The 72,089-nt window shown below is 39.6% G+C and overlaps 1 protein-coding gene across 1 annotated transcript; it reads right to left on the reverse strand.

The window, feature by feature from the left end:
• Positions 1 to 22,123: 22,123 nt before the first annotated feature.
• LOC119503923 (chitin synthase chs-2-like) lies at positions 22,124 to 31,790 on the reverse strand. Its single transcript, XM_037795960.1, has 21 exons — positions 31,732 to 31,790; positions 30,470 to 30,605; positions 30,069 to 30,257; positions 29,075 to 29,960; positions 28,654 to 28,837; positions 28,395 to 28,490; positions 28,032 to 28,193; positions 27,745 to 27,919; positions 27,537 to 27,638; positions 26,821 to 27,163; positions 26,628 to 26,743; positions 26,297 to 26,465; positions 25,986 to 26,165; positions 25,595 to 25,873; positions 25,332 to 25,509; positions 25,204 to 25,238; positions 25,026 to 25,090; positions 24,382 to 24,492; positions 24,079 to 24,293; positions 23,882 to 23,978; positions 22,124 to 23,317 (listed from the first exon to the last, which is right to left on the reverse strand). Exons 1-21 carry the CDS (start codon positions 31,755 to 31,757, stop codon positions 23,192 to 23,194), a joined length of 3,870 nt encoding a protein of 1,289 aa, XP_037651888.1. The 5' UTR covers positions 31,758 to 31,790; the 3' UTR covers positions 22,124 to 23,191.
• Between the last annotated feature and the right edge of the window lie 40,299 nt (positions 31,791 to 72,089).

A 72,089-nucleotide genomic window follows, 5' to 3' on the forward strand; every position in this document is an offset into this window, starting at 1 on the left:
AATATTTGTTGCACACATGGACACAAAGTGACTTCCAGGCGTGCATGAGTTTAAAATAAATCTTTACTTCTTCTCTGGAAACACAGAAACACAGCACATTAGCATTGCGCGGCTACATTCTGCCGATACGTCTGCTGAATGACGCATACCATAAACATTCACATTAGCTATGAACACACAATAAACATAACATGTCTGCTTCCTGTATAATCTTCAAAACACATTCACACTGACCATGTTCTGTACACTCACAACCCATATCCTAGCAGGCCCCTGTTGGTTACACTATAAATGTCCTCATTAGCAAACGGCTAACACTATTACACACAACATACTTCTCACAGCTTGCAACACTCCGTTATAAACCTCATGTTTGCATTACCGCTGGTCCCTTATTCATACACATTCTTTATACATCTGTGTCACTACTTTTATACATCTTTTAACTACTTAAGCTCACCTGGAAACACAGAAACACAGCACATTAGCATTGCGCGGCTACATTCTGCCGATACGTCTGCTGAATGACGCTTTCGCGCTCCTGCATCTCACCCAAGGACCCCTTAGCTGCCTGAAGTGCCTGTATGACTTTTACTCTTTATAACCACAGATAATCCTACCAGAATATTAGTTGCTAGTGCACATACACATATCAGATTACAAATAAAACAATACATAACATATTCATGAGAATGAGAATAAAACAATACATAATATATACATGAGAATGAGAATGGGGGGTGTCCAGTGTCCATCACTATGTCTAACATTACTGTGGGTCCCACACTCACATATACTGAACATTCCTAGGTCATGGAAAAAACATGATGGAATTCTTAATTTATTTGGTGTTCCCATTTAAGGAGGAAATATTTCATACTTTTCTTAAAGGGGACATATCATGTTCATTTTCAGGTTCATACTTGTATTTTCTGTTTCTACTAGAACGTGTTTACATGCTGTAATGTTCAAAAAACACATTATTCTTCTCATACTGTCTGTCTGAATATACCTGTATTCACGCTCTGTCTGAAACGCTCCGTTTTAGCGCATTTCAACGGAATGGCAACGGAATTGCGTTGCTAGGAAACAGCTTGGGTCCATGTTTACATCCTGTCAGTTGGTGTCATTCACATACACTGCAACAGGAAATAAACTGGGACACATTTAGAATGTTTACGTTTAAAACCGTGTAAATATTGTACATTTGTGACATCACAAATGGACAGAAATCCTGACGGCTTGTTTCAAACGCACATTTTCTGAATACGGGCTGTGTGTATTTCTCCATGGATTGAGTGTTTTGATACTTTCACAGTATTTATATAGAACTTAAACCTGCTTTATAATCTAAAAGACATGAAAATCTCACTTTTTACAATATGGGACCTTTAAGAAAGTCTGTAGCGATTACTAAGTAAGCTCTTTACTGTGACTCGTTCCAAGAGATCCATAAGTCCAGATGCGTTCATGTTGTTTATTTCAATGAAAAGAATGACAAGCAATAACTTAGGCTAACTGGAATAACTAAAGTAAGATGATATGACGTGATGTGACCAAGCGTAAAGGTATGTAAAGTGAAAACCACAACCCAGTGCCAATAACAAACAATACAGGCTAAATGCACATTTTGGCTCCTACAAAGTCCGTCTTGGATCCTTCGAACACATGCATGGCACACATAGTGCCACAGGAATAAGTCCTAAAACCTGGAAACTCGTGAATTTTGAAGCCTTTATGTGTCTTTAAAAGGCGGTTGCTAACAAGTGGCTAAATGAGACTACTAAATGTCATCACGCCGACTCGTCCGCCTTCACAGCCTCGTTGTGTATACTCGCACTCATGCGACCATGGTGTAGTTCGTTTATAGCCTCACGTTAGCTTTTACTTCTTGCGATTGCATTCGTGAAGATTATCTTGCTGAACAAAACGTAAAGTATCATAAACGTTTGTTTGCTACAGAGCTTATTTTCTGCAATAATCCAAAACCCAATAAAAAATCCCATTATCTTTTTAATGAGGGGGAATCAGGGCGATGCTAACTTCCTGGTTCCCTGGAGCACTCTATAAAGGTGTGGCTTTTTCGGCTCAACGAGCGAGTGAAGAGAGGGAGCAGCGTTAGTGAGAACAAAGCCGTAAATCTTAAAAAATAAAACGTTATTTTCTGAATGTTTCACAGCGGTTACGTTCTAAAGCATAACACAAACACACAGCTAACTCTGCACAACCCTGCGGGAAGGTGCCATGTTGATGGACAGGCTTCATCTTGTTCTCTCTGCTTGGTGTGTGTGTGCTCCGGTCAAATTGACATTATTCATATGCCAGATTTAATTTAAGCAATTGCAGCTATCTCGCAAAGCAACCATGTTTCCTAGAGATTTCTGTTCATATGTTATTAATTTGCAACAGCAAATTTGTTTTGGAGGAAATGTTATACCGCCTGCATTACATTTCTTATTAATATAATGAGGGAACATTCATTAACTTGTGTACAAAATGATAATGTGCTTCATTTGTTTTCCCACTATCTCCGGTCTTGCAATACAATATTCGTTGCTCATAGCAACTAACACATGATTACATTTTGTTATGGTTGTGTTTAGGCACTCTTAAGTTTAGTTAAAGATCACCATCCAACCCGACCACCATGCAAATTGTGTGTGGTATATAAATGCTGGCAGTGAACATAATCCAGGCAGCATATTAGTACTAAATAGTAGGCCTATAAATGTAATTTCTAGGAAAAAGGGTTGTACTTTTGGGATATCTTGCTAATTAATATATACATGCAAATAAATAAATATAGACCAAAACCATGAAAGTCAATGGAATGGATAAATATGATGCAAAACTGATCAGTTAGTGTTGTGTAGAGATTTTATGTTTCCTTGGTTTGACTTAATTTTACATTTCAGTTGGATGTGGGGGAAGGCAACGTGTTCTCATCCAATCTCGTCATATACGTACGCTTTGTCAGACCCCTCAGCGTCATTTTTGGTCGAAGTAAACACGTGCTTAATGTTGTGAAGTAAACAAAAACACTTGCTTAGGTTCAGGCAATAAAACCACTATAGTTAGGTTTAGGAAAAAACATCATGGTTGGACTTAAAATTATTACGTTTGAATAATGAGAATGACACGGAATGTTGTGAACACGGGACACAAATGAACGCAGGGACCACAAACGGCGGTCTCCCGGCTGAAAGCTCTTTGTTTGTTGGGCCCATCCATGGCTGTATAAAGAGAACTGGATACAGCGTTGGTGGCGGGGCTCCCGTTCATTCCTATGAGAGCTGCTGTTAGAATGCCCGAGCGGTCCGAGAGGCAAATGAGGTGAAGTCCACGACAGGATGGCTTTCAGCATGAAAACATTATATTTTTCCTTTCCTTTTCCTCGCTCCAGCCTCGGTCTGGGTCTCATTCACATGAACGGAAGAGGGAAAATAACTCTGGATTCAACCATTAGTGCAATTTAAAAGTTTTAGGACTTAATGAGTTAAATTATGGTTATTTAAGTGTTTGTACTGGGAAGTTGATTCACCTAGAAAAAAAAATGCTGAGTTACAGACGTTTCATTCCCAATGTAAGTCTATGGGGAAAAGTCTTTTTGGGCCCAACAGCATCACGTGACGACATGGAAGTTGTAATTCCATCGTTTGGCCACTATGAAAATTGGCATCAATGACCAGCGCTCTTCCTGGGGGGCTTGGGCTTATCCACGCTTAAGGCACCCTTTAGCGTCGATCTAACGTCGACGGCTGTAACAAAGCGTCGGTACATGACGCCCTGGTAATGAGAACAGGCTGGGAAAGGAGATTTGTTTAGACTTTTTCCTTTTTTTATCCATTTTATGTGTTAAACACACTTATTGTAACCCAAACCAATGACCTTTCCCTCAACCTAACAAAGTAGTTTTGTTTCAAAATACAACGTTAACCACATGTTTAAAACTACGACCGTCGTTGGTATACCCAGCTGTTCTTTTGGGAGTCATTGACAGGTGACCTTTTTCCGTCATTTAAGTATGATGACATGTTCGTGAACTGATTTAACATCTTGTTTTGCAAGCAGAAATGAAACTGAATGTTCTTTATGTTGACTTGTTTATGAGTCACCTCAACATACCTCAGTGTAGTTCAAAATGTCAGATACTAAACCCTCTGACGTGCAGCTGTTGGCGAACGTTCAGAACATTCCATATCATTGTGTTGTATTGTATTGAGCTATCATTAATAACAACATGAATGTTCCCATGGCAAAGACATTTGCGTGATTTGGGGCGTCAAGCGATGGCATCAGTAATCTTGTTGACACAACTAATGGTTAGGAGATTCCTCAACGAAAAGCTATTCAAAATCACAAAGGATTCTAGATACAAGATGTTCTGAAATGAACCGAGTAATCACGCAAAGGAAAAAAGTATTGAATTATTTTTGTCTTGCAAAGTCCTTTTCTTCCAGATCAATGCATGACTTGATGGCTGATGGCTTGATTAAGGTGCGTACATGACATTTAAATGTTAAATTATTTCTATTGTCAGGCTGCTGCCTGCAAGTGAGGCTTCTAGTTTACTAATGCAAAACGACATATTATTACATGATGTCCAAACAGAAAAGGTTTTCACATACAAAGAATTTGCTTTGATGCATTACAAAAAACACGGTACCTTAAAGCTGCAGTGGTTAGAAATGGAGCAAATATGATTAAAAAAAGTTATTTTTATATAAAACGGTCACTATATCCTGAGAGTAGAACATGAGACTGAAAAAAATCCTGTTCCTCTGTGTCCTCCGGTGTCCTCTGATGTTCCTAACAGCATCTGCAAGATTTCTCAGACCGGAGGAAAACAAGCAATCAGAGCTGATCTGGAGTCTGCCGTCTCTGACCAGCTGTCAATCCCAAACTCTGATCAAACGGTCAAATGATCAAATATGAATCAATATTCTGTTACTGTAATGTCTATTTCTCTCCTCAAATGTTTTCAGAAACATCTTGTAGTGCACGGTTTAGCTGTAAAATGAGAGAGTTTGTGACCCGGCAGCCACGTTGAGATCTGTTGAGGAAATACCAAGCACCGCCCATCAGCTGGAGCACAGCCAATAGGAACGCTCTCTCTCTGAAATGACCTGTGATTGGCCAAAGACTCCCGTCACGGGATGGATTTTTTTCTAAAGCCTGAAAACAGAGCCATGAGGAGGTGCAGAAGTCTACTTAAATTACAATATGTTGATAGGTTATTATGGAATTTTTGCCCAATGATGCCAAAAAATGTCTGCCTACTGAAGCTTTAAGAAGAAACATAAATATAGAATAGAAAAAAATTACAATAAAAATACTTAAAAAATGTACAATATATGTTTTCAAATGAAAGAGCTGCTGTACAGTTTTGATGGTAGTTTGGAAAGGGACTGTTGCCTGCCCGCCTTCACTCACACACCGCGCTCGTTCTCGCTCTTTCGCTCCACTCTCACGTGTATGCGCGCACACTACACACTGCAGAAGAGTTAGTTTAGCTCTGAGATAATCTAGTGAATGTACAGTGGACGTTTGCGCGAAAATAACTGCTGCAGCTCCTCCAGACCAACAGAGGTTTCCCGTGTCTTGTGAAGTGACGGGGCTCTGCAGAGAGAAACGTTATCGTCTCCGACCAAAACTCCGATGTCTCCCCTGTTCCCTCCGACCGTGGTCGGGAGGCTGAGGCAGGAAAAGCCAACACTAGGATCAGCATTGATTCATGGAGAGACCTTCGTCTGGTCAGCTAACATTACTGCCAAGCAGCTGAATATAGAGTGATATTGTGCTTTTAGCTGACGTGTGTCGCCTCACTGTGCTAGTTTATGTCTATGTAGAGCGAGCACAAGCGCGAGCAACAGGACGCTGACTTTAGTTGACTTAACGGCCACAGGTGTCGCTGTTAACAAGCAATTTCTGATTCTTACATAGAGTCCCTTTAAGTCCTGCAACATATTCTCATATAACGGTTCGTATGATATCTTACGAAAAGTTTTTCCTCATTTTTCATGCCTACGAATGTCCAGCGTCAATTTGCGCTGCAGTCTTTTCAAAATAAACTTACGTCTTCACAGGAAACAACTTGGTAGGTTTAGGCAGCAAAACCACTTTAGGTAGGGGTTAGGAAAAGATTGTGGTTTGGATTAAAACAACACCAAAAATGGCGTAACATAAGACTCGAAATGAACTGCGCCTCGCCTGGAAAGTAGACGAGATCAGGCAGCAGCAGCAGCAGCAGCAGGAGGCGGTGACAAAAAGCTGCAGTCCAGTCAGACAGTTTCCAGCAGCCTTACAGAATTTATAGGAAGTCACAGATGTCATCCTCTTAGATCTGTAGGTTACTTGTAGTTTTCAGACCACGTTGGGATTTATTTATATTTGTTTGTAAATATATGTGGAAATGTGCGTGTGTCTGGCACTAGATTCTATCCTTTATTCTTTATATATCTGCCTTGAAAAGCACTTTGTATTGAGCACTCGTTTTGATAAGTGCTTATAAATAACCCTCATTGTTATAATAATTATTATCATTATCATAATTATCATAATTAACCACACAAGATGTGTTTGTTAACAGATGAAACCTTCATTGCATAACATGAGACTATAGCCTACAATCTAGTGTTAAATATTACAATTACACAGAAAGAGCCAATCAGCTCTTGATCAGGCGACAACCAGCCATTTCCCATAATCGCTGCTCTTTATACTTCCTTGTTCACAATTATGTGTATTACGTATGAATTGATTTCGTGGGATCTATACGAATTACAGTGCCTTTACTACGAACGGTGTATGAGACCAGCCTGTGGTCATTGTTTTTATGGGGACGGGAATGATAGAGGAGGTTTTGAAGCAGGATGGAAAGGTCAATACTGCGGTATCGATACTTTGATACTCACAAGCTACTCATTCTGTATCGATTCCTTTAAAAAAAAAAAAATATATATATATATATATATATATATATAGATAGCAAAATTATATAAATACAAACATGGGTGGCTGCATCACTTCCAAATGTTTTCCCTACTTTTATATAATGTTTGTGCCAAAACAGCCCTGACATACTAGCGCACAGTCGCACACTTCCACTTCCACTGTGTGAGAGGACGGCAGAAAGGAAACAACGTGATGCGGTGCTACTTTTCACCTGTAGATAGAAATACAGTAAGATGCAGTATTTGTGAAAATAAAGTGTGACAGACAGCAACACAAGCAACCTCTTCAAACATTTAAAAAACAACAAATTTAAGTCACTTGTAAACTGCCTGCATGAAATAAAAATCTGGATGTCATTTAACCTCCTAAAACTCAACAGCAACAAAACAGAGCTCAAGGTTGTGGCTCCCAAGGCCGTGCTCCGGAACGTTGGAGATCTACATCTGGACGTCGACGGCTACTCTTTCTCCCCATCCTCGGAAGTCTGCAACCTCGGTGTCATCCTGGACCCGACTCTCTCATTCCAGTCGCACGTCAAGTTCATCACCAAATCCGCTTTCTTCCACCTAAGAAACATCTCTTGACTCCGGCAATCACTCTCTGACTCCGTGGCAGAAACCCTCATCCATGGCCTCTAGCTACTGTTATGTTCCATTTGTTGTGTCTATTTATGTCTATGTTAAGCATCCTTGGGTTTTTTGAAAGGCGCTATATAAATCCAAGTTATTATTATTTTTATTATTATTATTATAAGGAGCCTTATATTTCTGTTAAAAAATATATATTTTGTACACTTAGTGTAACCAACATTTTTATTAAATTGTATTCATATTTACTTTTGTAATAAATCATTAATGGCCAGTTTATGTCATGTGATTTTTGCTCTTTGGATGTTTTTACATGGAAGCAGATCAGCTTCAAAACTTTGAATCCTTTGAGGTTAATTGCCGTGAACTGGATTTGATTCAGTTGATAGCAGCTAAACCAGCTCTGCAAAGTTGAAACTGATGTCCCAGTGTTTATAATATGGCGCACAGTGTATATAAGACAACATCATTTTTGATCTGTTGTGACAGGGTAAAGTCTGAAACCTCTTTTGGCTTCCACTCACAACCCTTTACTTTGTTTGTATAGATTGTGTGTTGAGCAGAAACGTCTTGTTGTGTGTCAGTCTTGTGCATGTGGCCGTAACAAAAGTGTTTCTGAAAATGTGACACACATCATTTTATCTGATGTGCTGCTGCTCTCTGGTGGCATGCAGACGTGTGAGCTTGTATGCAAACATTTGTCCATATGTGTCTTTGCAAGTTCAATTATTCAACATATCTTCAATATACATACAGCTTAAAGTGTACATGCATTTGTGTGTTTACAGACTTTCACATATATTGTTATATGTACAGTATATTTTATTTCAAAAACCTTTGTTTATATTGTCAAAATGTCTTCCCAGAAGAATAAATGATTTAAAGACATGAATTGAAATTGTCTTTCCTATTTTGTAAACCTGAATAACACTGTGTGTGAAGGATGTTGCTCTTTAAGAGTTTTTGCCAAGAAATCTGCCCAACAGATCCCAGTAGAAAATATAGTCATCAACTGTCATTAAAAATAAAGGTTATCAATTCAATTCAATTCATTTTTATTGACAGACTCGAAGTCCATTAAAAAACATACAACACAAACAACAATACATACATTAAAATAGAAACTGCCACTTTTTATAAAAGACAGTTATACCAATGTTTCCACAGGGATGACTGGTATTGTATAACACTAAAACTAGGATTCGACAGTAGCATGATGATGGCGTTCTGAGAATCATTTAGCCGACATATAAATTTATACATCAGGTTTCTCAACAGAGCCTGGAACGTCTTGACACCTGCATTACAGAACAGCTTGCTTGCACTACGCCACCTGGGTTTCTTAAGTAATATCCGCATGCAGTCATCGTAGGCAACCTGAAGCTGATGCATACTCACTTTTTTAAACTTGGCCCACAGGGGGGCAGTATAGAGGAGAGTGCAATAGGCTCCAAAGAGACCTGTCTTGACATGGTCTGAAAACATGTAGAATTTTCTTGCCAACGTGTTAGCTTGAGCATATAATATACGGCGCTGCCTGTACATGTCGTCATCATCAGACATCTGTAATAAAGTGCCCCAGATATTTTGTTTTATTACAAACACATAGCGGTTGTCCTGATAGATAAAAGGCCGGAAAGTTGAGGTCCCTATCTTCTTTTGTTCTACAGATCACGACAACACTCGTTTTTGCATTGTATTGCACATCATATTTGACCCCATACTCGGAGCATATACTCAGCAGCTGTTGAAACCCAGCACTGCTAGGAGAGAGAGACAATAGCCAGATCGTCAGCATACATAAAATGGTTTACCAGGGTGTTACCAATCATACAGCAGGTTTTACAGCCTCTTAGGTGGTCAGATAAATCATTCATGTACACATTAAAGAGGGCTGGTGAAAGTAACCCCCCTTGTCTAACTCCATTACCAACACCAAAGGGATCGGAGACTCGATTGCCCCATTTGACCTCCATATTCTGGTTGGCATACCAATATGCTTAGATTCTTATGATGCTGTCAGGCACGCCCCTTTGACTCAATTTCAGAAACAACTTTTGGTGATTTACTCGGTCAAAAGCCTTAGATGCATCAAAAAAACGATTACAACAGAGGAGTTTTGCCTTCTATAGCTTTCGGCTACTTCTTTCAAGGCATATATACACAAATCAGTGCCATGCTTAGCCTTGAAGCCAAACTGGTTGTCTGTGGTACCAAGATATTTACATAAACACTCTAATAAAATCCTCTCGAGGACTTCAGATACACCACTGGCTAGAGCAATTGGCCTGTAATTATCCAGGCTCCCAACCTTGCCAGCTTTGTCCTTGATGACAGGCACAAGAGTTATAATCTACAACACTTTTAAACAAAGAATAGCGTGGTTTAAACTGATGGCTATAGGTCTTTGTGCTATTATCAGCACGAGTGGTAATCCTCTGCTTCAAAAAAATCAATTTGTTTGACGTTGCAAACAAAGCCTCCCTGTTTCATTCCTTCAACCACCTTCTTGAAAAGGTCGGCGTTGTGATATTTGCACATCTCCAAAAACCTGTTGATATTCAAGTCTTTCATAATGTTTAAAAGTAGGTGTGTTTTCTTTTTGGGCATCCATCTCTGCAAACTGTCGGCTATAGTTGGTTTGTGTACAACGCACGGAGCTGGCTGTAAACAGGCAAGAGGTTGTGCGTCACAAACTGACGTAAAAACCCCCAATATAGATGTATATTCTGAATGTGCTGTATACATGTCCAAAGAATGCTCCTAAAACCTGAATAGTATCGGCATATCACACGTCTTAAAGGTCCCATATTATAAAAAGTGAGATTTTTATGTCTTTTTTATTATAAAGCAGGTTTAAAGGGACTATTTGTAACTTTCAGAAATGCTTGTTAACAGCGACACCTGTGGCCGTTAAGTCAACGAAAGTCAGCGTCGAGCTCGCGCTTGCTCGCTCTAAATAGACATAGACGAGCATCGCTCAAAACAGTGAGGCGACACACGTCAGCTAAAACCACAATATAACTCTATATTTCAGCTGCTTGGCAGTAATGTTAGCTGACCAGACGAAGGTCTCTCCATGAATCACTGCTGATCCTAGTGTTGGCTTTTCCTGCCTCAGCGCAGGCTCAGGCAGCGGGGCTCCTCAACGAGTTACGTTATCGCTTCCCGACCGCAGCCGGCAGCCGCAGGGAGACAACGGCACCCGGTCGGTAACGAGACGACAACGTAACACGTGGACGAGCCCCGTCACTTCACAAGACACGGGAAACCTCTGTTGGTCTGGAGGAGCTGCAGCATTTATTTCTGCACAAACGTCCCCTGTACATTCACTAGATATTCTCAGAGCTAAACTAACTCTTCTGCAGTGTGGAGTGAGCGCGCGTTCACGTCTAGTAGAGGTGGAGCGAGTACGCGAGAACGCGCGCTCTGTCTGAGTGAAGGTAAGCAGGCAGCGGAGACGAGGCTCCGGCCACACGCGAGCGCGCATATGTGAACGCGCATGTGTGGCGACCCGCTACATTTATACGCTTAAAAAGTTACAAACAGTCCCTTTAAGTGCTTTATAAATACTGTTAAACTATCAAAACACTCAATATACAGAGAAATACACACAGCCCGTATTCAGAAATTTTGCGTTTCAAACAAGCCGTTAGGATTTCTGTCCATTTGTGATGTCACAAATATACAATATATAGACAATTACACGGTTTTAAACCTAAACATTCTAAATGTGTCCCAGTTTATTTCCTGTTGCAGTGTATGTAAATAACATCAGCTGACAGGAAGTAAACATGGACCCAAACTGTTGCCTAGCAACGCAATTCTGTTGCAATGCACTAAAACAGAGCGTTTCAGGCAGAGGGTGAATACAGGTATATTCAGGCAGACAGTACGAGGAAAATAAAGTGTTTGTTGAACATTACAGCATGTAAACATGTTCTAGTAGAAACACAAAATACAAGTATGAACCTGAAAATGAGCACAATATGGGACCTTTAATAGGAAAATGGTCCATTCAGAATAATACAGAATATCTAAACGGAATATGCTGTTTACATAACCCGTATCAAATTCACAATATTGTTGTGCAGGTAAACAAAGTACATTTTTCATCGCCAAACGACAACCTCGTCAAGAGGAACCACAAACTAATTCAAGTTTCAGTGGAGGCAGGCATGGAGAGAGAGGGGAGACCACAGTAACTCCTCCGTTTTTTTTACTTTCTAAAAATATGTGATTGTTATTGTTAGTGTGTATTACTGGTTAGCAATTACATTTAGAATTGAGTTTCAGATTTTATCGATTACATTTCAAGCTTCTTTACTGAGATTTCCACTTTCTATATACAGCAGTGTCACAGTCTGTCTCTCTGTCCCTCCTCCTCTCCAGCCACATTCCTAACTCCCCTTCATTGCCATTTTCCATCCATCCACCAGATGTCCTCCTTCCCCCGTCTCCTGACTGCTGCCCCACCCACCTACACGCCTGCTCTCACTTTCCTCATCAGCCCTGCAGTCACCTGACCTTCCCCCGCCTACCTGCCTGCTCACCTGCACCTCATTCCCTCGTCAGCCTCTCAGTTCATATACCGGCCCAGTTCCGTTCATTCTCTGACAGTTTGTCAAAGTTCGAGCCACTAGAACATAAACCTGATTGCCTATCTGTAAATATATATAGTATATATACCTTCAATTAATCACTAAACTGATCCTGTCTGCCTGTGGTCCAATCCCTGTTCCCTGTATTCACTGCATTGTGACAAGCAGTGCAGTGTCTGGACCAAGGAGTTGGTTCTTTAATGTCTAGACTCAAGAATAGATGTGATTATATGACAGCATGAGTATAAAAACATCAAGCTGTCAGGAGGGAATGTTTCTCTCCCCTCACACACATGCTTTTACACATACATGCATACAACACAACACCTCACATACGCCACACTACAATTTATCTTGCATTTGATGAACTCGATAAACGTGTAGCCCTCCACACTTTTACTTTTGAATGTCATGAACTGTTTTGCTGTTTTGTCTTCATGTCTGTACGGTCTGGCACATCCATCCAGCCTGTTCTCATTCTCAGGGCGTCCAAGGTTGATGCTTTTTCACGACGGTCGGCATTCGATACCGCCGGTGGTATAAGAGCCGCACTGTGTTTTCCATATTAACTACAATGTAAATCCATCCGCGGCAACACTAAACGCTCAGGGAAAGTGCTGTGGTGATGTACTTTAAAGAGTGGAAGACATACACCGGGCGAGCGTGCATGGGTCCAACAAACACAAGGCTTTCATCCAGGAGACCGCTGTTTGTGTCCCGTGTGTTACGTTTTACTTTCACTTTACAATCGGCTGTTCGTTCGTGTCCTGTGTTCACAACGTCAAGTCACATTTGCACTGTAAAAACTAATTTTTAAGCCCAACCATGTTTTTTTTTTTCCTAAACCTAAGTATAGTGGTTTTGTTTTCTAAACCTAAACAAGTGTTTTTGGTTAATTCACAACATTAGGCATGTGTTTACTGCGACGGAAAAAGTGACGCAGAGGGGTCTGACGTATGTGACGAGTTGGGATGAGAACGTGTTGGTCCATTCGTTGTTTAAGTCTATTTTATGTCTTTTGTTTTGTCATATTGCACCAATACACCGAAAGAAAGATGGGAATTCCCTGCAGCCACGCGTGCACTTAAGGTTAATGCTCAAATATAATCATTTTACATTCACTTGCTATAAACTGTCAGATAAGATAACACAGAATCATTTTGGTTTACGTCTTTGCAAACCACAACAAGCTGGCAAACCACATGTAAGTTAAGGACAACCTGAGGACTTTTAATTTATACTTAATTAAAAAAAAGATCTGAAGTCCTTTTATGTGAGCGGCATTCTTATAATGAAATAAACGGCCTATGAACTGGAAGGTGTTGTCGTGTGTACGCCCATGGAGCCTTTCCAAAGAGTAGGCTCAGCAGCTAATCCCTTGATTAAAGGTTTCACTGTCATGTCAGCGTGTGCCTCATCCAGCAGCATCCCACACCCTCAGAAAACAGGTCTCCTGATCTTCTTCTTTACATTCCTACATGTAGAGGGTGCTGTCAGCTAATCTGTTTTTACAGGGTTTTAAATTGCTAACACACTAAAATGACGCATTAAAACACAATTATTGACACTCAGAGAGAGCAAAACCTCAGCTCAAGTCAACACATTTTCTGCTTTGAAACCCAATTTTTAATTTTTTGCAACACATTTCTCGACATAAGACACAGGAATCTGACATAAAATCACTTTGTCATTTCAAAACACTGACATTTAAAAAATGACACACCCATAGACCGATAGGTTAAGACATGTGCCACCTGTCCAAATACGTAATTGCTTGATTGTTGGCTCATCAATCAGGATTTAAGCAAGATTAAAAAGACGACAGGTTATAAATGTTTTTGATCTTCCTTACTTAATGATATACAGTGGGAGAAAGCGTTGGAAATTTGTGATAAATACTGTATCAATAACAAACTTAAGAAAGTGTCTTTCAAGATATTACATAAAACTTGTGTTAGAGAGATTCAATCTGAATATTGATTATAAGTGGGATTTCTGTGGAAGAGAATATTTCCCATCAACTTTTTCACTGTATATACAAGATTATTTATTTACTTTCTACAAAAGAAACTTAAGATAAATGTTGAAATAAATATGTCTGATGTAATGCCATATTGTAGTCAAGATAAGATTGAAAATAACATGCTGTATATCATACAACTATTTATTATTTTTGGAAAAATCCATAATTAATGCCAACTTTCCGGCACTTTATTAATGAATTCAAACAATATAGCACCATCTTACCCAATGTGAAAAACAAAAAGACCTTTAAAGGTCCCATATCGTGCTCATTTTCAGCTTCATGCTTGTATTTTGGGTTTCTCCTAGAACATGTTTACATGCTTTAATGTTCAAAAAACATTAATTTTCTCGTACTGTCTGCCTGAATATACCTGTATTCACCCTCTGTCTGAAACGCTCCGTTTTAGCGCATTTCAACGGAATGGCAACATAATTGCTTTGCTAGGAAACAGCTTGGGTCCATGTTTACATCCTGTCAGTTGTCCTGTCATTCACATACACTGCAATAAGGAAATAAACTGGGACACATTTAGTATGTTTATATTTAAAACTGTGAAATGCTCTAAATATTGTATATTTGTGACATCACAAATGGACAGAAATCCTAACGGTTTGTTTCAAACGCACAGTTTCTGAATATGGGATGCGTGTATTTCTCCATGGATTGAGTGTTTTGATACTTTCACAGTATTTATATAGCACTTTAACCTGCTTTATAATATAAAAGACATGATAATCTCACTTTTTACAATATGGGACCTTTAACTTATTAAATGAATACACTATGGTGCATATAATACAAACCCTGGCAATTATGAAATATATAAGTAATTATTCTTGTTTTGTCTTTTTTTTTCATTTGTCTATGTATCTGTTTGTACCTCTGTAAACGAGCATGTGTTCAGTAAAAAATTTTTTTTTAGAGTCAACTGATTTATAATCTAATTAAATATAATTATAAGCGGCTCAACTTCCCCCAGGCCTGTTGGCTCAACTTCCCCCACCCACGCCATTTTGACAAACTCATATCATCCAGCAGTTTAGAGCTAACATCATGCTGACAAGGAACAAGGACTTCTTATATAATCTTTCAACTGTTACTTGAGTGTCGAATCGGTGACACACCACAAGATGGCGATGATGAACATAAAGGTGTTGCACTCTGCTCTCCACTACCTTCAGAGCGCCCTGGTAGTATGTATACGCCTTTATAGGAGGAACACGTTTGCAATTATTACAGTACGTAATGTAGCCAGGCAATTTGTGATGTGTGTTTGTTTTAGATACACTAATTATCCATTGCTGACGTTCAACTGGACTGAATTATTTAAGTGTCTCTTTATCCGGATGTGCCTCATGTTGTTCTGCCTGTTGACATTCGTACTGTATGTGCCAACTTGCACATCTGGCAGAACATCCCAAAAATTTGGGTATGGCACTCCGAGACTCCTGTGATTTATGTCTTAATTGCAATAATAATATATTAATTATTCAATAAGCTTTTAAAACTAAAGGTTAAGCAAGGTTAGTTCATTTGTAAAGCAGCGTTCAGACACAGATGGTTTAAAAAAAATCTGCTATAACACTGAGAAGTCATGAAAGTGGTTACTACCTAGTCTGCCTTAAATATAAATGACAATTGAGCACTTTAAATTGCTCAATTGCTTGTTTAGTGAGAAAATGCTGATTAAATTGAAGCAGTTTTCTGTTGTTAGAACTACAGGCAGGGCTGCATGGCAAACACCTTTCTTTAGGTTGTAATTCACTTCACATTATGATATGCAAAGCCTCACCTACAGTGCATACTGTATGTCTCACCTGCCCGAACAGAGTGTGCTCATTGTTCATTGTCATTACCTTCATAAACGCTGCTTGTTTCAAACCATGTAATCATTCAGCAATAAACTGTAATTTATTGTCCTTTGGCAATGCAGCAGTAAAAGTCATTCTGGTTGAGCAGCATTGTTGTGGGAATATCAGTAGAGCTCGAGTGCTGCACCGTGATCTACTTTTCAGACTGTAAACCTATAAGCTATAACCTGCCAGATGGTTTGTTTACACAGAACCATCTGGAAGTCGACGTTGAAAACTGTTTGGGAAATATTTGGCAGGTGATTGGATGAACCATCTGTCAATGAAATGCTTGCCAAAGCCTTCAGTAAGAGCCTTCAGTGCCATTCTTTTCAATAAAGAAATACTCTCCAGTTCTGATAAACCGGGGGTCTCCAACCAGTCGCTGCTCGCTCGCGACCCGTTTCTGAGTTACTCACTCAGAGAACGTTTAAACAAACTTGATAAGACAAAGTCACTTGGTAAACCTAAATTTCTATCCAATCCAATTCACAGACATCCCACACCCTTCTGACACAAACTGATTATTTGCCAATCAGCAGTCAACGAAGAGTTAAACGAGTTACGCTGCTGCCAAGTTTGGTTACGTCAGTGACGCCGTAACATTAGGCGATGTTAGCAGGCTAGCAACCACACCCCAGATTTGACAATGACCACGAAAAATAGCCAGGCCAAGAAAAGGCAAAAAACATTTTCATGAGGTATGGGAAACAGAGTTTTTTTTTCACGAATGTGAATGACAAGTGTGCGTGTGACTCATCTGCAGTGTGAGCGTGTCAGTCGGTAGAAGATGTAACGTCAAGCGCCAGTTCACCAAAGTCCAATGTAAAAGAGGTGATGACTGCGGTGGCTGAAACGTTATTCAAGGACCATAAAAGTAAGACAGAAATGATGTCTGCTATCGCCGATGTACAACTTGGTGCTAATACTGTGGCAAGGAGAGTGTCTGTGGATGCTGTGGAGCAGATAAAGAAGATGTTAATTAAGATGTTTTGATAAAAAATGTGAGTGTTGGATATCAACATTTTCTAAATGTTCACACAAAAGAAGCTTATTCAGCTGGTTTTGGTGGAGCTGAGCGATGTGAATAAATGTTAATAATGATATAAAGTATGAGTAGCTCTCGGCCACTTTCATTTTGTCAAAGTAGCTCTCAGAGGAAAAAAGGTTGGAGACCCCTGTGATAAACTGATGCTGTTGCAGCATCAACGCTGCATCAACCTCTTCAGGAGTTGTTCATTGTTGTTCAGAGCACACAGTCCCCTCTCCGTGTCGTCACACACACACCTAGCCACGTAGCTGCCAGTAGCTCCTCACGGGACACCGATTGGTTCTTCCAACCAGAAATTTGAGCTTTTCTTTTGGGGCATGCATCTCTGCAAACTGTTGGCTATAGTTTGTTTGTGTACAACGCACAGAGCTGGACATCAACAGGCAAGAAGCAGTGCGTCACAAATTGCTGCAAAAAACCTCAATTGTGACGTATATTCTGAATGTGCTGTATACATGTCCAAAGAATGCCCCTTAAACCTTAATAATATGAGGCCTAATTCAGAATATCCAAACAGAATATGCTGTTTACATGACCCGCATTGTCATATAGTGTAATATTAGTGTGCATGTAAACGCAGTCACTGTTATTTGAGACATTATTATTAAAAATATTTAAAGTCAAATAATTTGTTCAGCTTGGTGAGTGACTGTAGAATAGGCCTTCCTAATGGTGGACTTGTTGACTTCCATGGCTCTGTTATTGTGCATGCTTAATTAACTGGCACACCTAATTGGGCCATCACCACTTTTATTAATTACTCCACCCTCATGGAGCTCCCATGCTCCACTTTGGTGTGTCTGTGGTATCAGATACAGGATTAACTCTGCTGCCAGCACCATAACTTCCTCTAGTTGGTACTCAGCCCGATCCAATGAATAACTGTTTTTTGTTTACATTTTCATTTTTATTAATTAAATCTCAGATTTCAAGAATAAAGTCATAATATTCCGAGAAAAAAATCGTAGGTTTACGAGAAAAAAAGTTGTAATATTATGAGAATAAAGTAATAATATTCTAAAGTAGTAATGTTACATGTTATTTTCTTTTCTACTCATAAGGTTATGACTTTATTCTCGTAATATTACAACTTTTTTTCTTGTAAAGTTATGACTTTATTCTCGTAATATTACGAATTTGGTCTCATAATATTACGACTTTATTCTGGAAATCTCTGATTTTTTTCCCCTCAATGTATCCCTAATACTCCGTAGTGCATTTGCACTTTGGCCCTCACTGCATTAGACTTATATACTATAAACTTAGACTATAAACTGTGTTACATTCATCACAATGCTCAAATGTTTTGCGGCTCCAGACAGATTTTTTTTTTCTTTTTTGCCTAAAATGCCTCTTTGATAGTGAAGGTTGCCGACCCCTGGGATAGGTGGTTGCAGACCAGCCGCTCAAACACCTTCATGACAATAGAAGTCAGAGCAACCGGCCTGTAATCATTCAAACAGCCAACATTAGACTTCTTGGGGACAGGGATGACCACAGCAGATTTAAAACAGGCAGGGACCTTGCATATACGAATAGACCAGTTCAAAAATATCTGTGAAAACAGAGGCAAGTTGGTGAGCAGAGCTCTTAAGAGTGAAAGCAGACACACAGGTCTGGACCTGCTGCCTTCCTAACATTTTGTTTTGCGCAGCAGACAATGACTGAGAGACAGAGGAGAGGCAGAAGAAGTGAAGATAATGTTGTTTAAACCAGTTACAAACAGGCTAATTAGTGAAAAAGATTAAACTAATTATAGAGTTAGATTCCAGTGGTGGCTGCGTAGGATTGTTTCTGAACTCGTATGTTCCAAACATTTCCAATAACTCCAGAGCGTTAAAATTTAAATATTCAGATTCAATCCGTATTTGTTGGAGTTTAGCATTTCAAAAACAACATTTTCACTGAGGTCCAAAAAACAGTTTGCTCTCCCGCTTGCCTTATAAAAGGAGGCACACACTAATGAGTTATATTCGTTAAAGAAAGTTGATTAAATTAACTCAGACTAACTCCATTATTCTGACTTTATTCAAATTGGGGATTTTGTTTGAGGGGCGTCAACCTCTATAAAACCGTAGTGACCAGGTACAAAAAAATTAAAAAGGTATACAAAGTGCTAAAGACAGCAGAGTGTTGTATAAAGTGCATCAGTGTGTTGTTGCTGCTTTGAAAGAGTAGTTCAAGAGCATGTGTGTATCATTTTGTTGCAAAAATGCCATTTTGAAAAAGGATTGTGAGGTTTTGATTGCAGAGTTTTGACACAATGAGCCAAATTCTGCAACAAGCGTGTAAGCAGTCCCCCCAAAAAACAAAACAGAGGTAAGATGTTTTGATCTCTAGCTTGTTTACTATGACTGTATTCTTGATAAACCTGCTTAGCATGAGCTGAAAGGTTGTAAATCATCACACAAGTGAGGACTTAATGTAAATAGTATGTGAGCAAAGCATGAGGAGTATGTATTGTATGTAAACATTAATTTGCCTTGGCTTGCATCCATGAAATGTCATATTTTGCGTAGTGAGTCTGTAAGACGTCAGCATATACAGCCCGTTCTCATTCCCAGGGCATCAAATACCGAGGCTTCGTCACAGCCGGTCGGCGTGTGATACTGCTGTACAACGCACCCCCTTGGCAGCTTTCCATTAACTCAACATATTCTCAAACGGTTCGTATAATATCTTAATAATAATACGAAAATGTATTCCCCATTTTTCATGTGTTTTCCTGCGTAATGTCCAGAAACACGTGTCGATTTCCACTCATTACATGCATACAGTCTTTTCAAAATAAAATTCCGTCTTCAAAGTAAACAACTTCCTTAGGTTTAGGCAACAAAAGTACTAGTTTGGCTTAAAATAACGAAGTGGCGTTACTTAAAGGGACTGTTTGTAAGAATCGTGAAATTGCTTGTTAACAGCGACACCTGTGGCCGTTAAGTCAACGAAAGTCAGCGTCCTGTTGCGCGTGCTCGCGCTTGTGTTCGCTCTACACGGACATGAACGAGCATCGCTTAGAACAGTGAGGCGACACACGTCAGCTAAAACCACAATATCACTCTATATTTCAGCTGCTTGGCAGTAATGTTAGCTGACCAGACGAAGGTCTCTCCATGAATCAATGCTGATCCTAGTGTTGGCTTTTCCTGCCTCAGCCTCCCGACCGCGGCCGGAGGGAACAGAGGAGACACCGGAGTTTTGGTCGGAGACGATAACGTTTCTCTCTGCAGAGCCCCGTCACTTCACAAGACACGGGAAACCTCTGTTGGTCTGGAGGAGCTGCAGCATTTATTTCTGCACAAACGTCCACTGTACATTCACTAGATATTCACAGAGTTAAACTAACTCGTCTGCAGCGTGTAGTGTGCGCTCATGCTCGTGAGAGTGGAGCGAAAGAGCGAGAACGAGCGCATTGTGTGAGTGAAGGCAGGCAGAGGAGCAGAGTACAGCAGAGACTCCGGTCCTGAAGACCAAAGCTACGGTCTCCCCCGCGTCCTCCGATCGCGGCAAACACTGTTTAACAGACAGGCTTCATTTGAAAGAACTTTGCGGTTTTGGTGCTTAGTTTGTGTTGGAGTCTGAGTCTGAACAGCGTAGCCACACGCGAGCGTGCATGGGACACCGACCCGCAATGATTTCTACGTGTAAGAAGTTACAAACAGTCCCTTTAAGTACGTCAGTTATGTGACAAATAAATCAACGTTGACTTCTGGTTTCACACGGGACACAAACAACGGTCTGCTGGGCGAAAGTCCGGTGTTTTCTGACCCACCCATCAACCCTCACCTCCTCCCTATTTCAGAGAGAGTGTTTCTATCGAGCGTTCCTATTGGCTATGCTCCGGCTGGTGGGCGGTACTTGGTATGCGGAGAGAAATAGTCATTACAGTAACAGAATATCGATTCATATCTGATCAGCGCTGCATACTTTGACCGTTCGATCGGAGTTGGCGAGTGATTGCAGCTGCCCGGAGACGGCAAGGCTCCATCTCGGCTCTGATTGGTTGTTTTCCTCCGCTCTGTGAAATCCTGCAGATGCCGTTTGGAGCACCGGAGGACACAGAGGCACATCATTTTCTTTTACCTGTCTCGACTACTGTCAGGATATAGTGACCGTTTTATAAAAATATCTTTTTTTAATCATATTTGCTCCATTTCTACCCACTGCAGCTTTAATGAAACTATTTCTGAATTCACTTTAGGGCCAAACATGCCGATTCAAGTAAAGATAGATGTGTGTGTGTGAAACAAAACTAAACATATCATACATTTTAATTACATGTGTCGTGTGTTGTATTTCTAGGTGTAGTCATGTACAGTCACGCAGTTCAGGAGCTCCACCTGTACTCACAGGGGTTTGACCTTTTGCCGTTTGTTTTTTTTGTTGAGAATGATTAAAGATAATTTTTACCCTGAGGAGGCTGGACTCGAGGAAGCGGGAAGTCACAGAAGACATTTTTCTATAATCGACCACAATTATTCCAGTCTTACAAGTTAGACAGTCAGATGAATTCACATAATGTTAGAACGAGAGGGTGTCACCTAGAAGATGATGTTATGAAACAAAGCAACGTCTCTGACAGAACCCCTGAGGGCTGAAACTGTACAGGAAATAGACTTATTGAAAACAGTCTTATAGTCTTGGTGGGAAACCACCTAAATGAAGAATTCCAGTGTATTATCTTTTCCGTGGACATCTCTCTCAAAGCCAGAAACCAGATTAAGTCTCCGACTGGTGATAAAGTCTGGAGCTGTTCTATAGACAATGAATGGGAGACTAATTTTGTGGACGCACAGATTGTTTGTTTTCTTTTTTTCACACCCAAATGAGCTTTATTCTATAATAATGTTGTACATGAATACTTAGAACATTCCCATCTATAGAACATCTTTTCCACACAGCATTTCCACACTTTATACTCGATGTTTACACCGAGTATAAATTAAAGTGTCTACAACTTGTCAAATCTCTTTCATGTGTTAAACATGAAATTGCTATCCACAATAACTGTTGCACAAACAGTATTTCATTTGAATAATAACAGACAAGTCACCAAATTATTCATATTTGTCACAAAGTGCTTTATTGAGAAACAAAAACGAGGACACAACTTCAAAACAGACAACTCTCATCATTGCATTAAAAAGGTGACATTACACAGCATAAACAATCCTTTTTCCTTCATTCAACAATACACATAAACAAAGATCATAATTTGGCATTTGGTGCAGTTTCTCGTTACAGTTTTGGCGGCCAATGTGCCTCCTCTGATAGACACAACGTCACCACCAGCAGCTTCTTTTTTTACCCATCAGAAAACAACTTTTAAGAGGAGTTTTATTACATCTAGTGCAAGGAAGGTGAAATTCCTGAAAAAAATATAATGTAGCTGGGTTTCTACATTTTGTAAGATTTGGGATGTTTTAAACATAGTGTAAAACATACTGTCAGCATGTAAATATACTTGACAACGACCACAGCAGAAAATATTATACTGCGTGTGCTCTCTTATGATCTAAAACAAACATCGGGCAGTTTTTTTTCAAACAGTTTATCAGTTAATCTCTTTGACATTTCTTTAAAGATTCCCTGATTCAGGACTTTCCTGATTTTTCAGGATTCACGTAACGATTTGCCCAACTTCTGACTAGATTCCTCTGACCTTTTTTTCACTGTTAAAAGAACTGTCATTCCTCTTCACATCTGTCACCTCATGTATCTGAACTTCATTCACTCCTCTTTCACAGTACAATGTATTAAATGCCTTAAACACAGAGGCAGTAAACTCAAAGAAGATTTACAGTGGAACATAACTTCAGATCCTTCATAAAATAACATTGATAATGTTGCATTTACTGACCTGATTGTTGTCTGGTGCTTTTTATTTGCACACAACACTCACACACACATGTTTTATACTATTTCATCTAGAATATACATTATTTGTTTTCTGCAAAAACAGTTTGTGACAAACTGGTTCAATGAAACATCATTTTATAAATAAATTGCACTTGACTAGATGTAAACATAAATTATTTTATACAAAATAAAGACATTTTTGGGTGAAATCCCACATACAGTGTACATTTTAAAGTGCTAAAAAGTGTTGTACACAGGATTTGTGTTTACACCATAGTCCCTCCTCCGTCAGTACTTCTCGAGTAGTACTCTTCGTCGTCGCTGTCTTCAAATTCAGAGTCGCTTGACTCCTCGGTGATGGTTTCGATGTTGGACTCGGAGACAGATTTAAGCTGGGAGGAGAAAAAACAGGAACGTCAGCTCACTTAAATGGTACCACACCTGAAACACTTCTGTCAGGTGGCAAAACTATTTGTTCTAGTTTAGAACAATAGGGGATGGGTGTGGTACAGTCAGTACATTCAGTCTCGACTGGTATCATTAATTAACGAAAAGTATTTGTAGGGCAATTAAGTGTTATTAGCAGCCTACGTAGCGAATCCTGCTCATGTTTCCTTTGTGGAGATAAGTATCTATTCTAAGAATAGCAATGAAAGCTGTTTGGACACCTCATGATGGTGAAATGTTGGAGAACAAAGAATTAAGAATTATTGTTAGTTCTAGTATCAAGTCATAAAGATAGTAATTGTAGAGTAGCAGCAGCAGTAGAGTAGCTGCTGCAGTATTACTAGTTACAGTCAAATGACATTCCCCTTGTTAGAAATTAAATGACCCCAGCACAAGATCCCCCAGGATCCCCAGAAACAAATTGTGATAACTAAAAGGAAAAAAAACAAAAAAAACAATCACATGCTGGTTACAGTAGTAGATGTAACAACAGTAACATTTATTAATACCTTTTCGCCTTTCATGTAAATGGGTTCGATTGGTTCAGGTTTTGGTTCTCTGGGCTCTGTGTCCAGAAAGGCCACATAATGGATCAGAGTGTAGATTCTGGATGAAGACAGAACAGGAAAGTTAAATATCATAAAAAAAAAGATTAACGTACATATGAATATCAGTAAAAATCCAGCTATTTGATGCAAGCGGTCACCTGTGGTAGAACATGGCAAGGAACTGGATCACAACCGATGTCGCGAATCCCAGAATGAACATGAAGGCGATGGGATCGATTTGTACATTTTCTCCGGTGAACTCGAGGTTGAGGTCGACCTTGGGGAGCTGGATGGAGAAGGAAGCCTCGAAGAGCTGGAGGGTAAATGTTGCCACTAGCCACAGGGCGTTCAAAATGAAGAAGGCGAAGTTTATCTGTACATAATGAGAAAGATGAGATTGGTTTAAAATGAATTGCACAGTGTTTTTTCCGTAGATATGTAGCGTAGTTCAGCTCCCCCACCTTGTTCCTCAGCGCTATCAGGTCACTGGCGATCTTTTTCTGTCTCTCTTTGTCGTCCACCAGAGGTGCCAGGTACTTCCTCTGAAGCTCTATAAAGAACTCCTCCTCCTCCTACAGAGTAAAACCTTTCAGTTAATTATTCTGTTATTTGTGCATGTTCTGTTTGTGCATCACTAATGACCTCCTCATGGCAGCTGACTCCAGACTGTTAACTATACTCATCCTCCTTGAATGAGTATAGTTAACTCCCTCCCACCACCAGACATCTGTAACATTGACTCACTCTCCACTTTTAAATCTCGTCTCAAAACACATCTCTTTAAACTGGCATATTCACTTTGATCATTATCCATCTGGTCCCATGGATCATCTGTACATAATGATTTTATAATGATTTTATACACTGTAAATTTGTTTTTGTTAATTTTATTATTTATTGTTACATTGTTAACCATTTTTTGCTCTGCCTTGTAGGGTGACCTTGAATGTTTTGAAAGGCGCTCATCAACAAAATGTATTATTATTATTATGTTTGGACATAACTAAAAAACTATCTGAAGTGTCAGATTTCACCTGAATATGGTGAGCATTATTTTTACAGTGGCAGTTGATCGCGCTAACCTGATAAAACGAGACATACACACCTTGTCGAGTGATTCCTCCTCCAGCTGCATTTCATCGGATAAACTCTGTAGTTGTGTGACAAAACCTGGAGAGAAGAGCAAGACACAACGGTATTAGATAACATTTGGTATGAAGTGAGCTGGAATTTTTTTTGCCAAAAACAATCACGCAGATTTTTGCAAAATTGTTTGAACTTACATTGGTTAGGAGAGTCGAAAACAGGCTCTGCTTGCCTGAAACACAATCAGAAAAAGGATTAGTGTAATCTCACACTTTGTAATGCTGGCACATTGCATTTCAATCGATGTTCCACCTTTAGGACTTACCTCCGTTCCTCTAGGATCCCTTCGTCCCCCACAAAAGTGTTTTGAGGCTGGATTTCAGGCTGTTCGGCCTCTACGATCAAGTTCTCCTGGTTGACAGGGATCGGCACGGCTACAGATGTCTGGTTGTTTTTTTTACAACATTTGCACCACGATGAGAACCGTTGAAAGGCGTTTTTGGCTGCAAGAGTGAAAATCAGCTTAAGTTCAGTCAGCACGAACAATAATACTGGTCTAATGTTGCACTGTTTCAACCCGGTATCTACCTTTCTGGGTTTTCGTTTCCTTGGCGACGGGTTCTGCTATGACAGCACCACCGGCAGGTTTTGACTCTCGGGTGCCCCAGGACACGTTGTTCATGTTGACCATGGAGTAGATGGTGAGCAGCAGGTAGGCGCTGGGTATGCAGATGATGTAGAGAAAGCCGTGGAACACCAGCTGTATTTCCTGAGGATGCATTATCGCAGTGATGATGTAAATCGTGGCCATGCCGATGACGAAAATGCTGCTGGGTGTCAGGATGGTTTTGTCCTTCACCATCGAGCCTGGAGAAAAATAAAAAGGGTGTTACGATTAAAGCAGCTTCAGGCGGTTCTTCTAAAGAAGGTTTTATCAAATAAAGTCGCTAAATATATGAATATGCTGAATGTAACTTACCGATAATGGACATCGTCACCACCAACATGAGGAATGCGTATATAATACTCATGAATGCTGCGACAGTGATCTGAGTGTCCGATTTGAGTTTGAAGCAAAGAGCCAGGTAGATGACCGGAGGTATCACAGCCAGGACCAGGGCACCACTGGCATGTATTTCAAAGATGAAGGTCAAACTACCTGTAGACCACAATAAGAGGCACATACACATTTTATTTTTCCCATTTATTTCAATAAACATTCTTAAGATAATCATATGAAGTCCAGTTGATGTCAGAAAAAAATTACGTCCATAAACACAAAACACGCACCTGCGATCAAAAGGCAGATGGTGGCAGGGGCCAGGATGGCTGAGGTGATGGCAAAGAGCTGGTAGAACATGAAGGGTTTGGACATCGACCGGTTTCTCTTGGAAATTACGCTGGTGTTGCCCAGCAGATCCACGACGTTGGCCAATGTGGACGGTCCCCATCGCCGACGCTGAAGGTGACAAATCATCATTAGCACGGCTGATTATTTTGTTTGATGACAAATGAGGTTCAGAGATATGCAGTTTCTGAGTATCGGAAGCAAATATATTAAATGTTGGAAGATGTTTCATTTGCCATCATAATATTAGTGGAAAGGTTCTGCAGCACTCACCTGGTTGTAGAGTTCTTTGAAGTCCTCAGGTGCATTGGTGTAAGCATCTGATGCTGCGTTGTACTCCACCCTCCATCCCTGCTTCAGTAGCAGAGTACACAGCCAGCGGTCCTCACCTGAGGGGAACAGAAAATGTTATTACATGTGAGCGGAGGAGGGGGGAGACCCAAGTCCCATCAAACAACATCCTTACCTTGATCGTATTGGATGTAGTGGCTCGCCTCCGTGGACTTGGTAGAGTATCTCTTCATCACGTTGTCGTCCATCAGCGCCTCGGCTCGGAACAGACTGAAGCAGCCGGGGCTGCACAGCACGCATCCAATCACGTGCTCCGCTGTCTTCTGCAGCCAATGACTGACCGCGTACTCAAACTTCTGGAACCAAACCGCGGGACCTGATCCGGTGGGGTGAATCCTGCCGCACGCTGCCCCGACAGCTGGGTACATTTTCAGACGATCAATGAGCAGCATCACAGCAGCCGGCTGGAAGTCTGTGTCCCCATCTAAAGCCAGGATGTAGGTGTTGTGCTTCTCTTTCTGGAGGAACAAACACAGATTTACATTTAAGGTTTGTTTAGAAATACTGTTACAAGCGGCCGAAATGGGTTTTACTCAGGAGGGCGTCTCCTTTAGAGATAGGGTGAGTGCTCAGTCATCCGTGAGGGACTCGAAGTACAGCCGCTACTCCTTTGCGTTGAAAGGAGCCAGCGGAGGAGGCCACGGGGAAGACCCAGGACTAGGTGGAGAGATTATATCTCCACACTGGCCTGGGAACGCCTTGGTTTCCATTAACACAGTCAGAGCTGGTTAATGTGCCCCGGGAAAGGGAAGTTTGGGGTCCCTTGCTGGAGCATACAAAAAAGTATGTCCACAGTAGTGTAGCAAGTCCCCAGTAGTGTAGTTGTCTTACCTGTACCGCTGCTTTCAGCTCAGCCTCGTCCTCTCCCTTCTGCCAGCGTGCGTAGTATTTGGTCATGAGTTTCCAGCCCAGAAGATAGTAAAGGTACATGACCTGGAAAATAAGAAATAAGAATTAACAAAACTAATGTGACCCAATATGAACTGTAATGGTACGTGTAAATGTACCTTCTGGTATCTGCAAGTGGTTATTTTCCTACCTGAGACCATCTCTTCTTGTGGCGGATGAGTTCTTTGTCCTTGAAGTGAGCTATGATAACATTCCCATGAGGCATGGTGACCACCAGCCGACCGCCGTACGGCGTCCTTATGATCCTCTGATCAGGGACATGCTTCTTCTTTTTGAAGACGCTTTCATCAATGTTTGTGAAGATGCTGATGACAGAGAATGAGAGAACTTTGATAGTAACTTTCAAAGGACAAATTGTTAAATGTAACAGTAAAATTGTACAGAAACTACAGAGCATATTCTGAATATGGTTCTTACCCGTAAACTTCTGTGAGGATTTGCACAAGGGTCGCTGCATATTTGTTGAGGTGACGCCCCCGACTCCCATCGACCTCTTCAAACGCGTCATCAAAGTAGATATGGGTTTCAAAGGTGAAATCACTGTGCTTTGCGTCTATCTTTGGTCTGTACTTGTCCAGTCTGCAGTGTACAGAGAAAAATAAAGAAGAACTGTTAGTGAAATCTACCATGATAGTAAGTAAATGTTGTGGTTGCTAAGAGTACACTGCTAAAACTGTCAAGGACACAAACTCTTGGGAAATACAATTGATCCAAAAAGAAAAGTATTTGCCTCAAGGAGTCAACAGAGACATAGTTAGATGAATGGAAAGAAAAGCTCACCTGAATATTGAGATAATGATGTTTATCATCTCATCGTAGGTTTCGTGCCACATGGTCGCGCACAGATACACCATCGCTGTATCAAATGCCCTGAAACTGGACAAGATTTGCAAATGTTAGGATTTTTATTTTTTTTTTGGAGAAGCGACAATGTAACTCTAAAACCAACCAGTCCAAACACACCTCAAAGAATCAGAAACTTTGCTTTAGATGATTCTCGTGAGGACCTAAATGGAGGACTACTCCTACACACACTTACGTCTTTAACCTGGATTTGGTCTGGATGTCGAATCGGGTGTTGAGGAGCAGGGACTGCTCGATAAAGGGTCCCTCATACAGCCTCCTGATGAACAGGTCTTGGGTCCTCTGGATACGATACACATTGAGGTACCACAGATGGAGGGTTGCCAGCATAAGACCGAGCCACCAAGACACGGCTGAACCTGAAGGAAGATTAATAAAACACATTAGACGCAAATTCCAACTTTGGATACTGCAAAGTATTTTGATCTCTCTATTAGTGTATCCAGAAAAAATGCAGCACTAAATAATAAAACAACCATGCAAGGTTAACTGGTAATACTTCATGACAAATGGCCCAAGGACATACAGTAACCTTATTTTTGAGTATGATATGTGCCAAAATGGATTGTAACTTATATCGGGCTCTACTGTCTTACCTGTCAACATGCCGATGTCAAATATACTGGACATGTCCAGGAAGCACAGGGTGTGTGTAACATCATAAACCAGGTCTGGGAACACACTGGCATTCGCGGGGTTCAAGCTTATGTTTCGGGTATCTACGAAGTCATAGCAGTAGCTTGTGAAGTTGACTGCAGTCCCGTTCAGACTTATTCTGTAGTCTTGGTAGTAAACGATAACGGGGACGATGAACAGAACCATGATGGCCAGAGAGGCCAGGTACAGAGGCAGCATGAAGCAGCGTCGCAGGGCGTGCATCTTGCAGGCCGCCAATGAAAACCAGTGGCAGAGTGCAGAGGAGATCAGCTGGACCCCGATGATGATGCCTATAATTCTTGTCTCACGCCCCGGGATGGAGGTCACGGTGGCCCAGTCCATATTGTCCAGAGGGACGTAGGCTCCGACCACACAGATGGTCACCACGATCCTGAGCATGCTGGAGAGGATGTTGAGCATGTTCTGGGACTTGGTCATGTCTTTACAGAGGCCCCTGAGGAAGACGGAGGTGCTGTTCTCGCTGATCAGTCTGAAGTAGGTCTCCCACCAATTGAAAGACACCAAGAAGGTCCCGCCGACAGCCAGACCCACGTAAATGATCATCTTGGTATCAGTAAGATCCTTCGTGATGTACAAGTAGAGGAACAGGCCATGACCGAGCAAAATGAGGAAGAAGGCGGTGATGGACGGCAGCAGGAAGCGGTTTCTCTCCTTGGCGGTGCACTGAGTGATCACCTGTAGCAGCGAGGAGATGACGGCTACACCGTTCAGTATCGTCACGTTGGTCACGATGTCCAAGTGCGGCATTGCAACGAGGGTGAGAATCGCCGCACCCATAGCCACTATGAACTCAAAGAACAGAACCTGAAGAAGAAGAAGAAGAAGAAGAAGAAAATTATGAAATTCAACAACAGGTTCTGTTTTTGGCAGTCAACAAAAAATTAAATGAAGTTTGGAAATGTTGAGTCTTACCAGGGCAATAGTTGATTTTCTTGGCAGCTTTGATGTTTTGAGGCACGCCTTCCAAAGGCTTTTGAGAAATAGCGAGACGCTGGAAATGATGAGGACGCAGGCGATGCAAAGCAGAGCGACGGGCCTCATGTCATCTGGGAGGGTTTTTGTGCCTTCGTTGGCCAAGGTGATGAGAAGGAGGAACGTAGCCTGGAACGGAGTTATTAACATAGTCAATACCGTGATATATGAGGGCAGCTTCTCCATAGACAATGCATGGGTGTCTAACTTAATGTAATCCTGAAAATTAAATCTATATTCTCACAGCTCTGGTATGAACCAAAATGTGTTTTGGGTGCCAGAAAAAGTTTTTTCTGGCTACTTGCCAATAAATATACATAATAAAAAAAAGTATAGCAAACCTTGCTGCATAGCGCCAATCCAAACACAGTCACAGCGACGATACACAGAGAGATGATCTTTAGTAATTTGATCATCTTCCATGGCGTCTGTTCATCTTCAATTACGGGAACCTCTCGGCAGGTATCCCATGGCTTCCTATACAGTAGATAAAGTCACCAAAATGTCAAGATAATAAAATGCACGGTAAAAAATTGCAAATGTAAAAGTATTCATGATGTAATATATTTATGCCGTCAATAAATTAAAATATATAATCACGATTAAAGGCATGATTGTCCATAGTTTATCGAGATTATTCGCAAATTAATACACTTTTTTTTTTTAGGGAGATTTGACAGGTATTTAATACTCTTATCAACATGGGAGTGGGACTTGACTATGACTTGCCCCAAACTGCATGTGATTATCATAAAGTGGGCATATCTGTGAAGTGTGTAATGGAAATTCAATTAATATTCCGAGATGAGTCCTAATGAACGTTGAAATAAAGATTCTCGAAGATATGAAATGTCTTTGTTGTATTTTATTCTTGCAAGAAGAGGCACTGGTTATACAGAGTCACACAAAGTCTGCAGAAGAGTGCCCTGCAGGAGATTATTACAATGTGACTATATAGAAATATACAACAGGGACTTTGAGATAAGGAGTTGTTTTACTCAGACAGTGTCCCAGTAAAAGTCAACACTTTCCCACTACATGAGACGAAGAGCCCTCAGACAGTAACTACCCACTGTTGTTTCCATGACAGGGGTGACTGGCAAGTGCCCAGTCCCCATATTATCGCGTTAACTTTGACAGCCCTAAATATAATATAGATATATAGATTATAGATAGATAGATAGATAGATAGATACAACATAGCGGTAATTATATAAAATTTGTCTTCATGGAAGAAGTTGAAATAATAATTGATAATTGTCATTACATCTGCTTATGACTACATTATAATGTGGTATAAATCATTTATTATAGGTGTATATACGGCTTGATGAAAAGGAAAAACTGATGACCTACATAACTAATTGACCGGGTTTACTTAACATTAAAATATAAATAACTGTACCTACAGAAAAATATGAACCTACAAAATAAATAAACAAATAAATAAATAAATAAAAGTGAATAGCTTACTGAGTTTTCATTAATTAAATAAACATTGTCGGTAATAACTGGAAAATTTATTTATATTACAGAAATATCACTAAAAAAGATAATAATACATATAAATAAAATATAAATGAATAATGTAGACAAGACTTACGTGGTTAAATCTCTGTCGTCGTCCATTTTCGTTCCTGACTGTTATTGCAAATAGATGCTGACAGGTTCATGTCAGTATTTAAGCACAACACTCCTGGCATTGCTACTCTTTGGCCCATCCCACATTGACAGGCCACACCCAGCTCTCTGCAGGTGAGCACAGCAGAGCACTTTGCCAGGTAGTTACAGTGAGCAGTAATTAATTCAATAATGGCAAAGGAAATTGGTTGACCTCCTTACAGCGGTCACATAATCATGTATTGTATGTTTCTGTTGTACTCAGATCTTGTACTTAAATAAAAGTAGCAATACCACAGTGCAGGAATACTCTGTTACAAGTAAAAGTTATTTTTGTATTATTTAAAAGTATTAGCGTCAACATTTACTTAAAGTTCCAAAACTTTTATATTGAATTATTGATGTATTAATGCGTACATCACAGGCTGATAAAGGTGGAGCTAATTGTTTATATACACTGGTATTATGAGTCGAGCTTAGGAATCTAGGAATAGGAATCTGCAGTCTTTACGCAGCGCCATTAGCGGTACATTCATCATTAGTCACGGAATGTACAGGGCTGGGAACATCAATTGAAAAATCTTTTGTTCATTTTGCCTTGTGTGATTAAAGTCCAACCTGTCCTTAAAGGCTACAGTTTTTTCATTACTCCCCACAACGTCAAAGTCACGTGTGGAAAATGTCGTGCTGTTGTGGGACTGAAAATAGAAACTAAACTTTGGTTCAAAGCTCATGGGGTTTCCAAAGAAAGAGCATGATTTTACACATTCAACTGTAATATTTCTCGTCTACGTGTGGAAACTCGGCTTGAGAGTGTCACTAGATAAAAACAGCTCCACCAAACTTATAGATATCTTGCCATAAGTGTTGGGCAAGAGGGCATTTTGACCTTTCAGTGGGAGCTAGATAAAACAAATAAGGGAGTGCACCAGAATCATTAGTAATCTGGGGAGTATGAATATCAATTTCATAAAAAGAAATCTGGTCTGTTGTCGTCTATATCAGAATGATCTTTTTTGTCATTATACTCAGGTACAATGAAATTTCGCAGGCTTCTCTCGTTGTGAAGAATAAAAACAAATAAATAAAAAACAGTGATAAAAACGGTAATAGCAGCGCATAAATTTGAATTTACACATTTACAGAGGTGGAAGTTAATAGATAGATGTTTGAAAAAAAATCTTTTTTTATAATAATTTGTAATAATTTGTTGTCTTTGGTTGCAGTCTTTGAGGCTGTGTGTGTGTGCGTGTGTGTTCCTGTAATCAGTGGTGGATTAAGGCGGTCAGGGGCCCCTAGGCTACTGTGTTTGGGACCCCCACCCTTACTCAACATGCTTTAACGTTACCGGAAAAAAAGTTAGAGCCATGTGTAAAATCGTGCTAGGAATATATCATGGCCAGCACGTACACACTCGGGGAACACTGGCATATACACACACACACACACACACACTGACACAGCCTTTAAAGGTCCCATATTGTAAAAAGTGAGATTTTCTTGTCTTTTATATTATAAAGCAGGTTTAGGTGCCTTATAACTACTGTGAAAAACAAAACAGAACACTCAATCCATGAAGAAATACACTAAGCCTGTATTCTGAAACTGTGCGTTGTGATGTCACAAATCTACAATATAAAGACCATTTCACGGTTTTAAACGTAAACATTCTAAATGTGTCCCAGTTTATTTCCTGTTGCAGTGTATGTGAATGACATCAGCTGACAGGAAGTAAACATGGACCCAAACTGTTTCCTAGCAATGCAATTCCATTGCCATTCCATTGAAACGCGCTAAAACAGAGCGTTTCAGACAGAGCGTGAATACAGGTGTATTCAGACAGATAGTGCGAGAAAAATAATTAGTTTTTTTAACATTAAAGTATGTAAACATGTTCTAGTAGAAACCCAAAATACAAATATGAACCTGAAAATGAGCATGATATGGAACCTTTAAACTTCCACTTCTGGTCGGATCGCCCAAGATGCAAGTTAATGTAATGCCAGGTCTGAACAGGGCCTCTGCTGGCGAACTGTTGGGGGTCCAGGAGTGGGTCAGTGATGGTTTTGTGTTTGACAAGGCACTCAAATGACTTAACCACAGAGGTCAGGGTGACGGGTCTGTGGTATAAAAGGTCTATAGAATAAAGACTTGGTCCATAGAATAAACCTTTTAAAACAGAAAAATGTTTAGTTTAGACTAAATTACATCAACATATAAATGTTTATAAAAATCTCTCTTGCTGGTTAGTTTTTGTCAAAGACAAAACGAGGTCACCAGCTCTAATTCAATGTGATCAAAGGTTGTATCAGGGTGTAACAGGGTCTGATACGATCCAACTCTTATGTAACTTCTATAAATGGGACTTTTTTTCCTTGTGCAGGTGAGCAACATGAAAACAACCATAAAACATGATGCCGCACAAGACAAGCCGGCAAACCGGTGTACTTGTGTTTAATTTCCGTCTTAAAAAAAACAAGTCTTAACCAGGTATTTGTCGACAGATTTGTTCAAGAGGGAGGTTTGAATGATCATGACAGATTTGATTTTGATTTTATTTTATTTAAGATCCTCATTAGTTGGTGCTATAGCAACCAGCTAATCTTCCTGGGGTCCACATTAAGTCGGTGTCAACAAAAAGTAGAACAAAACAGAAATTTGTATATAAGAAACACTTCCAGAGGCCTGTACTACGAAGCGAGTTCAACATACCCAGGGTATCTTCTCGTTATCTGGCTTAACTAGCCCTAACAACAGAGATCTCGCTAAGCGGTCCTACGACGCTGGTTATTAACTCGGTAAATCAACCCAGGTTTTCCTAATCTCGTTATGAGCGCGTTCACATTAATGGGGCAGTGTTTGCAGTATCTGACCAATCGCAAACATGGACAAGTCTACTTGCAGCAGAGCGGCATATTTTACAAACGAAGAGCAAACTATAAGATAAATATGAAGAAGTTAAACACATAATCCAGGCTAAAAGTAACACAGTTGCAGCTGCCAAATGCAGGAAGGAGAGTTGGCAAAAAATCGCTGACTGTGTGAATGCGTAAGTTAACAGACTATAATATCACTGTACTGTATAATGTAAAGCATCAGCAGCACGCTCTCCACCGGTGTGTCGGGTGCACGGCAGTTATATTATAAGACAAACAGTGTTTGTCTTATAATATAACTGTCCATTTAGGGCACAAGTAGATCCGACTATAATTACATTAGTGTATTCCATTAAATTAATGTGATGCTTAGATGTCTTATGAGGGCGTTTTATACATGGTGTGTATGACAATTTAAGTGTGATTTTTTTAGCTGTCCAGCATAAGTTACCATGGCGATCTACCCCGGTAAGAAGTGATCCACCTTCATAGGACGGAAAACCCTGAAGGGTTAACCCTGAAGTTACCTCGATAACCGCAAATCCTGCTTCATAGTACAGGCCTCTGGTTGACTGCCGTGGTGAAAAAACATCTAAACATTTCGACGGCTCGCACGATGGCAAAACAACTTTTCATTTTGGCGCCGTTGGCCAGTTTACTGACAAAATAACTATAGCTTCTGAAGCATGAATGAAGTGTTTTTGGGAGAGTTACTACCTTTTTTAAACATGCAATAGATCTGTGACGTCCCATCAAACAGTTGTGGCATCTACACTTGTTTAGAGAAAGTTAAAGGTCCCACATTGTAAAAAGTGAGATTTTCATGTCTTTTATATTATAAAGAAGGTTTAAGTTCTATATAAATACTGTGAAAGTATCAAACGCTCAATCCACACATAAATACACACAGCCCGTATTCAGCAACCAGCCATCAGGATTTCTGTCCATTTGTCACAAATCTATAATATTTAGACAATTTCACAGTTTTAAACGTAAACATTCTAAATGTGTCCCAGTTTATTTCCTGTTGCAGTGGATGTGAATGACATCAGCTTTCAGGAAGTAAACATGGACCCAAGCTGTTTCCTAGAAACGCAATTCTGTTGCCATTCTAATGAAATGTGCTAAGACGGATTGTTTCTGATAGAGGATGAATACAGGTATATTCAGACAGACAGAATGAGAAAAATAATATGTTGTTTGAACATTAAGGCATGTAAACATGTTCTAGTAGAAACCCAAAATACAAGTATGAACCTGAAGATGAGCACGATATGGGACCTTTAAGACTGTCTCGAAAAATGAGCCAAAGCGATCAAGAAAAGCTGTAATGTGATGAGACCGAGATAGAGTGAAATCAAGCACTCCAAAGAGTTTTGCACTCTCAACTTATTGAATTAAAGAATGGCATTATGTGAAAGCAAGTTGAGGGCTACTAGATAATCTCTGCCTTGTTCCCAGCGCCAGCAGCTACCAGATGGAAGGATGAAAGAATGTGAAGCTTGTGAAGCATCAGGTGTTTTTTTATCCTGATCAGATAAACTGTCTTACAGGAAGATTATGTAACAAAATTGTTTCTTTCCTTTAGCTAGTTTCCCTTAGCTAGTTTCCTTTAGCGATAAAAGATTAACAATTCCCTCTAAAAAGTAAAGTAAATTCCAACAGTAGCTCAAAAATGGGTCAAATACAAAACTCTGTGGTACTCTGCTACTACTGCTGCCTGTCCTTATCAGATTTACAATGGCTCAAATGCCTCAGTCTGTTATTAGTATACATGATAATAAGAGCATTCTCTAGAATTACAACAAAAATAATATTATACTATAAAAAAAAACTGCAACTCTTTTTGCAAAAGTGCAAATGGTCTTAAATCATTCAAAGTGTCCCTGCATTATGATTTGTCAGAATCTGGACGTAAATATTCATAATGAACATAATATAGATTTCTATAATGTGACGTTGATGACATCGAAACTTCTAGTAAAAACTGTTCGATTATGTTTGTCTACATAATACGTAGAAGTGATCTACTAGTGTATACTTTAGGGCTGTCAAAGTTAACGCGAAAATAACGCATACTACTAAATGCAGTACCTGTGAGGGTGTCTGGACAATATTTGTCATTGTTTTGTGTTGTTAATTGATTTCCAGTAACAATTATATACACACATTTGCATAAAGCAAGCATATTTGTCCACTCCATATTTTGAATAGATACAAAATGTGTGATTCATTTTCAAGTAATCGTGAATAACTATGGACAATCAGGCGATTAATCGCGGTTAAATATTTTGAATCGATTGACAGCCCTAGCATGTTTTACTCAGGTACCTGCAGTAAGTCTGCCAACAGGAGCCACTGTCATTCAGGAGGTTATTGTTGGCTGAAACTTGGAATTAAATAGAAATGGTTTTACAACTGACAGTTTCACGCCAAAACTAGTATCATTTCAGATTTTTAGAGTAAAGACTCATTTTTAAACCGAGGTAAAAAAATATCGCGCTCAACCAAAGACAAAAATTGGGATGTAAAACACACTGTCACAGACTATATAATAATATTATTGTTTCTGAAGAATATGACAATAGAATTAAAAGGATTTTGTTTTCCTTTTGTACGGCACTTTTTAGGTGGACATTTTTACTGGCGTCCGGTAGTCGCTTTCAGTCCAAAATGGCCGAAGCGTAGCTCTGCTGCACCAACGTTGCAATGAAACAAACAATTGACTTTCACTTCTTATCAATATACGTTCTTTGATTGCACCATAATTTTCTCTCAAGCCAATCAGAGCAGACTGGGCTTCTTAAAGGGACAGGTGCTAAAACGGAGGGTGAATACAGGTATACCAAGCCCCCGGGAAGTGCGCCGGTCGTCCATCCCGACTTTAGTGTTGGCCAAACGGCGGTACTGCAACTTCCGTGTCCGTCACGTGATGCCACTGGGCCCAAAAAGACTTCTGTAGACTCAGAAAGAGAAAAGAGACGTCTGTAACTCAGTGGATAATTTTTTTTGAGGTGAATCAACTTCCCAGTACGAACATCTAAATAGCCCTTATTTTAAAAAAATACGTTTTTAAAGTTTTAATATTATCTAAAAGCCGAATCCAGAGTTATTTCCTTACTTCCTCCGTTCATGTAAATGAGACCCAGACCGAGGCTGGAGCGCCAAGCCGTGACGACGGCGTGACGTTGGGACCCCGTGACCGAGTCATGTGACCGAGCGGACGCTACTGCGATGGATGCATGTAGCCCAAGATCTGGGTCCTTTTCCAGAAGGAAGTCGAGCCATTTTGGCTTCATGCGCCACTGAGCAACAAATCATTCTGTTTGTGTGGGATCTTGTTGTCCTGAACAGTTTGCCGGACAGCAGCGGTTCAAACAGGGAGGGGACGGGGTCCATTTAAAAAAAAAGAAAAGATTTTGCACTTGGCTAAGGCGGAAAAGTTGACCAAGTGCAGCGGAAATAGACTTGGTGAATAAATCATGATGTACATGAAGCCTGTGACTTAAACTTCCACTTCATAACCACAGAGGTCAGGGTGACGGGTCTGTGGTATAAAAGGTCTGTAGAATAAAGACTTGGTCCATAGAATAAACCTTTCAAAACAGAAAAATTTAGTTTAGACTAAATAACATCAACATATAAATGTGTATAAAAATCTCTCTTGCTGGTTAGTTTTTGTCAAAGACCAAACGAGGTCACCAGCTCTAATTCAGTGTGATCAAAGGTTGTATCAGGGTGTAACAGGGTCTGATACGATCCAACTCTTATGTAACTTTTAGAAATGGGACTTTTTTTCCTTGTACAGGTGAGCAACATGAAAACAAACATAAAACATGATGCAGCACAAGAAAAGCCAGCAAACCGGTGTACTTGTGTTTAATTTATGACTTAAAAAAAACAAACAAAAATAACAAAGTCTTAACCAGGTATTTGTCGACAGATTTGTTCAAGAAGCAGGTTTGAATGATCATGACAGATTTGATTTTGATTTTGATTTTATTAAGGATCCCCATTAGTTGGTGCCATAGCAACCAGCTAATCTTCCTGGGGTCCATATTAAGTGCATACAAACACATTAAAATACCATACAAAATACAAAAACAAGAATAAAAACCCTTAGAAATAACAAGTTACAGATAAAACTTAGAGATATGGCACCTGAGATAACACACCAAACAAAACAAAACCATTTTGGCTTCACGCGCCACTGAGCAGCTTTCATAGGAATGAACGGGGCCCCGCCTCCAACGCTGTATCCAGTTCTCTTAATACATCCATGAGGTACATTCAGACAGAGTAATTGAAGTTTAACTATGCCTTACACATCATAGTCCTTATGTTAAAAAAAGAAGAAAGAAATCAATAACAATTAAAGCTGCGAGCAGCGATGAACGGGCCCTCGCACCTTCCCGCGCGTCTGGGGTACTGGCGGGACCAGGCACAATGAACCCGGAACTCTGCCGAGTGCAATGACACCTTCCACAAGACTCTACGACAAACGTTTCATGAGTTATGAAAGGGTGTGGGGCTATGAGTCTATATGGACATGTAAATGTCCCCAGGCCCTCCATCATGGATGACATATTTGGAGCAGATTTGACAAAGTATGCTGAGGTTACAACAACTTCCTGTTTCATGGCGAATCACGCCAAATGGCCAGGTCAGGTCGTTCAGTGAAAACTCACCATTTTAATAACTTTTCATCCTTAAGGTCTTAAATTTCAAGTTGATCTGATTAAATCTGTAGGAGGAGTCCGTTAAAGTACACGGCCTATAAAATGCTAAAAATGGGTGAAAATTGCACATTAAATTCAAAATGGCTGACTTCCTGTTGAGTGTTGGGCATACTTTCAAGAGGCGTTTTTGTGCGTCTCCAAGTGTTACATCTGTCTGCCAAATTTCATACATGTAGGTGAAACCAGAGCGAGGGGCTCAATTTTTCCAACTTTCTAGGGGGCGCTAGCGAGCCATTTTGCAACATCCAACATCCAACACCCGAGCCTGAGAACCTTAAAATATAAATTTTTTCACCACGTCTGATTTGTAGTTTGCCAAGTTTAACAACTTTTTGAGCATGTTAAGGCCGTCAAAAAGGCGATTCATTTGCATGAAAAAGAAAAAGAAGAATTCCTACAGTTTCAATAGGGCCTTTGCTGGCCTGACGTTGTCGGTGCTCGGGCCCTAATTAAGATTTATTGAGAGAGGAATCACAGAAGTAAATTTCTTACAAATAACTTTAAAATGTAACCTGGACTTAGATACTTGTAAACAATCTGCACATGGATATAAATGTATACTGTTACATCTCCACAAAGTACTTTAAACAACATTTGTTTCCACCTCACTGAGCTCTTGCTCTGTCAGCACTTCAAGGTCGGACTGACGTGGTTATACCCTTACCAAAAAGAAGTTTATGAGAGAGTATGCTTTCAGTTTACTTTTTAGGTACTTATCAGAGATATACTTAAAGGGACTGTTTGTAACTTCTTACTTCTTACTAAAATATGTACAGTTGATGTTTGTGCAGAAATAACTGCTGCAGCTCCTCCAGACCAACAGAGGTTTCCCGTGTCTTGTGAAGTGACGGGGCTCCGCAGAGAGAAACGTTATCGTCTCCGACCAAAACTCCGGTGTCTCCCCTGTTCCCTCTGACCGTGGTCGGGAGGCTGAAGCAGGAAAAGCCAATACTATTAGGATCAGCAGTGATTCATGAAGAGACCTTCGTCTGGTCAGCTAACATTACTGCCAAGCAGCTGAAATATAGAGTGATATTGTGGTTTTAGCTGACGTGTGTCGCCTCACTGTTTTGAGCGATGCAACAGGACGCTGACTTTCGTTGACTTAACGTTCACAGGTGTCGCAGTTAACAAGCATTTCTGATTCTTACAAACAGTCCCTTTAAAAAAAAAATACTGAAGTATACTTGGCTCATACTGACAAGTATACAGAAAAGTCTAAGTATACTTGTACATAGTCTTTTGATCAAAATATACTAAGAAAAGTATAAGTTAGTATACTTCTAGTATAAAAACTATTTAACTTGTAGTTTACTGAGAGTATACTTTAAAGTGCATTTCAACTAAAACATGGGCTATAAGTATAAAACTAGTAAATAGTAGTAGTGCAATACTTACACTTAAAGTATACTTTTACAAACAAAAAAGTGGGCCTATTTAGTCCTGAAAAGGATTGAAATAGTACACTTAAAAGTATAAAACTATCTCTATACTTATATTATACTATATAGCATACATATATTATACTATATATGATACTTATAACTGTATAGCTGCAGTATAAACTAAAACTTAGATGTAAACTAGTTGTGTACTCAAAGTTTACTATTCTTACACTTAAAGTATGCTTAAAAGTATACTTGCATAAACTAAAAAGTGGGCCAATTTAGTCCCAAGAAGTATTAAATCAGTACACTTACAAGTATACTACTATTACACTGATATTAGTATACCTGCTACATTAAATATACTTGGGAAACTTTACTTAAGTATACATAAATAAACTTTAGTTTTTTTCGGAAGAGCATTCAAGTTGAAACGAATGTTTTCACTTCGCTTTGTTGGTCGAGTGTCAGCACTCTGTCAGCCTTTTATTTTCCATCACACTCTGCTTCTTTTATCACATAAACAACTGAAGTTGCGTGTCGGCATGTCAGCTTGATTTATGTACGTGTGCCGTCTCAAAAATAAGAATAAAAGAATACATTTAGTGTCGACGTGATTGTTGGGGCTTTGACTGTTAGTTGGTGCTATAATGACCGGTCGATGGAGTAATGAAGAAGTTGTGACTAACCGGCGTTGATGCCAAAAGTTTTGCGTGCAGTTTTTCTTGCAGCAGCCTGCTTTCATTTTTGTGCTTTTATGTAACAAAAGGATTTTATTTCCTTGTATGCTTTGTATGCTACTTTATCCAGCATCAACAAGGGCACAAGAACGGCACGTATCAGATGTCATTCCGTGTACAACAACAAATTCCTGCTCGTCACTGATATAATCCAAAAATGCATGAAGCAGTGATTAATGTTACCGTGCAGACTTCCTCTTCGTCTGCAAGACTTCACTAACAAACTTCAGATCTAGTTTATCAGTTACACAAAGCTCTCTCGTACCTGACTGTCTTAAATGGAAATACATTTATATGGACTTTGTGTACATTCACTACCATTTCCACCACTTCAAGCCACTCAGCGCCATTGCTTCCAACAACAACAAAAAAAGGGGGGAATTCCAGCAACGGATGTAACCATAGAAAAATAAAATAGCAACAAGTAAATGAGGAAGTTTATTATTATCATACGTTTCTCAAAACACACGTCAGTTTTAAAAGATGACATAACGTGAAGGTGAAAGAGGGGACGGGGCTTTACTCAGGTATGCCAGTTTCAAGTTCAGGTGACATAACCACAAAGACAAAGTCTTCCGTTTTAAGCATGGAGCCTGGGGTGGATTAATACATCTGCAGGCTGGCCTATACTGCAGCATAGGTGCCCATGTTTGCATGGGGCCCCAGATTGGCCCGATTATCTTTAATCGTCCAGGTGTTCCGGTTCAACGGTGGTTTTACTTGAAGTGTCAACCCACCAGTTTTACACATCAGGATCACTTTACTCAGAAAAGGACTTCTTGTGAAAACACCTGTCCCTTGTGGCTGTGGAGGAGCTTTAGAAAGGTCTAAAAAAATAACTTCTATTAGATCATAGTGTTATCATAAGGGACTTATCTATAGCAACACATCAGCGTGACTGCCTTGCTGAAGGGATTTTTTTAAACGTGCTGCACAAGGAAATAAATATGAATTTGCAGGAGGGAAAAAGTATATCTGATCTGAAGGAACTCCAGTTACTTTCGTTTCCTTATATTTTAAATGTGACATCATACAAGAGGTCTCCCTCCCTATGACTCTGAAGCTAAACATTCACCTGTCTGTCAATCAGTCTTTCTTTTTTCTTCCTCTCGAGGTGGGACTGCTATAAGCCACATTCCTGATACTCTGTAAATGACTGTGCTTGTATGGTGCCAACTTAGTAACAGAAGGTTACAATAATGGCATCACTGAAATGAAATAGGAGAGAGCGGGTTCGGTGAGAAACTTTTGTATCTACACCAAATATCCTTCCATTATTCACAGACTGCTTGAACAGTAATGAAAATAATTTGATCCCGGAACCAGTGGTGCACTCAGGGGGGGCACCAATGGAGGGGCGACCGCTGTTCGAACAAATCGCGACAAAAGTGTATGATAAAGTGTCCTCTAGGGTGCCCTTCCAGTTGAGAAAACATGAAGAAAACATGATGAAGTGCTCTCTAGGGTGCCCTTCCAGTGGAGAAAACATGTTTAAATGCCCCCTGGAGTACCCATCCAGTGGAGAAACATGAAGAAAACATGATGAAGTGCCCTATAGGGTGCCCTTCCAGTGGTGAAAATATGAAGAAAACATGATGAAGTGCCCTATAGGGTGCCCTTCCAGTGGAGAAAATGTGATAAGTTGCCCTCTAGGTTGCCCTTAAATGAAGAAAACATGATAAAATGCCCTCTAGGGTGCCCTGTTATTGAAGAAAACATGAAGAAAACATGATCAAATTCCCTCTAGGGTGCCCCTTCCAAGAGAAAAGGTGTTGCTGTGCCCCACACGGTGGCCTTAAAATGGTGAAAACATGATTCAGTGCCATATACAGTACAGTAGTACTACCTGCTAGAAAACATTCTGCACACTGTTTCCCCACCGCATGCAGCTGGTGCCCTTTTATCTTTTTCGCCCCTGCCCCTCAGACAGCCTGAGTCCGCCACTGCTCTGAACAGATACAGATACAGGTGTCTGCTAACGATTTGTCAAGTCTTTTACAGCCCGACCCAAACGTGAAAGGCAAAGTTTTGTTAAATGTACAAGGAGTTTATTTCCCCAAAATTCTGCCTCCCCAGGATGGTTGGGACACCTTGTTCTGAGCCAGCAAAAAAATTACATTGAAACTGAAAAAATGGCAGTGTAATTTTGAACACTTTATATTTCCAATGTCACTTGTTTGCACATTTCTTTGAGGAAAAGGAAAACATTTGTAAAAAATATTTCATAAATGTAATAACAAGGTAGGAACTATAAACAATACTGTCCCAACCGTCCCAGGGAGAGCAGACACACTTTAGACTTGTGTGCTAGCTACCAACAAAAAATCTGACAGCTAACACTAACATCACCGGATAGGCCCAAAAATAAACTTTTAAACAATATGTTTTTTTTGTATGTGGCTTAATTAAAAACAGTATGGTATAGAAGAAAATGTGAGGTACAGTCAGAAGGTCTCTACTTTGAGGTTGAAAGTGAAGAGGGTGTGGCTGAGTATGAGCATGGTGAAAGGCAGAGTTGATTTCTAACTTGTGAAAATGGCTCCGACCCAACTGACCCCGCTCTCCCCTACTTATGAGAAGACGCTGGCATCTCAGCTGTACCTGTGCCCGTTTGGTCTGAACATCATGTAGCTCACAAGCTCAGCATGCACACACCCAAATATGTTCTGAAGACATAATTGACTTGATGATGTGATTCATCTCCCTTTGACACTCTCCTCTTCTGACACATGTCTTCCTCTGTTTTGAAGGGAGTTTAGACATCTGACAAAAAGAAAAAAAAACATATACAGTTGATTAAAGAAAACTGCTTGATTTCTAAAAAAGAAAAAAGTTCCTGTCTTTTTATGTATTGTTTTTATCTATACATATAAATATATAAAGATATAGTTCCAAAAACAATTAAACTTAAATTGATTCATGGTATATTGTGCACGTACATAACAATACCTAGCAAATAATGATAACACACACATGCACATCGATATACCTTAACATAAATTGGTATGTCTACACAGACAGATACAGGCACACCTTACACCTACTTTAACATGACCTAAATCCATGTACTTGTATGCATGTATGCACACACACTTACACATGTACATACGCACCCATGCACACACACAGACACACACATACACGTGTCTAAATGGTTAACCTGCCCTTCTTCTGGGAAGAGATTCAACAGCTAGAAGACATAATGGTCTTTCCTTTAGCACCATGTGATCATGCAACAGAGAGCTCTAGAGTCAAAATATGTACCACCAATGGTTTAATGACAGTGTGTGTGGCGGTTTCCCCCATACCAGTAGGATACAGATTATTCTTATGGTGAATATTTAGTTTATTTGAGTCTTTAATTCCATCCTTTTAACATTTTTTATATTTTGGGCTGCATGGGATATCAATATGTTTTTTTTTATATAAGAGGATGCATGGGCACCTGTAAAATATATTTAATAAAACAGCTTATATACTGTGTAAGCAACAACGTTCCCTCCCTTAAGATACCGAGATGCCTTTGAGCAAGGCTCGTAATTCAAACAGGTGTCTTACATCCACATGTGTCGGCTATGACGAAAAACAGGTGGAGCCACGGGCGCTTAGATGAAAGGCTTTTCTGCAAGAACAGACATCATGATCTTAAATCACTGCACATACAGTACGTTACACAAACTCAGATGACATTCTGCCCTCTTTTTTTTAGAGGGGTTGGAATCTGAACCTGAAGATTAATTAATTAAATAACTAATTGAAATATATTGTGAAAGTGTATCAGGGCTAAGCATATGATGATATGAGTATATGATGGTCATCCCCATGCTCTATTATTGATTCATAAAATGTGGCAGCAATTTTTGGGTTGATACCATTTGTTGCACAGATTTGGTGTTAAATTGAACCACTTTTTACCACTCGAGAATTGATAAAAAATGATCAGTAATCCCTCCAAAATGCCACGTTAAGACACCAAGACCTTGAGGAACACCATAGAAAAAGCCATGATGTGATTTGGTATCAAACACTTTTGACATTTGGAGATTTCTGCAAGATTTTCATTTTTCGGCGATTGGATGGCGAGCACTTCTGTTGTGTAAACTGCTCAGAAACCGCCTTATTGTCAATCTAGCTTGGAAAGCCATCCATCCTCTGAATGCTCTAGGTCTCTGGTTGGTGGCTGTAAAGTTTCATGAGGCTGTGATTATCCTAGAGGTCACCACAGGTCATTTTATACAGTGAGGTCAAGTTTAAAAAAAATGGTCTCAATACATACAATGAAATGTCTCCTATGGGGACTCATATCATCACACATGAATAGAGTTGGGCTCATTGGATCCACAAGAGTCTCAGCTTTACAGTGATACCCAATTTATGTAATTCCAAGACTGTTTAGGGACCCCAGTATGCAGAAATATTCAAATACACCGTTTTAGAATAGGCAAAAATAACACATTATACTGCATGAAAAAACCCATAGAACCCATTTTCATTCACATATCTTGAGGTCAGAGGTCAAGGGACCCCTTTGAAAATAGGGGACAGTTTTTCCTCGCCAAATTTTAGCTCAAGTTTTAGAGAGTTATTTAGCCTCCTTCCCGACGCTCTAGTATGACATGGTTACCAATGAATTCATTAGGTTTTCTAGTTTCATATGATGCCAGTATCTTCACTCTAGCTTTAAAACTGAGCCCGCTACAACCTAAAAATTACTAGTTGCGTTAATGCGTTAAAGAAATTAGTGGTGTTAAATCAAATTTGCATTAATGCGTTATTATCACGTTAACTTTGACAGCCCTGGTAATTACGATTGTTGGTTACGATTAATTGTTACGATTAAGACAGGGTCCTTGGAAAATTTCCTCCCCTGTAAGGGGTCCCAAAAAACTTTGAGAACCCCTGCTTTAAACCAGGCAAAATTGTCTTGGGTAGCGCTAAGCACAGGATGCAGCTCAGATAGCGGAGAGGGAGGAGAAAACGTTGTGAAATATGCGGCCGGTGGCAGGGTTATACCAACATTCTACATTCCATGAGTCACACTAATGAAATGCGGATTCAATTTAAAGAATTTGGTTTCGTGACTAGTAAAACATTTCTTAAGAGGGCGGTGTTACGCTGGTGTAATTTGGACTCATCGGTATTTCTTATATTCTGACTACCTCCCTCTGATCTTTACCTTTGAAGCTTTCACTCATGAATGTGTGCAGGAAGAAAGCATCATTCAGGGGATGACATGTACTTTACAAAATGGAAACCAGGTTTAAAAGAAGCCTAAAACCAGCCTTATAAAAATAAATAACAAGTAAAATAGAGATGCTTACATTCACAATAAATAAAATTAATATGACCCTGTCCCACACATCCATACAACGCCCAAAACTATTTCATCCACATCACATATTCATTACAAATCACATGGCTATTTCGAGGTACTTTGAGGTACTATACTTTTTACTACACTATATTTATCTTAACGTTTTAGTAACTATTCAGATTATTAATACAAAATATGATCAACAAATACATTATGTTGTATTAATGTTAAAGATAACACAGTATTATAAAGGACAATAGCATCCTCTTGAACGTCACAAAAACCAAGGAGTTGATTGTGGACTTTAGGAGAGCACAACAACTGACGTACACACCACTGAGGATTAGTGGGACTACTGTGGAGAGGGTTACAGCTATAAATACCTGGGAGTCCACATCACAGAGGACCTCACATGGTCTTCACACACAGGCACTCTGGTAAGAAAGGCAAGGCAGCGCCTTTACCACCTCTGACAGCTAAAGAGATTCAGAGTCTCCCTGAGGATCCTTCAGTCTTTCTACTATGGAGCTGAAGAGAGCATCCTGACAGGAAGCATCACTGCCTGGTTTGGCAACTGCTCTGCGCAGGATAGGAGGGCTCTGCAGAGGGTAGTGCGTTCGGCCGAACTCACTACTGGAACCACACTCCCCTCCCTGCAGGACTTGTACACCAGGAGGTGCAGAACCAGAGCCTACAGGATTATGAAGGATCCTCACCACCCAAACATCGGACTGTTCCAGCTGCTGCGGTCAGGCAAGTGCCTCCGCAGCCACGCAGCCACGCAGCCAAAACAGAGAGACTGAGGTGTCATTTCTTTCCCCAGGCCATCAGGACTGTGAACTCTGACCTCTCCAGGGTGTCCACCAAGCGCCACATGCTGCCCCCCTTATCCACACACATAGGGCTACATACAGAGAATACACACACACTCATTACTATTCTATTCACACACTTATATTTATATTCCATATTGTATACAGACCAAATATTTGTATAATTATTGTTATTTTGCACAATCTCGTGAGCACTGCCACTTTACATTTCGCTCTACATCCTGTATGAGTATGTGAAAAAATAAAACTCTTGAATCTTGAAAAAGTAGTTAAAATTTGTCCCACCTGCAAATTTAAAGTTAACATACATTAATGCATTAAGAATTATAATCCGTTAATATAACATACATTATTCTGAAATTAGACATTCTACATAATAAGCACTTCTAATTTTGGTTCTTTAAGTATATTGATGCTAGTACTTTTGTGCTTTCACTCAAGTAAAATATTGAATGCACACTATTCCCACCAAAATTTGCTCATAGGGAAAACCCACTAAAAAGAGGCCATAGATGATAGACTATAGACTCGAGTCTGCAGTAAACAGTGAAAATGTTACAGTGGTTGCTTATTATTTTTTATATCTGTTACTTATTCAGTCTCTCTGTCAAACTCTCAAACCAGAGTTGGTGATTGTTGGAACAGTGGAAGGACAAACAAAGACGGCTTTCATGAGTTTTCTTTTGTTTTCTGTCGAGTTTGAATGAAGTGTGTTTTGACGTTCAGCGAGGTAAAATTACTGTTTCTGTCAATGGAGTCTGGTGGCTGAGGAGGGCATATTATTTGTATGTTTTTTACGTTAATAAATTATAATATTTGTCCAAATCCCTGTTGATTTTATTTATTATATATTCACTTCAGCAAGTTGCAGATACAAGGTGAAGGTTTTTCACCTGAAAGTGCAAATTATTATTATTATTACATTATTGTTTTGCAGACACATTGCAAGATGTTGCAAGTGACTTAATCAAGTGACCTTAATAGTATTTTTATGTCAGACTCGAAAGTTTCAGCGAGTATCACCTTGACATTTCATTCTCACCCTGTTATTACTTTTCAATGAATATATGCCAACTAAATTCTTCCAGGATGGTGTAAAAGGTGGGTGTACCAATTACTCAATAGCCAACACAATGCAGTCCTCTCTACAATCATCCAAACTGTTTTTTGCTGCTTTGGCAACGGCTAATTGAGCCCAAACGACCAAATGACCATATGACCTAAAAAGAATTACTGCCATTATGATTCTCCAGCCCAGTTTCACCAAATGGCATATAAATGGCTATTATGTATAGTCATTATTATTTAACCGTTGTAGTTCTCCATTGTTAAAGCTTGTGTGGGGGGGAGCTAATTCATGACTAGCACGACAATTAATGACGATACATATTTCAAGTCGTGCCTCATACTTGAGTGCTTTGTTGTTTTTCCAAATAACTTCAAATAACTTGAAGGCTTAACCACACCTCAGCGATACAAGGAAGGAAAACCACACCAAATGGCTTACAAAGTAATCATCCAGGTAAACTGCAGTTTCCATGCGTGGTTTGCTTTTGTTATTTAAAATAAGACCACACACGTTTCAGGTTGTCTCAGGCTCAAACTAAGAGGTTGTTTATCACAAAGTTACAAGACAGCTTAATGTATTTTTCCTCATTTATTAAAGCAGGCTGTTCTCATTCACTGTTCGTACTTATACCTACGAAAAGTAATGCACTGTCATTCGGGTGTTTCTGCAACTAGGGACACTTTTGACTCTCCCAAATTAAAAAAATCAACCTCTTTGAATTTTAATGTTTTCATTTTTTACGGTTTTCCTCACTTGTTCTTACTAAACGCACTTCCGCAACAATGATAGTTAAGGTTAGGCATTGACCTCCAGTGGTTAAGGTTAGGCATTGACTTTAATAGTTAAGGTTAGGCATTAACCTAGAATAACTAAGGTTAAGAATTGACCTTGAATAGTTAAGGTTAAGAATTGACCTTGAATAGTTAAGGTTAGGAATTTACCTTGAATAGTTAAAGCTGAAGTAGGCGAGATTGGAGCAAATATGATTAAAAAAAGTTATTTTTATAAAACGGTCGCTCTATCGTGACAGTAGTTCATGAAACAGGTAACCTGAAAAAAAACATGTTCCTCTGTGTCCTCCGGTGCTCCTAACGGCATCTGCAAGATTTCACAGACCGGAGGAAAACAAGCAGTAAGAGCTGATCTGAGGTCTGCTGTCCATCTGCTGTGTATGAGAGCCGGCTGTCAATCACTCACAAACTCCGACCAAACAGTCAAACTAGGCAGCGTTGATCAAATATGAATCAATATTCTGTTACGTTAATGCCTATTTCTCTCCTCAGATGATTTCAGAATCATCTTGTAGTGCACGGTTTAGCTGTAAAATTAGAACGTTTGTGACGCGGCCGCCAATAGTTAAGGTTTGGCATTGACCTCCAATAGTTAAGATTAGGCATTGACCTCTAATAGTTAAGGTTAGGAATTGACCTTGAATAGCTAAGGTTAGGCATGACCTCCAATAGTTAAGGTTAACAACAAACAAACATAGGAGCAGTTTCTTTCCACACGCCATCACTCTGATGAACAGTTATTATGAGTAATAGCATCAGAACCAATCCCTGTGCAATTACCCAGTAACACTAAACATCCACTATACCTACAAACCAGCCACGACAGCGACGCAGGTATTGTGCGTCATTACATGTAGATGTGGTCCTGGAGACACCTACTGTAGTTGGAACTACCACAGAAGTTGTTTTGAGTGCTTTGCCAGGTGTTTATATTTCTGTCTGTGGACAGATGTTGTCAATGCGATAAGAGTAACAACTGTGCAAGAAGCAGTAACGAAATCTTACAGGTGTGTAGTTGAGATCGCGGCTGGTGTGATCCCATCGCGAGATGGTCTCTAGTAAATTATATTTGTTATAGTTTCAATACACACTGCTTTTAACATATAAACATCATCATTACTGTCAAATATAAATCAAAGTACACTGTATAAAAACTGTCTGTATGTTAAAAAAAATGAAACTTTATTAGAATCATCATACATACAGATACATACATGAAATCTGACCTCTGCATTTAACCCATCCTATGGAGCAGTTGGCTGCTATGTCAAGGACACTTTGACATGCAGACAGCAGGAGCCGCGGATCAAACCACCCCCAATAACATGTAAACATGCATATACTGATATACTGTACCAGGCTGGTCTCATACACTGTTCGTAGCTATACCTACGAAAAGTAATGTACTGTAATTTATGTTTAATTAACGTAATCGTGAACCAGGAAATATAAAGAGCAGCAAACACCGCGTATAGGGAGGAGGTCGGGGTGAATGGGTGGGTCAAAAAATACCGGACTTTCACCCAGAACACCAGCGTTTGTGTCCCGTGTGAAACCAGAAGTCAACATTGATTTATTTGTCACGTAACTCACGTAACTGACGTACTTAAGTAACGTCACTTAAACCTAAGGAAGTTCATTCCTGTGAAGACGGAGGTTTATTTTGAAAAGACTGTATGCATGTAAATAAGTGCAGCCGGGCCACATAAAAAAAGTGTGACAAGAGTTACAGAGGTAAAAAGTCTATTTCTTTCTTTCTTTCTTTCTTTGTTCATTTTTTACCTCAATGCAGAAAATGAGGAAGGAGGATTTTTTTTTATTTTTTTATTTCTTTATTTATTCATTTATTCATTTATTCATTTATTCATTTATTTATTTATTTATTTATTAGAGGGCGACCAGCACCCCCAGAAGGTGGCACCTTAGGCAACCACCTAAATGGCCTATGCCTTAAAGTGGCAGTAGTCAGTATATTTTTGGCATCATTGGGCAAAAATTCCATAATAACCTTTCAGCATATTGTAATTCAAGTGTTCTGAGAGAAAACTAGACTTCTGCTCCTCCTCATGGCTCTGTTTTCAAACTTTAGAAAATCTAGCCTGTAACGGGAGACTTTGACCAATCGTAGGTCATTTCATTGAGAGAGTGTTCCTACTGGCTGTTCTCCGGAACTTGGCGTTCCTTCAACAGATTTCACAATGGCGGCAATATCACAAACTTTCTCATTTTACAGCTAAACCGTGCACTACAAGATGATTCTGAAAACATTTGAGGAGAGAAATAGACATTAACGTAACAGAATATTGATTCATATTTGATCAGCGCTGCCTAGTTTGACCGCTTGGTCGGAGTTCGCGAGTGATTGACAGCCGGCTCTCATAGACGGCAGATGGACAGCAGACTCAGATCAGCTCTTACTGCTTGTGTTCCTCCGGTCTGTGAAATCTTGCAGATGCCATTAGGAGCACCAGAGGACACAGAGGCACATGATCTTTTTCAGGTTACCTGTTTCATGTACTACTGTCACGATATAGCGTTTTATTAAAATATTGTTTTTAATCATATTTGCTCCAATCTCGCCTACGTCAGCTTTAAGCCGGCCCTGAATACACATTTGATTTATTATAGTGCATAAAAGCGCTCTCAAATTACACAATTGACATGTGTGTACAAGTACAGTCACGCCTATGATATCAGTTCAGCCGTGAAGACTCGGACCCATTACGTCTTAAATAAATGACTCATGATGTACTATTGGTTTGAGATCCCTAATTATAGTTCTGAAGGGGTGAAACCAGGACACAAACATCGATAGACCTTTTCAAACATGACATCATAAACATTATTAATAGGCACCTTTGTATTTCCTGTTGCACTGTTTGTTAACACAGTATCTGACAGAAGTCAACTCGGACCAAAGCTGTTACCTAGCAACAGAATGACAATGAAAAGGTCCATAGCGGATATATATAGGTGCTCCACTTTGTTTACTACATCTCAACTTTATAAAAGTAGCAAAAATAACATTTTAAAAGCCTGCTACTGATTCCATTTTTGATTACAATTTGACGTTTCTAAGATAATCTCAACCATCTTTGCACAGACTACGACTTCTTAGGTTCAAACTATTACCCAGTATGTTAACACGAGTCTACAGCCATGTCATTGGTGCTTTGAGCTCAATAATAATACAATAATTCACTTTATTTATATAGCACTTTTCTGTAAAAGGTTACAAAGTGCTCTACGGGAAAAAAAAAACGGCAGATAAAAAACAAAAATAACAAGAAAAACATCAGAGGGATCTTAAAAACATCAGGGGTTGCTTTATTTAAGAATTTTAAGAAGGTATTTAAAAGACGCTAATGATGTCTGATTGCTCTTTTTCACAGCAGCCGTTTTGACGTCATAGCAGGGTAAACACAGCTGTAATTGATCAAATCAATTATCCTCCCATTCTAGCATGCACAATACAGACTGTTCTGTCACCATTAGTAGTAACACTTTAGCTAAACGTCACATAGGGAGGACGTCGGGGTGGATGGGTGGGTCTAAAAATATCAAACTTTCGACCAGCGTTTGTGTCCCGTGTGAAACCAGAAGTCAGCATTGATTTATTTGTCACGTAACTTCCGTATTAAGTAACGCCACTTCCGTAGTTATTTTAACCCAAACGTTGACTTATTTTTCACAAGTAACACTAACACTATTTCCTTAGTTGTTTAAGCCCAAACCACGATCTTTTCCTAAACCTAACTAAGTTGTTTTGTTGCATAAACCTAACCAGGTTGTTTCCTGTAAAGACGGAAGTTTATTTTGAACAAGACTCGGTCAAAACCGAGTATATGGCTGGACCGTATATGGTCAGTATGTGAATTTGTGGCTAAAATTGTTACACAAATAGTCAGTGGTCATGTCTATAATGTTTTGTGAACAGTTTTTTTCCACTTATATCTTAATGTTTGATTGAAAGACAACTTATAATTACTTATAATATATAAGTATTTAATTATTTTACTAAAGCATGTGTATCAAAAGCATTCATCATATAAGTGGTGTGTAACAATATATACATACTTCGCGAAAGTTTATGCCATCACTGACGTTGTTGCTGCCGTATTTATTCCTAGATGGAGTGTTAATGGAGCAGCTACAATGTTAGCATAGCCTGGCAGAGATCGATCTGAACTCCATTCATAAAACAAGCATTTTAAAAATTGTTTGCTTGTCATCTTGCGGACAGACCCGACAAAGCATGAATTCAGACTTTTTACTAATCAGTATTATTATGTTGTTATTTCGGCATCATTTTGATCCGTTTATTGCAATTAAATCACAGCACAGTCTGTTTATTTTGGGTTCATACCGCCGTAGCGACGTGTGGCTTGCTAGATACAGATACAGTATGTGGATACAGCTCGCCGCCGGGTGATGTTATGAACCCAGACACAACGTTGTTTGGTTTTCTGACATATCTGTGACTTCCACAACATGTACAAACAACAGCACCATGTAATGATACATTGAACCGCTGACGTGCTCCCCCGAAAACGTAAACACAGAACTGTTCTCCGCCTTTTCATTTTGAAAGAGCAACGACCAATGAGGAAACTCCAACAGTAGGCGAACCAATCATGTAACTTCATTACTCAGTCATTCAGTCACTCACTCAATGACAGACTTTAGGGTTTGTAGGGCTGGCCCTCTGCGGTCCAGCTAAAAAACTATATGCATGTAACGAGCGGAAATTGACATGTGTTGCTGGACATTCAAAGCAAAACGCACAAAAATTGAGGAATGACTTTTCATAACATCTCATACGAACCGTTGTATGAGGATATGTTGCACAATACCAAGGACCTGGCTCACCTAAATGGAACAAGGCAATAATAAATGTTATGTGTTTACCCTGAAATGACATGTCAAAATGGCTGCTGTGAAAAGGACCAAACATTATACGTAAACACTCCAAATGGGTCCCAGTTTATTTCCTGTTGCAGTGTAACGTGAATGACACAAGCTGTTGCCTAGCAACGCAGTTCTGTCGAAACGGTCTATAAAGATAATTTGACGGATCACATTTCAACGTGGTTATAGTTTACGCAATCAGATTTGCTAATCTGCAGTGACTCAGCTCGATCTGCAGGGTGGTTACCTGCATTCCTGTCGTCTCTCCAATTACATGTTGGCATTGTTTTTAATTTTTTTGTTGTTATGAAACAACAAAGGAATAAAACTCACTGTCACTCGGGTTGATTGTTGCGTGACTCGGCCAGAATTTCTAACCATTGTTCTGCCTCTCGTGGAAACTCTTTGAGATCCTTAATAACTATGAAGAATGTCCTAATTTCAGCCTGAAGGCATCTTCAGTTACGTTGTTTAGTTTAGGGTTTGAATAAATGTTATCAAGCATCTGTGCTTTGAAACAATACAAAATGATTTACTCTTCTTCTATACTGTTTGCATTTGTCTTATACTACGCTGACTACGTTTACATGCACAAAATATTCCAGTTGTGCCCTTATTCTGCAAAAGACAATATTCCTACTAAGTTGTTTGCATGGCTAATGAAAATGAATATTCCACTCTTATTCACGTTCATATGCAGCCGTGCACACTCGGATTAATGTAACCTGCAGCAGATTTCATTCCTTCAACCATCTTCTTATAAAAGTCGTCATTGCAATATTTGTACATATCCAAAAAAAACTGTTGATATCCACGACTTTCTTTAAAAGTAGGTGTGTTTCTCCTTCCAACTGGAAATGTGAGCTTTTCTTTTGGACATGCATCTCTGCAATCATTCATTGTAGTGTACTAAGGAGTTACTTCTGCATCTTTATTATGCAAGCAAACAGAATAGACTTTTGAGCAAAACTTATCGACACGCAATCTAAAAATGTTTTATTGCAAGTAAAATAAATTTGTGATTAAAAATGCATTAATGCAAATCCAAAAAGTTTTGCTTGTGAATCCAAAAGGTTTTGCTTGCTGTTGAGCTGAATCTCGTGGGCGGGAACTACTCTGAAAGACGTAAGACAGCTTGGCAACGTCCGCTGTAAACAAGAGAGGGAGTTTTGGAAGTGCATGGAAAATACATAAAATGAAAGCACCTAATTACTTAATTGCACATAACTTCCGTCTACGTAATGGCAAGAATGTCATGCTTGAAATGGTGCACGTGGGTTGCTTTTGTTTAACGATCTGTGATATTGTAATGGGTTAAAAAACACATTTGTTTTTGTCAGCCTGTAGCTGCTGTAGCTTAGCTCAATCAGCTATAGTCACTCGCTCATCGTAGGTATATGTTACGTGTCTATGGAGCTACTTTTTTGTCTTTATTATCCAATCAAACAGAATAGGTTTCTCTAGATTGGAGTGACACCATGGCAACATCCATTATTAAACGCGCAGCACATCACAAATATAACATAAACCAACATTAGGTTGTTGAACTCAAATAGTCCCGTTAATAGTAGCTACATACACAACGTCATGCAGGCTAATAGGCAGCCTGTACGTAACAGACCTACGACAAACGAGTGACTAACTAATTGTGCTAAGCTAGCAGCTACAAGCTGATAAACATATGCTTTTTTTAACCCATTACAATATCACAGATCGTTAAACAAAAGCAATCTGCATGCACCAGTTCAAACGCCATTACTAAGATGGAAGTTATGTGCAATTGATTGATTAAAGTGGCATTAGGCAGTATATTGTTGGCAATGGAGGTCAATGCCCAACCTTAACTATTGGAGGTCAATGCCTAACCTTAAAGTGGCAGTAGGCAGTAGATTTTTGGCATCATTGGGCGATAATTCCATAATAACCTTTCAGCATATTGTAATTCAAGTGTTCTGAGAGAAAACTAGACTTCTGCACCTCCTCATGGCTCTGTTTTCAGGCTTTAGAAAAATCTAGCCTTTGACGGGAGACTTTGACCAATCACAGGTCATTTCATTGAGAGAGAGAGCGTTCCTATTGGCTGTGCTCTGGTCATGTGACCAGTAGTTTGGCGTTCCTTCAAGAGATTTCACAATAGCTACTGCGACACAAATTTTCTCATTGAACAGCTAAACCGTGCGTTACAAGATGTTTCTGAAAACATTTGAGTAGAGAAAAGTGCATTAACGTAACAGAATATTGATTCATATTTGATCAGCGCTGGCTAGTTTGACTGTTTGGTCGGAGTTCGCGAGTGATAGTGACAGCCGGCTCTCATAAACAGCAGATGGACAGCAGATCAGCTCTTACTGCTTGTTGTTGGACACAGAGGTATATGATTTTTTTCAGGTTACCTGTTTCATGTACTACTGTCAAGCTATAGTGACCGTTTTATTAAAATAACTTTTTTTAATCATATTTGCTCCAATCTCGCCTACTTCAGCTTTAAGCGCACACATTTTCCGTCTTCTCCGTGAACTTCAAATCTCCCTCTCTCTCCCTCTTTACTAACAGCGGATGTTGCCAAGCTGTCATTCCAATAGAGACGTGTCTTACATATTTCAGTGTAGGTCCCGCCCACGAGATTCAGCTCAACACCAAACAAAACTTTTAGATTTGCATAAATTAATTTTTCATCCCAAATTTATTTTACTTGCAATAAAACATTTTTTGATTGCAGTGTTGTTAGTTTTGCTCTCAAACCTATATTCTGTTTGCTTGCATAATACAGACACAAAAGTAACTCTATACGCGCCCAGGCTGCCTATTAGCCTGCGTGACGTATCTACTATTAACAGGACTATTTGTGTTCAACAATCTATTGTTAGTTTGTTATATTTGTGATGTGCTGTGTGTTTACTAACAGATGATGTTGCTAAGGTGACGCTCTAATCGAGACTGGCCAATAATAGATGTGTCATACATCTTTTAGCGTTAGTCAGCCACAAGATTCAGCTCAACGACAAACAAAACTTTTAGATTTGCATTAATACATTTTTAATCTAAATTTTATTTTACTTGCAACAAAATATTTTTTTTCATTGCGGTGCCGTTAGTTTTGCTCTTTATTTTTTTTTTTTAATTATAGTGTAGAATGTTTTGCTCTCAAACCTGTTTGATTGGATAATAAAGACACACAAGTATAGCTCCATAGAGTACCACAGACATGTCTTGTTTGACACGTTTTGTTGTTCATAATAGTTTTAAAAAAAATAGTTGTTTTACAATTGTCCATATGGCTCACATTAACAATAATCAATTAATATTTTATTGTTTGTGTAATCCGGATATAGTTTTGTGAATGTCATGTTTTTGTTTTGGTTGGTAGGCCTTTTTTTTTTGTACAGAAGACATTGTGATTTCAGCTCAGTGCAGGTGTCGTGCATGCTGGCTCATTGGTGTTACCTGTGCTAGGTTAACACACGCAACCCCATAGGCCACTTTCACATCAGCCATTTTCAAATGTCAATGCAAATTGGGTAACCACAGGTGTAATTAATCACGCCAATTATGGTCCTGTTCTATTTAGATGGGTCAGGGTGCTGGTATTGCGCATCACTGGAATGGCTGTGACCCACTAAACAGAACAGGATCATAATTAGTTTGACCAATTACACCTGTGTTTAACCTACTGCGGCTGCTGGGAAAAAGGGCCTATTACTGTTGCACGCTGAGGAAGACATGACGATAAAATGTTTGGCCAACTGAAGAGGACTGACAAGTTGAAGGAGCAATCTAACAGAGCTGCTCTCTTTGAAGCTTAACATGGCAAAAGTGACATTATTTATACGTTGCAACAGCAAATAATATCAAGGCTGCTGCAACACATGAATTCACAGTGGTTAGTTAGTAAATGCCCCTCAGCACTGAGCAACGTCTGCGCTTATTAGTGTTCATTTTCATTGTTAGACTTGTCAGATCTGCACAGAAATATAAGACTGCACATGTGACTGCTTTTATTGTGTGTGTATATTTATGTAGCCTGCAGTAGATCAGACAGGCAGAGAGGTCAGTTTATAGTCACATGTTCAATAGAGGGGTCCATATAGACGGGTTTAATGTCATCACAAAGAGATTTTATTTCATTTTATTTCATTTTTTTATTTAACCTTTATTTAAACTGTGATGGAATTTTCCATCAATTCCTCTCTTATTGGTAGAAAGGTTAGAGTGTTTGTCAGAGTGTCCCTCTATTGACATTCTTGGGTTGGAGTCCTGTCTAGAGGAGCCACCGTTATCTGTACAGCTGTGCCTGTAGTGGAGACCGTAGAGCCAGTCGCTAGGGCAACCAGGGTCAGAGATGCCAGAGGAACGGAGTAAGTCAAAACATGATAAGGTGTAAGACACTGAGCACCGGGGAGGAAGGGCAGAGTTGTGAGGCCTTCACGCAGAGAGCATCTATTGTGGAGACCTGACAATTCTCCTTGATCAAGCTTCAATAAACCTTCTTTTGTAAGACAATTCCGTTCACAGTATTGATGTGTGATTGGACGGATGGTGAATGGCCACATGGAGGCTCGCTTGAGACGGAGAAACTGCGGCTGACTGAGATAAATGGGAATGGAAATCCAGACTGGGATTTTGCATTTATGAGAAAGTGTACACTGGTATGGAAGAAAGTCACCGCTCTTCAAATCTGTAGTGAGAGAGTGAGTGAGAATGGCTGTGAATGGGGTTCAGATGAATTAAGAAAAAAATGGTGGATGAATGCGTACCATTTATTGCAACATGTCACAGGCCATTGTTAAAGATCACATTGCAGACCAAAGCGGCTGAGATAGTGAGAATCAGACAAAGGCAATGATGTATGATAGGATTAAACGCCAAGGTAAAACTCCGTCCCTTCAGTGTTTGTTTGAGTATGTTGACTGAAGCTAAAATCCCACTTTTAGAGCAATTGAATTGAATTGAACAAATTCACTGTTTCACTTTACCCCAAGATAACGATAAAGCAAAAGCTTCAGAGGCAGAGTTAGGAAAAATGCAGACACAAGAGTTGATATTTTTGATCACTGCTGCAGTTGAAAGGGAGAGACGGAGAGGAGCAGACGTGGCTGCCCTGCAAGGAGGCAGCAGAGCAACTGGCTCAGAATTCATTGATGATCCACCAGAGGGGCGGGGTCAAGAAACACACAGAGACACTGACACAAACACACACACCTACAGGGTGCAGGTTTTGTGTCCAGAGTAAGGGGGAGAGGCTGAAGGAATTCAGCTAACTCATTTATTAATTTTGGTATGCCAATAGATTATTAGGCGAAGGTGAATTATAACATTATCATGAGGTGTTCAAATATAATTGTGTAAAATGTATTTTTGGTGAAGAAACTTGAATAAATCTAGTTGTTTGAAGGAGATGTGTTCACAGCAATATAAAATAGATAATAGAGAGGGCTGGTTAACAGTAGCTCTAAGCAGCTTATAATACATACTTAAAAATACGAAAGCCAAGATTCTGTAGAAAGTAACCAGTGATGGTAATTGTTGCAAGACATTGCAAGAAAGTTTTGACGAATTTTAAATGTTTTCTGTCAGTTTGAAAAAGTGCGTTTATAATGATCAATGGTTAAAATGACTGTTTCTGTCAACAATCTGGTGGCTTTGAGGAGAGCATAGTAATTGTATGTTTTGTATATTTATAAATTATACCAATTGTGCAACTCCCTGTCGATTTTATTTAGGTTTTTACCGTAACCTGATGTCAAGTCATAGGCCTATTTAATAATATATGTAGCTAAGGGTTGATTTATATAACCTTAACTTGATATAGGCTACAACAAGTTTTTACAACAATTTGCAAATTGGCTAGATTTGTCACAAGATCCCACGTTAGCAATTGAAGTAAATGGTAACAGTTGAAATTTTGAACCAACCACACATTATATCACCACTATGGGTGTTTCCGGTGTTCCTATGGCAGAACCACTATCAACAAAATCTAAAACAACACATATTAGTCCCAGACACCAATTCCATCTTAGCCTCATTACCGGCAAACTCAACGTACTACACAGTCATTGATCTATGTTCAGCTTTCTTTTCCATTCCACTGCATCCAGACAGCCAGTATCTGTTTGCGTTTACTTTTAAAGGTCGACAGCTGACCTGGCGAAGGCTAGTCCAGGGATATTCCCAGTCCCCGAGCGTGTACGCGGCAGTGGTAAAACGTGATCTGGACGATCTCGATCTGCCAGGAGGATCAAGCCTTCTTCAATATGCAGACGACCTCTTGGTGGCGTCCCCAACATTAGACACGTGTCGCTCTGACTCCATTTTGCTGCTCAAAAGACTGGCGGAGTGTGGCCACAGGGCATCACTCACCAAACTGCAATTCTGCCTGCCTGAGGTCACGTATCTGGGTCATGGGTTGAAGAACGGCCAACGGCTGTTGTCGCCAGAAAGAGTGAGACTGTTGTTGGACGCATCCCCCAAGGACTAAGAAAGAAATGCATCTGTTCCTGGGGATGGCTAATTATTGCAGGAACTGGATTTTTGAGTATGCAGCTTTGGACTCTGTGTTGAAGTTATGTTAAAAGCTTTCCAAGACCTGAAACATGCGTTGTTACAGGCCCCAGCACTGGGCCTGCCGGACTACAACTTGCTGTTCCATCTACACGTGCACGAAAAGGAGGGTTTTGCTACAGGTATCCTGGTACAGAAACATGGTTCGCGTTACCGTCCTGTTGCGTACTATTCGGCTCGATTGGGACCTGTGGTGTTGGGCATGCCAGGTTGGTTGAGAGCTGTGGCCTCAGATGCTATGATGATTGAAAAATCAGCCCCCATAGTACTGGCTCATGACTGTGTAGTCCACGTTCCGCATGCCGTTTTACACATTTTGAACACCACATCAACACAATACATGACAGCAGCATTTCGCTCAGGTTATGAGGCTATCATTCTGTCCAGTCCAAATATTACGGTGAAACGCTCAGCACCACTAAATCCAGCCACTCTCTTCCCATTGATTGAGACCGTCAAGGATCATGATTGCGATTACGTGATTGCAACATGTTCCTCTCCAAGGCCAGACCTCCAGCAGACACCAATCCCAAATTCAGATGTAAATTTCTACACTGAGGGCTCTGTTAGCAGACCATCTGAGGTTAAATGGTTGGTTGGCTAGGCCATACTTAAATATTGATTTACTGAAATATAATGATTATATAATGAAACAACAGAATTTGTTAATATTATGTTTAGCTTGAGTTTCTATCCGTTAATTGTAAAGCCAAGTAGAATAACGAGGGATAGTTTAACATAGATTGATAATATTTTCATTAATGTAATTGATTGGGAAGTGGAATTGGACTGTTAGTGACTGATGTAAGTGATCATTTGCCTGTTTACAGTGTTGGAGATTAACAATAAATCAAGATTAAGAAAAAAAAAAAAAAAACAGAACAATTTGATTAGAATAAAATCACCGGAGGCAAATATAGCTTTTAAGACAGAACTCTTGAATTATGACTGGCAAGAAGCTTATGTAGATGATATTAATGAATCATAAAGCTTGTAGAAAGAAAAATAGGCTTTACAGGGAATTTATTAAATATCGAACAAAGGAAAAGGAGTACAAAAATATAAAAATAGACTGACATGAATTATGAGATTACAAAAAGATTATTATGATCAAATGTTGCAGAAACATAAAAATAATATTAAAGCTACTTTGAGTGTAAAGACATTTTCATTTAAGAGGGTTGTGTGTTTTTGAAACAGGTTAACTGAGAACCGATGTAAAATACAGATGTGTCTCAGTTTTGGGAGTCAAATTATGGAACAGGCTTAGTGATGAGTTGAAATTTTGTAGCTCTCTGTTGAGCTTCAAAAAAGCCTTAAAATGTGAAATAAGTAAGGATTACGATTAGAGTAAATTTTATTTTTTCTTTCCTTTGTAATGCTGATATTCTGGGTTATTTTATGGATTGTATAGGATAGGGAAAAAAATAAATAAATAAGCCTTGGGGCCATTGGTCATTGATTATATGAACGTTGTTGTGTGAAAGGGATACAGTGTTGGTTTATATTCACACAGATTGTAAAGTTTTGTTCTTTTTTGATGTATGACCGAAACAAAACTATTCATTCATTCACAGTGAATGACTGAGAAGTGATTAATAAAAACATATTGATATCTGTAAGAAACATGGTTTCTGAGCCACTTAAACACAAACATTACGATAAAGGCCATATCTGTCCTAGTTCTCTCCTACATGGGTTGGCACATGTAGTACATGGGCCTGCACATGTAGTACATGGGCCTGCACATGTAGGAAAAGGAGGGATGAATGAGGTAATTTGTTCACAATGGTTTGCGCGAGGCATCACACAGGTCTCACAAACACTTGTAGACGGATGCATGACATGTCAACAAACTAGGAGAAAGAACAGTTCGATAAAACATGACCATTTACTGCCACAATCGGGCCCTTTTGTAAATATACAGATTGATTTTGTACATATGCCAAATTCACAAGGTTTCAAATACTTGTTGGTGATCACCGATCAGTTCTCAAAGTGGACTGAGGCGTTCGCAACAAGGAAAAAGGACGCTAGAACAGTCGTAAAGTGTCTTCTAAAAGATATCATCCCAAGATTTGGGGTGCCAAGGGGAATAAATAGTGACCGGGGTCCATGTTTTGTGTCAAAAGTAACACAGGGTCTTGCAGCAGTATTAGGGTTCACATGGCAGTTACATGTTCCCTACCATGCACAGAGCTCAGGTCAAGTTGAGAGAATGAATTCCACTATCAAGGAGAGGTTGACCAAAACAATGATGAAAACAGGTCTGAAGTGGCCTGACGAATTGGGTTGTACTCCATCTGCAGTACACAAAGTGCTACGACAGGGCTAAGCCCGCACGAGGTCCTCATAGGAATAGCAATGTCAACAGGGTCAAGTCCCCCGTTGACACCACATTAAACTTTGCTTCTTTGGACTGAGGAATCCCTGGTTGATTATGTTAAAGCACTAACCAAAGTTTTGAAAAGGTATCACTTACAGGTGGCAGAACGGCTCCCAAAACCCTCGGTGGAGCCAATTCACCCGTTTCAAAGTTGGTGATCAAAATACTAATTAATTCCTTGGACAAGGTGTGCTCTCTGTTTGTCTCCCAGGTGAAAAGCCCATAATAGGTGCTGTTGGTGACCAAAACGGCAGTGAAGGTCGAGGGCAAAGCTTAATGGGTTCATGCTACAAGGTGCAGAGCAGCACCTCGTGCTACGGGAGAGGGCAAGCAGGGACGTGGCAAGTGACAGGATGGTCACTCCTTCTCCTCGCACTGCTGAGTGGGTTCGGTCAGGGGACCGAGCAACCTGATTCAAGGAAATCAGAGCATGAGGGCTCTCATGTTCCAGGTCCCGAGCTGAGCCTTGAGCTCGGTAGAACAACGAGCAACCCAGTGCTTGCAACCATGAAAAGAGCCAGAGCAACAGCTCAAGCTCCACCCAGTTTGTTACGACTAGGACGTGAGCTATCAAGATGTCAAAGGTCACGTAGAGGGCTGTGACAACACTGCCCGGATTGAAGAGATGCAAGAATATAACTATCTCTTCCCACCAACAACATATTTTGAATCTATTTATACCATACGTGCAAAACTAAATGAAGGAAAAACGCCACTTAAAGACCAGAGACCACTCAAACACGGCCATTCTTCTTCTCCTTCTCCTCTTCACATGTTTAGGGGCAATAATCAGAGCTCTTGTCCAGAAAACTGCTAGCACCGTGTTACAGGCTCCCCAGGTCCGTGTAAGTGTGGGAGGCCTAGCACTCCATCAGGTAGAGACCGGGCCTTTTGGTAATGCGGAGTTTCAAGATTGGGTTCAGAGGTTGGGGTTAGAAGACCTTAGTCTGGAAGAGGAGGAGGAAGAAGAGGAGGGAGAAGAGGAGAGGGAAACATGTGATATGTAATCCCACATTTCTCCAGATGTGATCATTTTTATTTTTCATGTTTGTATTTGATTGAGGTTTGATTTTGCCAGCAAGGAAACATCCATATCACTGTGCATCGTATGTCTTGAGACCTCTCGCCAGTGATGGCTCTGTGGTGCGCAAAGCACCTGAGTTGAAGAAGAAGACTTAATCAGTTATAGATAATCATTTTGAAGATGTGTATTACTCTAATATAATCAACGTTATTCATTATTGATCCCTATGATTCTGTGGGTTAAAATCAAAGCAATATTACATGTAATCACACACACATACTTATATTTCATTACATACACATCACATTAAGCCACACACCTCAGTACACACTCACATTTTCAATAAAGATACTGCATACACATTACACTCATAACATGGATGACAGAAAATACGGAGAATGAGTTGAATCGGTTACTCTCTCAAGGTTTAATTGTTTAAGGTTTTCTATTTTAGTTGGTGAATTTTATAAGAATCAATGTATCCTGATATTAAAGGCTGTAGGGATTAATAGTAAAAGTGTATTCTCTGTAAAATGAACTGATATTCTGCATGATTGATTTAGGAAAAATTGAGGAAAAGACTGAAGGATTTGAGGAGGGGGTGTCCGAGCTGCATTGATGGTGTCTGAAAGGAGGGTGAAATTGCATCCTGCTTCCGGGTACCTCTGTGGGTAAGGATACCTCTATCTCAAAAGAAGAAAAAAGAGAAACGATGATTTATGCTTTAAGATTTGTGAATTACTTCTTTACTTAAATTTTGTGCCATGTATTTCTAATCCTATTATCTATCCGGTTTCCTTGTATAAGAAGGAAGATTGATTTTATATTAAGTTGAAAATGTAACGTGTGATGTCATTTAATCAAGTGTGCTTGGTTATATTTGAAACATAATCAGGTAAATCACCCTGGCTCACCCTGAAGATGATCGGTTTGTACGGATGTGACAATATGGGTTTTCCCTCTTTTGTGATCTGAGGTTTTACCTTTGTCCTTTCCAGATAGAGTAGATAGCGCATCTGGTCTTTTTGCTCCATCTCCTGTGAAACCGAGGCGGAGTTTTTGGCCAGTTGTCAGTAGATGCATGTGACCTGCGACCTCTGTCAAAAGAGCTCTCTAGACCTTTATGGGGTGTGGGAGGTCTGCAGGAAATTTTCCTTAGGAGGCCTTAATTGGCTTGAAGACGGAACTCGTAGGTCATTGCTAGAGGTTAAGGGTGAGTTTTTAATAATCATGATATGTAACTGTTTTTGGATTTTGACTGTTTAAATTAGTCACTACTGCGTGGGGTGGATCAGCCCTGACTTCTCCCTGGTGCTCAATTGTTAAATTGATATGTCACACTGGGAGGGGTAATTAGTGTTGATCTGTCGATCAAAAAGGAGGGATTATGATGGAATTTTCCATCAATTCCTCTCTTATTGGTAGAAAGGTCAGAGTGTTTGTCAGAGTGTCCCTCTGTTGACATTCTTGGGTTGGAGTCCTGTCTAGAGGAGCCACCGTTATCTGTACAGCTGTGCCTGTAGTGGAGACCGTAGAGCCAGTCGCTAGGGCAACCAGGGTCAGAGATGCCAGAGGAACGGAGTAAGTCAAAACATGATAAGGGGTAAGACACTGAGCACCGGGGAGGAAGGGCAGAGTTGTGAGGCCTTCACGCAGAGAGCATCTATTGTGGAGGCCTGACAATTCTCCTTGATCAAGCTTCAATAAACCTTCTTTTGTAAGACATCATCAGCTCCGGACCTCTTCCTTCCAAAGATAACTTGTGTATCAATTATTCCATCACATAAACAGGTTAGTCCCATTGAGATTAAGAACCTCTTTTCCAAGGGAGACCTGGCCAAGACGATCAGCAGCAAGAACACAATGGTGCAGACACAAATAGAGATAAAATACGGTTCACAAACACTAAAAGCACTACAATTTGCATTAAAAGAGAACTATCTAAAGACAAATGGGTGGACAAAAAGGAACTTTTCTGGGAATCAGCTATACAACAAGGGGGGTAAAAACATTGGTATGCCATAGAGTCTGCTTCTAAAGCCTTCATTTTAGATTTAAAAATGTTTATTAATGATACAAGCTCCTTAAATTTCAGGACATTTTGGAGCAAATTCCAGGCTGAGGGTGCAGAATATGCAAAAGCCCTTTCCCAAATTTTTGTCCAAGCTTTTGGGACAGCGATCACAGTCCTGTGAATGCAGTGAATACTGTCCACACTTTGTTTGCGTAATAAAAACACTTAAGTATTAAGGGAGCAGACCCAGAATCACCTTATAAATGATATAAGGATGTACCAAAGGGAGAGCCTACGGGTTGCCAGTGCAGGCTATCCCACCCGAGAGTACAACTCACAGTGGTGAGTCAGAGCTTTACAATTTGTAATGAACCTTAAGTATGCATGGTAAGCTACATCAAGCATATGAAGGAAGTTGAGCAGAGGCATGCATGTACAAAACATCTCCATGATCTAAAACCGGTAAAAAATGTTGTAGAAACAAGACGCTTTTTTAACATTAAAAGAAAACACAACTTGTTTCGAAAATAAAAACCCAGTTTTAGCCTCAGTTTTTTTACAAGGTGCAGCACATGTGGTTTAAAAGCAAGGGAGTCATCAATCAAGATGCCAAGGTGTTTGTAGGCCTTGACAGCCTCAATGTCCTTTCCATCCACAGTAAACACAGGAACATTTTGTGACCTACACTTTGCGTTGGAAAACAACATAAGTTAGGTCTTATCTGCATTTAAAACGAGTTGAGATGCGCGTGCAGCTAGGGTGCAGAAAGCACGGCATGTCTAGCAGAGCCAAGCTCCAAAGCAGAGATGACAAGGACTTATTGTGCAGTAAACGGTATAGTGAAGGCGAGATGAAGCTTCATGGAGCGCTGAAGCTCTCCAGCACATTGCTTCCCAAACGGGTTCATTTGACGAGGCTTCATCTGGGCTTCATGTGCACACCTGTCGGTCAAAGAGTTTAAAACAGGCAGATATATTCCAGATATGTGGCAGCGGTTTAACCGGGGAGAGGACAGTGCTTGTGTAACTAGACGAAAACGATAGATGGGAGACATTTCTCGTTTTTTTATTCAGGAATAATAAGTTCTCAACTGTATTCGGCTTCAGGTGTCTTCAATGATGCCATTGGCGATACAAGCCTCGATACGCGCTCCGAAGCCTCGGCATAGCACGTAACGCCACTAGTAAACGACACAAAACGCACAAAAGATGAATTGAAGATGTTTAATATTCTGAGGGGATCATATGTCTTTGCTAAAAACAGAAGGTGATTATGAATCCAGTCCAGGCCTAGTCGGCAAAAGCATTCTAGTCACACAGCTCTAGCAAAGCAGCGGGTGGTCAAGGTGAGCTGTCATACTCCACAGATCGATAAAAATGAACTGATCAACAACAGCGTGATCAACCCACACTCTAAGAAAATATTATATATATTTAGCGACTATGCCATAAAACTTAAAAGTGATGCAGGACCTCAATACGACTCTACATTGCCGTAAGTTTTCTGGTAGTCTACCGGGACAGCCGCTCGTCCTCCCCCGCGGTCACAACAACGAGCAACCATGGAAGCTAATGTTCAAGACACTACCACAGAGCCTTGAAGCCCCGCCCCTGCTGCTGCACAGAGCGCAGTTTGCTGGTTCATTCAAAGTTTATTGATATTGAACAGGTCACATGTCCGAATTACACCAAATTTGACACAACACTTTTTTGGGTTCCCAGCAAGACACCTGCCAAGTGTGAAGTCGATCGGACGGACGGTTCTCGAGATGTGTGAAGGACACACACACACACACAGACAGAGATTCCTCACTTTATATTTAGATGTTTGCTTTTGATTTATTTGTTAGTTCAAAGGTGTATGAAGTATTGTGTGATCACATCTTTTTATGTTGTCGGTTGAACCATAAAAAAAATATAGCTGAATGAAATATTGTTTCTCACAGGACCAAGGCTTAAAAACCAACAAAACATTCAAACTAAAGCGTCAATCAATTAAAATATGTAATCGCCATTAATCATACATTTTTTATCTGTTCAAAATGTATTTAGCATACAGTATACAGTATTTAATACTCTTATTAACATGGAAGTGGGAAAATAGGCGGCTTTATGCAAATATATGTATATATTTATTATTGGAAATCAATTAACAACACAAAACAATGACAACTATTGTCCAGAAACCCTCACAGGTACTTCATTTAGCATAAGAAATATGCTCAAATCATAACATGGCAAACTGCAGCCCAACAGGCAACAACAGCTGTCAGTGTGTCAGTGTGCTGACTTGACTATGACTTGCCCCCAAACTGCATGTGATTATCATAAACTGGGCATGTCTGTAAAGGGGAGACTCGTGGGTACCCGTAGAACCCAATTTCATCTGCATATCTTGAGGTCAGCGGTCAAGGGGAACCCTTTGAATATGGACATGACAATTTTTCCTCGCCAAAATGTAGCCAATTTCGCTAAGTTTGGAGCGTTATTTAGCCTCCTTATCGACACACTGGTGTGACATATCTCCACTCTAGCTTTGAAACTGAGCCTGCTAACCTAAAAAATCGCAAGTTGCGTTAATAAGTTAAATAAATTAGTGGCCCAAATTAAAACAAAAGTGTACGGTGCATCGTGCATTGGGTTAGAGTAACACCGGAAGTCTCATAACTTAATTACAGAAGTTACGTGACAAATAAATCAACTTTGACACAGAACAAACAATCACAGTTGTGAGTCACTGTACGTGTTGTTTTTCCATAAGTCATTAGAATCATACCCACCTAATTTTGTTTTAAGAACAAAGGAGTGCCAGAGGAGTGTCACATGCTTTCATTTATTAGTGAACCGCCCTGCACACCCATATGACATATCTGGTTCTGCCAGCTTCCTGCTAGCTGTATGTGGCTGTAATAATGGATATATTGGCTGTAATTCATCACTTTTATGATCTTATAATACATCCATGGGCTGTATGCTGTAAGCCTGTGCCGTGGTGGATGTATTAACGTCCCTGTTCCCAACAACCGGCTATCGGCCAGTAGCTAGTAGTGCTAGTAGCACGACATAAACAGAATTTAATGGAGTTGTAGGTTATTTACTAACATGACGCAGGGCAAAAGCACAGGACACAACCTCTTATACACCCATGGTCTGTGGTCTGTTGGATATCATTTTTTGGATCCTTGACATGAAAAAGTTTGCGATTGCTCTCAAAATATGTGTGCTGGATTTATTTATTTGTGTATTTATTTTAATAATATATATTATTTATATATATATTATTTATTGCAAAAATAAATAAATATATATATATATATATTAATTTATTTTTGCATTTATTTAGTTTTACATTTATTTTTAAATGTATGTATTTATTTATATATTTATACATTTATTTAATATTTATTTATGCACGATTTTCCCTTTGCATTTCATCCCTTATTTATTTATCCCAAACGTATTTATTTTTTATTCTTTTCTTTATACATTTCATTACACATTTCTCTCATTTGTGCTGCATTTAATGACATATTAATTTATTTATTTATCGAGTCATTTATTTATTCATTCATTTATTGATTTTGGCAAGTTCCATCCTCCATATAATTGACCACCTGAATGCACAAACCTTTTTTTTTCATTATTTTTTTAACTACAGCACTTAAGCCAAATGATGCCTCTGAAAATCTTTTTTTTTTTTTATCATTTTAAATACATTTTCAAGGTTGGGCAATTTTTTATATCTAACCCCAAATCACAAATGTATCTCAAAAGACTTTACAAGCTGTGCTGCATAAGGCACAGTCCAGTGATTCAAGTGTGCTTCATATTCTCTCATTTTTAAAATGCAACCCTTGTGTTAAAACTAACTAGAAAGTTGCAGAAGATGCCGTTGAAATCTGGCAGTAGCAGAGCAGCAGGACTCATTCCTACATCAGCAGGAAGTGATACTTGATCTGCATGACGTGTCAGAATCACTATTTTCACACTGCTGTACTGTGGGTTTAATCCATGTGTAATACATCTTTCTCAGGAACCCTTCAAGGTAATCTGACCCGCCAGAGGGTTTATTACAGAGAACCATCTGAAAGGGCGTCATTGACACTTTCAAAAAATACTTGGCAGGTGATGGGGAAAAAAACCATCTGTCAATCAAACTAGCGGAAGTGAAACTAACAGGGGAGAAAACCTCTCCTTTCTACACCCTCCCACTCCGTGGCTGAGTGAACTCTGTTTGTCACACTCACGGCTCATTGAAGCACCCTTCTTTAAGGTGGAGGGTAGAAATCCAGCGGCAACTTCAGGATGACGGAAACTATAAATAAATATCACAATCAGGGGTTACGTTACAGTTGCTCCCGTTCTAGAAGAGAAATATATAACATAGAGAATTTATAAGAAAAATATAAATAAGAAATACATTTTGTAAACTACATATAGGCCTACTAAAATATATAACAGTGCAAATAGAAATGCTGAAAAACGGGATCTATGATTAAGTGTGCAAGACTGGTATAAATAGATATTATCTTAAATGTACAGTATAAAAAATGCAGTATTAATGCCAGAATAAACCAGACTATTGCACGGTTGAAGATTATTATGGGGTTATAGCTGCTGATATAGGTAAAATAAATATATAAATGCGATTAATTGCGTGATTGTCTATAGTTAATTGTGATTAATCACAAATTAGATTAGATTTGTCAAATATTTAATACTCTTATCAACATGGGAGTGGACAAATATGCTGCTTTATGCAAATGTATGTATATATTTATTATTGGAAATCAATTAACAACACAAAACAATGACAAATATTGTCCAGAAACCCTCACAGGTACTGCATTTAGCATAAAGAATATGCTCAAATCATAACATGGCAAACTGCATCCCAACAGGCATCAACAGCTGCAGGAACCCCTTTTGAAAATGGCCAGTTTTTCCTCGCCCAAATTTAGCGTAAGTTTAGAGCGTTCTCAACAAGCTAGTATGACATGGTTTGTAACAATGGTTTCATATAATACCGGTATCTGCGTTAAAGAAATTAGTGGTGTTAAAACGAATTTGCGTTACCGCGTTATTATCGTGCTAACTTTGACAGCCCTAATATATATACAGTATAACGGAAAACAAATCTACAAGTTCATTATGACATCTATAAAGAGAGACTTTGCATTTATAATTCAGAACTGAAAAATGCAAGGCGGTCCTTCTTCTCTGACATCATCACCAAAAACAATAACAATGCACGTGCCCTATTTGCTACTGTCGACAGGCTAACAAACCCTCCTGTGTCAGTAGCCTCTGAACTTTTATCCTCCAGGGCCTGCAATGAATTTGCTTCCTTTTTTACAGAAAAAATTCACAAAATCAGACAAGCAGTCACTTCCTCCATAGCAGGTACAGGATGTTTGTTTCCCCTGCGTCCACTTAAACCTGGCGCAAATACCATGACACAGTTTTATCCAATAAATCAGACATACCTGGAAGAAATCATACAACATCTAAAATCGACGAAACCACAGCACTGAGACTGCTCTTGTTAAGGTCTTCAATGACATCCGATTGAACACAGACAGTAGTAGAATTACGGTTTTAGTTTTACTGGATCTCAGTGCTGCATTCGACACGGTTGACCATAATATATTACTAGACCGACTGGAAAACTGGGTGGGTATTTCTGGCATAGCACTCAGCTG

Source organism: Sebastes umbrosus, chromosome 15, assembly GCF_015220745.1.
Source record: "Sebastes umbrosus isolate fSebUmb1 chromosome 15, fSebUmb1.pri, whole genome shotgun sequence".
Lineage (NCBI taxonomy): Eukaryota > Metazoa > Chordata > Actinopteri > Perciformes > Sebastidae > Sebastes > Sebastes umbrosus.

Bases quoted from the DNA above. Each gene is read 5' to 3' on its own strand.
- LOC119503923 (XM_037795960.1), bottom strand. From the start codon at position 31,757: ATGGACGACGACAGAGATTTAACCAC. The intron at 26,466-26,627 runs GTGAGTGCTGCA...TGTCACCTTCAG, and splicing joins TCAAAGAACTCTACAACCAG to CGTCGGCGATGGGGACCGTC. The intron at 25,874-25,985 runs GTAAGTTACATT...ATTTTTCTCCAG, and splicing joins GGTGACGATGTCCATTATCG to GCTCGATGGTGAAGGACAAA.